We start from the raw sequence: 72,089 nt of genomic DNA, 5'->3' as shown, positions 1-72,089 counted from the left end.
CACTATAGTGAAGACTGTGGGAATCATAATGCTCGTGAGCACACTGATGGTTTTTGTGTGGTGAGACAAATGTTTCTGTGATACACTCATGTGAAACCACAAACGAACTCATCTCATAGTAAAATAAAATAATTCATTCTTTCTTGTATTTTTTTTCGATTTTTTCCTTCAGCTGGTTCAGATCAAGACGCTCCAACAATCCAGAGACTGAAATCTGTCAGATGAGCAGAGTCACATCACAACACATCAACTAAAGTTTCTGCAGGAGGACAAACTCCACCTCAAAATATCTCTAAATTCACTGCAGTGATGTTCAACAGTTTTGCTTGGAGAGTAGAGATGGTGTTGCAGGAATGGAGACATTTCCTTTGTGGACAAGTTCATGCCGCTCCTCAACTGGACTGAACTTTTTAAATAGGACCTGCTTCACTCTAAGGTCAAGCATTTTATCCATGAGCACTGATCTAACCCTACACTTATGTAAGACTGCTGCAGCATGATGCTTGGAAAATCCTGGCAGTTTCCACTCTGCTACAGTTTCAGCTGTTTTCCTAACATTAGTATTAAATTCAGAATCAGACTCATCGTTATTTGGCCAAGTTTGTGCACACAAACAAGGAAGAAGTTACACAAAGTCTTAAGAAACAGTGGTCTGTAGCGCCTGCCTGAAGGCTGCAGTTTGAACAGTTATTTCTGGGATGTGAGGCGTCTGCAGTGATGTTTCCACCTGTTTCTTTATCCTGGACTTGTACAGGTCCTGGATGGAGGGAAGATCCTCTCTGCAGACCCGACTGTCCGTTGAAGTCTGGCCCCTAAACAGCTTTTCCACTGATAACTACTGCCCCCTTGTGGAACTTTGCCAAAACAATTGCAAATATTTGAATGCCCCGAGGTGCTCAGGCTGTGGTGGGGGAATATCAGTGATTTACAAGTGCAACTTAAGTTGTCATCCATTTACTCTGAGCTCATATCCGTCCTTCAAAGTTAAGTATGAAAATCCATTTTGGTGCATTATTATCCACCGACTTCCTAAATCCTGTGATGACTTCCTGAATTAATTCTCTCATCTGTTTTCATATTTTGTCAAATTTGACCAATTCCCTTTGGTCTGTAATTTTTACTTAAACATTGATGATAGTGCAGCATGTTAATGGTCCCACACATAACAGCGAGAACCCCATGATCGTGTTTTTACTCCCATCTTATCCATAACCTCCCTGCATATGTCTGATCTACTGACTGGCCACACATTTGTATTATTTACACAGTTTTTCAGTTAGTGTTTTCTTCCCAGAAACAAACTGTTCAGTCTTGTATCTTTAATGAGAATTCGGGAGCTATATCAGCACATCATTTTTCAGATGTCAGTGATTCACTTCATGGGTCTAATAGTCTATGTTAATCATCATATTAAGTTTTAATGGAAATTTTTAAGATTCTTCTTCTTCTCTGTGTCAAGCTGACTTTACTGAATGAAAGTCTCTAAATTATCTAATTGTGTCTCCATGTAATCTTTAAAGCAAATGTTGTTGAGTTTTCTGTTTTATACAATGTTCTAAATGTACTCTGTGATCATGGCAGGTAAGCAGGTTCTCTGGGCTTTCAATCCCTCTGTGTGTCAGAGGGCATGCAGACTGTGGTCATGCTGTCTGTACTGTTGTTTTTGTATTACTTGGAAACCAAAGGTAAACCTGCAGATGTGAATTTCCTTCAGATTGTATCATAAGATCCTCAAATTATACAAATTATACAAAAATATGAAATAGAGCAGCGGCTCTACTCTGTGCCGCTCCTGCATCGCCGAACTCCCAAACCGATCTCTAAGGGAGAGGCCAACCATGGTTCGGAGAAAGCTCATTTCCACTGCTCGTATTCACGATCACATTCAGGAATATTATTATTATTATTTCTTACAATGAATATGTCTGTGAAGGTTCTCAGTCATCCAGGTCATCGTAGTCAAAGGAGTTTGCAAAGAAAAGCGTCTGGACTTCTTTAAGTTGCTTGAAGACGTTTCACCTCTCATCCGAGAAGCTTCTTCAGTTCTAAGGGTCAAATGGTGGAGAGTCCCAGATTTAAACCCAGTGGGAGTATCCCCCCAAGGAGGGACAATCAGCAGTCCATCTGCATCTTAAGGATAAAGGTCACTCTTTCGAGGATGCCAATGTTCACATTTTGGACAGAGAGGACAGATGGTTTGAAAGAGGAGTGAAAGAGGCCATCTATGTCCACTGTGAGCGACCATCTTTGAACAGAGGCGGTGGTTTATGACACCAACTGTCTGCCATCTATAATCCAGTTTTGAGATCCCTTCCCAGACGCTTTAACGCCCACTCACATCCTGGGCCATCTGACCTCAGGAATTCACATGACAAGGTGGGGCCAGGTTTCACAATGAGCTCACCCGAAACCCTGGCTGATTAGGTCCCACACCCGCTTTCACACCTTGGCGCATGTGATTAGAGGATCACCAGGGGGTCCTTTGTCCCTCCTTGGGGAGATACTCCCACTGGGTTTAAATCTGGGACTCTCGGCCATTTGACCTTAGAACTGAAGAAGCTTCTCGGATGAGAGGTGAAACGTCTTCAAGCAACTTAAAGAAGTCCAGACGCTTTTCTTTGCAAACTCCTTTGACTTACAATGAATACAGCATCTCTGCTATGAATAAAATCTGTTTTCAATTTACAACTTACAGCATCTCAAGTTTTTCAGATTTGGGTTTGTAGAAAGCTACTACATTTCATAAACTGCACTCATAAAATTTAAAATATCATGCATTGTTTCAAAAGCATCCTGACTTCAGAACCATGTTTGTTATAGTTTTACTTTTATCAACCGATTGATTAGTGCATATCTGCAGATGTTGTCAGTAACACACTGACAACTCCTAGCACACTGTAGCTGAAGCAAAGGTAGTTTAAGAATGCTGTTCATTATGTTTATTCACTTTTATATGAAAACATGATTTACATGAATAACATTTACCATTTAAAAGCAAAACATATGACACTGTTCAGTAGCGGTTTTAGATACGGGCGACACGGGCGGTTGCCCGGGGCGGCATCGTGGTGGGGGGCGGCATCACGGGCATCGGCAAAAAAAAAAAAAAAGATTGCTCGTACTCATGCTGCCCGACATCAGCCAGCGATATTGGGAATGTCAGCACCGATCGGTTTTCTATCGCCCATTTGCTGGGAGTAAGGGCGCTCCGTTATGCGAGATGCGCCTGCTGCTTATGCACAGGGAGGAGAGGGCGGGCGGCGGGGATTCTCTGTGTGGCTGGAGCAGCATCTAATAACCAACTCGCAAAATAAAACAAAATAAAAACAAACCAACTAACACGAAAACACCAGACATTATGACAGAGACATAATTTGCACCGATGTTTTTTCAAAATTTTCTATACGCGAAAAGTGAGCACGAGAGCCCTCGGTGTGCCTGCTTGCTGCTGAAGTCAAAGTAAACTTCTCCGCTACATACAGTCCAGTATATAGAGAGACGAGACGACGAGGCTCCAGTTACAGCAGTGCAAGTAAACGAACAATAAATATTTACAGTGGCGTGTCTAGAAAATTTTTGTTGGGGGGGCCAGGTAGGGGCACAGATTTGGAGAAGGGTGGCAGATGTAATTGGCAGATAATGTTAAAAAAAAATTCTACCAACCGTTAACCATCATTCAATAACCCTGTAAACCTAATAACTGAATTTGCTTTTGACTCTTATTAGAATGAGGTTTTAACCACTACGGTGCAAAGTTTTTAGATACTGCGTTGATGAAGTACAAGAGATACAATCAGTGCTTTGTCAGTGTTTACTCAGCATTCAAGGACAGCAATATTTGCATAGTATTTTTACTGACCTATAGGGCACATATGTTTTGGGCAAAAACATTTTTGAATATTAAAATACAAACATTTTTAACATACAATTGCCAAATTAGCCAATGCAAAACTTTATCTGCCTATTAAAAAAAAGAAGATAATCTTCTTACAAACTGGTGTTTGATTTTGAAACAGGGAAAAAGTTGGGAAACAAATGAAAAGACTAACTTTTGAATGAAACCTGAAAGCAACCCTCCCCTGCACAGTTACCAGCTGTCAGCTACGTAGAAAAGGATCCTGGTGTTATTTGTCTCTCAGAAACAGCTCACAACTTCCCTTCAACTCATTCATGTCACCTAAAAGGTAAACCTGTTTCTCCATCACCTGTTCAGCTCTGATGATTCAGTAAGGACATCTCCTGGTTTCATCTGCATCTTTCCCTCTCACCACATATCCAAACTGATATCATGACCAGCAGCTTTTACAGCTGTGGCTCCAGCAAACATCAGCTGATACTAGAAATTAATATTAAATAAATTCTAACAACAGCTGATCAAGCTTAAACGTGCTGCTGTTGTTTAGCGCGACATCCGCTGGTTTCCTCTTTCTGGCGCAAAGTGGGCGATAAACAAACAAAAAAGAAAAGCCGATCAGCTGATCATTGATCAGTTTCATGATTGAAGTAGCAACAGGAGAGGGAGGGGGAGAGAATGAGAGAAGAAGAGGCAGCTGTGCAGCAAAGACACAGAATAACTCCAGCTTTGTGTCTTTTTCATTCTAGCTTAAGTTCGGGACAAACTGCGTCTCTCTCAGCTCAATACGAAACCTGTAATATTGTCTCTGAATGAGGGACCATTCCATTTTTAAGGAGCAGTTGGCAACTCTACTAACTAACCTTATGAATAAAATAAAGTTCACCATCAGTAACATCACAGCACCCGCCCAGCTGTATAGAAACTCTGTCATGCTAGCTAGCGCAGTAAGAGTTATTGTAACTGACTGTAAAAAGTCAGCACAACGAAAATAAACTCCACCTAAACTTGGTTTATATCTGACCCAGATAGACTGCAGGTCATAACTTCTTACCTGAAGTTTAGTTCACCTGACACTCGGACTGGCGGCTGCCTCGGGTCTCTCCTCCTCCTGCCTACCCTTCCCTCATCCACCTGCTAGCCGCCGTGGAAGCTCCGCCATGCTCGATGGCCAGTCCAGCTATGTTAAACTGTTAATCTTTCGCCGAAAAACTGTTTTCTGTGGTGCTGTCTTTCGTGCTTGGCTCTCCTATGCTAACATGATGCTCATAGCGCAGAAGCCGATGCTGCATTCACTTACACTCGGATATCTGAGCTTCACTGTGAAAACATAATCGTACATTTGATATTTCATTGGATTTTATTGTTTTGGCTTCGGGGTGGCACCTGGGGTGGCCAGTCTGGTTGGGGGGTGGCCTGTGCCCCCCCAGGCCACCCCGCTGGACACGCCACAGAATATTTAAGAGTAAAAAAATAAATATACACTTCAGGACTCGGGGTAAAGGGATCAATAACAATTAAAAATGTATATTTTATATTTTGTTGATTTAAAGTCTCACACACAACCCGTTTTTAAAGTTTAAAAAAAGAGAGAAAAGAAGAGGAGTGTAGCGAGAGGTGGAATTGCTTGCTTGTTTATTAAAGTGCTTGAAAAGTTTACAGAGCAATGTGATCGGCTCGCGATTCAAATTCTTAAAACATCACAGGCTCTAATGCAACAAGGGGAAACTCGTTGTGCTGCGGTCAACAAAAACTACGGCTACCCAGCCCTCCTCTCTGTCAAAATCAAACCAGTGAATGACAGACTGACAACGCCCTCTTAATGTCACCGCTACCACCCACGTGACTCCCGTTACACATCACCATAGCAACCAAACAAATGAAAACCCAGTGATCATTAAAATTCAATACATTTAATTATGGCTCCTACAAGGAGAAACGAGCAAAAGACACAGGTAAGCAGATGTGTCATTGGATAATGGCAGGTCATGTATCCTAAAACATTAAGAATCAGAATACTTTCTTAATCCCTAAGGAAATTATGTGGGTTACAGTTCCTACAAGAAGAAATGGTAAAAATAGTAACAGTAAAAGACTAAACTCCAAACAATATATACAATAATATAACATTAATTAGTCAGTGTCAATTGTTGATTTGTCCTGTTCTCATTGTATGACTTAATTATGTCTGTTTAGTAGCCGTTTCCATACTATGCATACTCTGTCTCTCTCATGTGTGTGTGTGTGTGTGTGTGGGGTGTGTGTGTGTGTGTGGGGGGCGCCAGAGGGGTGTTCGCCCAGGGCGCCAAACAGGCTAGGACCGCCACTGACACTGTTAGTTTAGCTACAGGTAGTTCATGTCTGCTCACCATAGATCATGTAATTTCCATCACTTCACTGATTTTTCTTGCAGACACATTTTATTTAATGGCACATCAGTGTAAGATAGTAGAAAAGTGACGTTGATACTGGGAGTTATTAAATATATTGTCTAAGGTTGATCTTACAGGCTGTGAATGAGTGAAGTTTGAGGGTGAACGCACCATTTTAGACTTTTAAGGACAGCACACAGCAGCAGCAGCTTGTGATGTATTCACACGTCAAAAGGTGCAAAGATTTTTAAAAAAAAACATGTTCAGGATGATCATGTCTGATGTATACATAGTTTGGTATCTGCAGTGAGTCGTGCTTCCCAACAGCCACACCAACTGCACATCAACAGATCTACTATTGAGATGGTCGGCAATCCTGGGTGTGCACATATCAGATGACCTCTCCTGGAACCTGAACACCACCACCACCATGAAGAAAGCCCAACAACGTCTTCACTTTCTTTGGAAGCTGATGAAGGCCAGTCTCCCTCCTCCCGTCCTCACATCATTTTACCAGGGAACCATTGAGAGTGTCCTCTGCTGCTACATCACTATTTGGTACAGGGACTGCAGCGGAAAGTGATGACAGCAGAGAGGAGCATTGGAGACCCTCTCCCACCTTTAAGACAAACACATCATCTGACAAGCAAACAGCATAGTGAAGGACACTTTCCACCCCTCACATGCACTGTTCTCCCTCTTTCCATCTGGCAGACGGTTTTGCAGCATCAAAACTGTAACAACCAGACACTGCAAGAGTTTTTTTCCCCAAGCAGTCAGAGCTCTCAACTCACTACTACCAAAGGACTGATAAACATAAACACTCTTCAATACTTTTACAATACTCACCAGAAGACTCAATAACTTGAACCTGGCATTCAATACCAATTGCACAACATCTCACTTTACTGTAATTGCACATGATCACTTTGCATTGTCCTGTCTTTGTTTATTGTACATAGATATAGTTAGTATTAGTACCTTTCTATCTTTGTAATTTTATTTAAATTTTGTGAGTTATTATTGATTTGTAATTTATAGTTTTACATCCCTTGTAGATATATTTTGATATACTTATAAATGCACCATGGGGGGCTTGGTGTGAAACGGCATTTCGATACGCTGTATACTGTGTATATTGTTGTATTCACAATAAAGATCTGGAATTGTATTAAAATGAATTGTATTTCCACTGTTTTTTGCTGTTTTCTTTTCTTTACCTTATGGCTAATGGTGTTTTGCTACTGTAGTTTATAATGATGCCGAATAGGTCTGTACCCTTATCCTCTATCTGACCCCTGTTGAAAATCAATAAAATGTTGATCACAAAAAAAAGAAGAAGCTTTGCCTGCAACTCAAACATAACATCTCTTTTTGTATTTATTGACCTTAAATGTCGTGTGCTGGGCCCGAGAGGCAACATCAGGTTCCTTTGTAACTGTTTTTTTCTCTATATACATCAAAGATGAGTAGATCATGTAATTTCCATCACCTCACTGGTTTTTCTAGCAGACACATCTCATTTAATGGCACATCAGTGTAAGATGGGAGAAATGTGACGTTGATACTGTCTGATGTATAGTTTGGTATCGGCAGTGAGTCATGCTTCCACACAACTCTGTCTATAATTCTGCTAAAATGAATATGAAGCACACTTATTATTTTTAATATGAACCTTGGCCTGCAACTCAAACATCACATCTCTTTTTGTATTTATTGACCTCAAATGTTGTGTGTTGGGTTGAGAGGCAACATCAGGTTCCTTTGTCACTGCTTTCATTACACGTTTCACTCTTTTAGTGATCCTTTGTCTTTAAGCTTCACGATACCTGTGCACCTGAAGCTTACAGATACAGTGTGATATTCATAGTGAGTGATATGTATTCTGTAAAATGTTATGCACATTTGGAATAACTTACATTAGTAAAAAGGTGTTTAGTGAGTAAGTGATTGATGTTTGAATGATGTTGAACCATAATGTTGTGAGTGTGACACTGAGTTCCTCTGTGACCTTTCAGACTATTAATCTTGTTTCTATTCTATTTCTATTTACAGATGAAATAAGACTACGACACACAGACTTTGTCAAATGTATTTAAACAGGACTTCTACAATGACACTGAATAATATATATATATATGCAAATATGAGTGCTATTGGTATTATTTTATAATAATGTCAGACTATTTAGGATTGTTAAGTTATTAGTGAGGTATTATATACACAGTTCAAGTCAATTCAATTCAATTTTATTTTTACAGCGCCAAATCACAACAACAGTCGCCTCAAGGCGCTCTATATTGTAAGGTAGACTCAACAATAATACATACAGAGAAAAACCCAACAATCATATGACCCCCACATGAGGAAGCACTTTGGCGACAGTGGGAAGGAAAAACTCCTTTTTAACAGGAAGGAACCTCGAGCAGAACCAGGCTCAGGGAGGGGCGGGGCCATCTGCCATCTGAAAGACATGCTGTGGAAGAGAGCCCGAGATTAATAACAAGTATGATTCAGTGCAGAGAGGTCTATTAATACACAGTGAGTAAGAAAGGTGAGTGAAGAAGAAAAACTCAGTGCATCATGGGAATCCCCCCAGCAGCCTACATCTATAGCAACATAACTAAGAGAGGATTCAGGGTTATTAGTATGTTTATAATTATGAAATATGATGATGATTATTACTAGCAGTGATGTAGTAGCAGTGATAGCTGTACATAGTTACACCGTGTGAAGAAGTGATTTTTTGAGTGTGTTTTGATAAATAAATATTTAGTAACAGAAAGAGTTGACCCCCAATGAAAAGATAACCTTGCATCAATGTCCCCTCATCCTTTTTTTCCCCACTCATCTAGGCCAGCTATGAAAGGGTGAGAGACAGGGTACACCATGGACAGGTCACCAGTCTGTAACAGGACTAACACAGAAAACCATTTACACTCACTTCAGAGTCACTAACCTAACAAAGCCCAGAGAGTGTGAGAACTCACACACAGAAATGCTCCAGTCTGGATTCAAACCCAGGACCTTGTTGCTGTGAGTGGATGGCGCCACCACACAGCACCACCTGCTGCTCCTTTTATTAACCTGGAGCTTCATCGATGCTGAGCAAACCTTTGAGAATTGCTGTAGCCAGCAGAGGGCGAGCTCGTGTTACTTTTTCTGCTTTCTTGAATCCAGTGGTGCACTGAATGGCACAGCTGTAAAGAGGAAGTGCAGGGAGGCTGAAACACGTGACACAGGCTTGCTCGGTTTTAACTACTTAAATTTTTAGCATTAATTAGTTCCTTAATATTTTTTAATGCAACCCTAATAACTTGTAACAGATAACTGCTGATATAAAGTGACTTTCATATTGGGAGTTTGAAAATATATTCACTAAAGTTAAACTTACAGGCTTTGAAGGACTGAAGGTAAAAAAAAGAAATCTCTGAGTGTGAGTTTACACTTTTAAACCTGTCAAGCCCGAAACATGAAACAACTGCCAAAAATGCATTTTTTAATGGAGTTAATTAAAAATAAATCTATATTATTTTGTAAATATGAGTTTTAATATTTGCTACGTTGTTGTTGCAACGTATTCCTATAAACTATTTTGGGCGACTTAATTACAGAAAAAAAATCACACTGGTGATGAAGAAGTCTCACAACTCACAAAATTTCATGTCAAATATGGCAAACTTCATGTTACAGGTTTAAGAAAGAGAACTAATCCACTTCCTCTTTTAGCAGGTTAGAAGCAGGAAGGACACAAATAAGTTTAGTATGCAGATGTTAGTCTCTGGGTATTTTAGTGCTTGCTTCTCTCTGATATGCTGACCACTAGTTTACAGGGTTTATTGAAATTTTCCTTCATTTCACTCTAAAACTGTGAGACTAAACTGGGACTTGTTTGGTAAGAAAACATTTTATGTTTTTATTTAATGAAAGTGAAGCTTTTATTTTGTGATTCTTCTTTTAGTGCACTGACAGATACATTTATGTCATTTTCTTTCCTGGTGATTTAGTTTTAATAACAAAAACAAACTCGGTTGTATTGTTATTGTTTTCATATTTCATATGTCAGATGTTGTTAATAATGTTTCCTTATGAAAGAATGACAGCTCGTATTGCACAGAGGAAGTCTGGATTATATATTTGTTTAAAGAATAATGAATAATCTCTTCAAAATCCATAATTCAAGTGATTAAATATCTGATGTGTGTTTTTTAATTCAGGGTTTCAACAAGTTCCTGTGTGTGAACATGGTGACAGTCGGCATGTTGCTGATTGTCCTCTTTGTTCCAGGTGAGCTGTTTGTTCAGTCATTCACAGACATGGAGTCATTTTACAATCTGAACTTTATTGACAAACAAAATCTGAAAGGTCAGTGAAGATAGAGTCAACAGTTTACTAATCATGACACTGTATTTACAGCTGCTTTGGCTGGTTGTTCTGTTAAACCAGCACTCTTCATAACTGCACCAAAGAAGCTGGAAGCACTGAGTGGATCTTGTTTGCAAATCCCATGTAGCTTCAGACCCAAAGAAGAACAGAAATTTAACAGCACAAGAAAAACCTTTGGAGTGTGGATTAAAAATGATTCTAGATTTGGCAAAAATCCAAACAATGTGATCTTCAACAGTAGTGGAGCAGTTAGCATCTATCCAATGAGTATTACTGGGAACCTGAGTCAGAGAGACTGCACCACTCTGTTTTCTAATTTAACCACAAACTACACAGACACATACTTCTTCAGAGTAGAGAGAGAAACATTCAAGGCGGGAGCTCATTGTGATCCTCTTCAAATAACAGTCAGAGGTGAGTTATTTTTAACACTTTTATATTAAAATGACAATAATTCACATTCAGACAGTTGTTCTCTGTTCTTTCTCTAAAATATCTCTTGAAGCTGAAAGTAACACTACAGTCACAGTGATTGTCCCGACTTACAGTTTATTTCTTAACTGAACAGAAGCAGAAAAGTCGTCGTGTAAAATGTAAAAACAAAATGAAGTGTTTTTCAAATCATTTACAATCTCAGTTAATTTCTGTTCAGGACAAAAATACCATAGAAAAGATTAAAACTAAAAACTTTTTTTGTTTTTTGTGGGTCAGGCTCTTGTTCATGTTTTAACACGACTAACAGATCACTGTTTGATAATGTGCAAATGATATTTTTAGTGTGTGACAGGTCTGTACTACAGACAGGCCAGTGTAACACTTGGACTCTTTTACCAAACACAAAAAGTCAGATGGATGCAGTTTTCACTATTTTCAAAAACATTTTTACTTTTTATCTGTCAGATTAAAATCAGTTTTCATCTTTTAATAATCTTTTTAATAATCTTTGCCTCAAATCATGTTAAATAAGTTCACACAGAGGAAGCATCAATGTTTGTTTTTATATTTTTATTTTCATTGTATCCAACTTTCCAATCCAATCCAACTTTATTTATATAGCACTTTTAAAAACAACAAAGTTGACCAAAGTGCTTTCCAAAACATGAGTAAAATAAACAATAAGATATACAATAAATAAGATTAAGAAAGTAAAAAGATTAAGAATGACCAACAGCTGACTACAAACTGACTCTGATAATACTCCTAAAAAGCCTTTGAAAAAAAATGTGTTTTTAAAAATGATTTAAACCTTTCAAGTGTTGGGGCTGACCTAATATGGAGGGGCAGTTTGTTCCAAAGTTTGGGGCCACAACAGCGAAAAGCTCGGTCCCCTCGGTGTTTCAGTCTCGACATGGGGACAGCAAGGAGTGACTGGTCAGATGATCTGAGAGACCTTTGTGGAGTGTATCGGTGTAGAAGGTCTGACAGGTAAGAAGGAGCCAGGCCATTTAAGACTTTAAAAGCAAGCAGTAAAATTTTAAAATGAATGTAGTGTTTTAACTTCCAGTTTTTGCATCTAGTCGTACCAATGATTTTCAAAAGTGTTCCTGAGCCCATGAAATGAGTCTCTTGGTGCAAATTAAGAGATTTAGTTTTAAATGTCTCAGCTCTGTTCAGCAGTTCAGTTATTAATTATTATTATTATTATTATTATTATTATTATCATTATTATTAATATTAATTTTATTGTTATCTTTAATATCTTATGTTCTTGTTTATTCTGGTTATGTATTCCGTTAAGATTTACTAGTTCTCAGGTTTCGGTCCTGTGCGTCTTGTGTTCCAGCTCACTCTGGTCTCTATGCAAAGCCCTTGTCTCTGAGCCTGTCTCTACATGTGCGTTGAGTTTCCTGTTTTACTTTGAAGGTCTGTGTCTGATGTCAGTGTATTCAGTTTTGCGTCCTCCCTGTCTCATCATGTTTATTAGGTTAAGCAGTGTCTCCCTCCTGTGTGCAGTTTCCTCATTTCCCTCTGTGTATATTAGTGTGTGTTCCCCTGTGCTCATCATCCTTCTGTCTGCGTATTCTTCCTCCGTGTTGTCTCTGCCTGACATCCCCTGTGTGCTTGCTGCGTTTCATAATTTCGGGTTTTGTTTTGTTAGTTATCCCAGTTTAGATTGCTCTTAGTTCTGTCCTGGACATCTTTGCTTCTGTTTGTGTTTCTCACCATTTGGAATAAAGCTCTCTCACTATAAGCCAGTGCCTGCATTCTGGGTCCATCTCTCATCTCCGCACAGTCTGCCTCACAAACCGTGACACTAATGCTGCTTCTCCAGCAGACTAGGGCAAAGTACACTGCACTTGGCACAACAATCAACACATTAACATTCAAATTGTTAATATTCCAGCACATTCCAGTCTGCAGACTCAAAGAAGAAAAAGGTAAAAAGAACTGAAAACATCAATCATGGAACAGAAAATTAAACTAACACAAAAACTGATAGAAAACCAACCTTCGAAATAAAACAGGAGACAAATGCAAAACACAGACACAAGAAGAATGATACCTGACCTGACCAAGATGTGGAACAGGCACAAAGAGAGAGAAGAGACAGAGGGAGGAACAGACACAGAAAACTACAACTAAAAACATAAAACATCAAAACATGAAGCAAAATCCTGGATGAAACATTCCTCAGTAGCATAACGATGGGGTAAAATTAACAATCATGAATCTAAAATCATATCGATAAAAACAAGAACATTTAAAAAAAAGACAGAAATCAAAACCTGTATTCAAAGGCTCAAACATAAAACTCCAAACTGGAATAATGAAACATAAATGCAAACCCAAACACAAATATAAAACAGAAAATACGCCACATAACTAAACACCAGAAATTGCGCAAATATATCCACAACTGTATCTGTATCATCTTTGTGATGATGTTGAGTTGGTAAAATATGTTCACAGATATCAAACCTGCCAAATTATGCAAAACTACCTCTGTGTGTTCAGCATTTAGGAGCGTTAATGATGTCATTTGATAATCAGCATTCAATGTTATTATTAAAATCCAGATATTGACTTCATTTATTTGTATAAAAACTGTGTTTGATGTAAAAACCACAGATTCTCCTTGGAGGCTGTGGAATTACAGGGATTATTTTACATAACCATCATCTTATCATTGCATTAATTATCATTTCATCAAAGCGTTTATTGAAGCTGCTGGCATTATGTTATAATTTATATTATAGGGGTTATCATAATCAAATATTAACATGTTTATTACAGGTGCAGTTATAACTACTTTAAAATGATTGAGTTAAATATATATGTATCATAACTCATATGCTGAGTATATTGTTACAGTAAAATAGTAGCTGAGCAAAGGCCTGAATGTATTCAGCTTCTTGTGGTATTTGAGTTTGCTTAGTTACAGGTGACGGAAGGATGTCCAGTCCATGGTGACCTCAAAGGCCTTAGGTCATCACCATATTCGGAAGAGTATGCCACAAGGAGGAACCTCTATGTTGCATTTAATTCTTAAAATACATGAATGTTCTGTACATGCAAATTATGTGCTTGTAAACGCAAGAAGGGCGTTACAATACCCTGATGTTATAAAAGCAATCTAGAGTGTATTTTGGGTAGAGATGTACAACTGTTTTGCAGTTTACACCTCTCCACGCTGCGTGCATTAAAATCAATTGTTTGAACGACCTCTTCTGGACTATCATTGTTTTACTCTCATCCTCAATTTCGAACCCGTAACATTTGGTGCATTGGCCGAGGTTGAGGGAGAAAAGTTGGAGGTTGAGACTGAGAGGGTCCAAGGTGCTCAAACAGGCAGACACGAGTCAGTGGTCGAAGTGAGTGGACATAAGCCGGCTTATTCAAAGGTAAGGCACTACCTGTTGAATTATTTCCAAACAGTGCTGAATTGGTTCTGACAAAATTGAAAGTCTACTCACTGAAAATTACTGGTAAAGGTCTGTTTTGATTTTGGTGAAAATCTCATGAGAATTGAAGTTGAAGTAATGATAATGTAAGGTTAAGTGACAGTACTGATTAAAGGAAATGCAGTTGGACTGCTAAGGAAAGAGAATTTAAAGTAGTTGGACTACTGAATAGGAATAGGTAAAAGTAACGGAAATAGGAAAAGGACAAGTTAAAGTAGTTGGACTACTGAATTTAGGATATAGGTCATTTGAAATCTGTATATGGTCATACAGTTATAATTGAATATAAAGCTGGGCTTGGACATCAATACAGTCGGTTTTGTGGTTTCATAGGATGTCTTTAAAATACAAGTAAATTTCTGTAGAACGGAACTGTGGGAAGTTCTAAGAAAGTGCATTGTTCGGAGGTGACGCTCCCAATTTCCTGGGGACGCCAGGATTTTCCGTTGGACGGGATAGTCCGATTGGCAATCGTGGACAACTGGGGACGGTCCAAAATAGCTACTGATTGGATCAGTTGACCGTTTGGAACGGTGTTTGCACTTTTTGGGCAGTAAAGCTTGGAGCTTGGGCGTTGGACGCTTTTAAATTTACTTAGGATATTTAGGATTAGAGCAGATACAGTTTGGAACTGAGACTGTCATTGATGATCAAAACTTGGAGTTTGTCCCTTGGAGGGTTAATTCAAATTTTGTCTAAATTATGTAGGTTGTGCAATTTAAGGCCTTGTAAATATTATTTAATTTATCAGACGTCTCTGTGTTATAATTTCTATGTTTGTATATAGGCTCTGTCTGCCACGGGCACTGCAGCAGGCTGGTTATTTTGAGAGTGTGTCTGTGTCTATGTAAATGAGATGCCTGTGACTTATTTAGAGTGACATTTCCTGTTTACTAATGAGTGGCTAATGACTGACTGCAGAGCCTGGGTGAAGGACGACTTATATTGGTGTTTTAAGGAAGAATTGCTTTTATTTCTACTTTGTTGGCATTACGGTTGTTAAATACGATGACTACTTTATGATACATGTCTGTCTCATTTTGCATGTGTGCGATTGGCTTTCAAATGTAGTTTTGTAATGTAACCTGTACACTCCATGGAGGAAACAGACCATGGAGTTTTGGAAGAAGGTAGCAGAGATATGACTGGCTTTTACGTTTAGTCTTGTGTTGACTCCAATAACGGATGGTCAGACAGGGCTGGTTGAAACAGAGGTGCGTGTTTGCTGTGAAATAGGGGCCACTGACCATGACTCAAAACACAAAGGCTGTGAGATTAAAATTACTGTGAGTAACGGTTTGACTTTTGACTAGGGAAATAATATGCTTACTTTTGGGTCTATGAAGATATTTGACCTTGAGTGATGTTATGAGAGGTTGAGTTTATTTTTCTGTTTAAAAACACATAAGTATATGCACTTAGTACACCTACTCAAGAAATGATTGTGTGACTGATGCTACAAAACTGACCTAAAGAATGGTGATGTGTGTGGAGAAGTGTTAGTTGTCCTGATGTGTGAAAGAGCGCTATTAAAATGTGTGTGAGTGAAATGAAGGCATATTGTTTTTAGATAAAGATTTAGTAGAATTACTGATTATTTGTAGACTGTGAAATTAAAAGGAAGTCTCTGCAGAAGCTGTAGAAACAGGAAACCGTGTGTGTGTCTGGGACAGGAAATGCATGCCCATAAAAGGGAAGCTCACGGTGACAAGTGTGCACCCAGAGTAGAGAGAGAGATTTAACTCTGGGCAGATGAAGCAAAAGGGAGGTTTTAAGATAAAAATGAATATGATACTAATTATATGCTTTAGTGTGCCAATACAGGTGGACTCTCTCAACTTTGCAACCTTGAGTTCAGCAGCAGAAAAGTAGATTAAAAGAATTGGGAGAAAATAAGCCAGTCTTTGGCTCGAAATTGTGCAGCTTGAGCTCTCACTTTGTCCTTGACCCCGAGAAGAAAGCGCAAAGGACAGTCAATTTCCTGATGAAGACCGATAGAACATCGTGGACGTGAAGAAGTAACGGAAGCTAAAAGACAGTGCAGGCGAAAGCAGTAACACTGACAACGACTGATGAGTCCAGCAGCATAAAAGAAAGCACGAGATGCAACATGCATGCTGGTGAAGAACAGCGTGATATGTCTGCTTGAAGGCACTGACTGTCATATTTGCCAAGCTTGGAGCAATCTTGGAAGAAAAGACTGAAAAGATGAATGGAAAAGAAAACAGAGCAAATGAAAATAAGACTGAAGGAAGAGGAAATACTGAAAGATCAAAACAGAGGAGAAACAGACTGTGTTTGCTGGGGCTCTGAAGCCCGAACAGGACACTGTGAATGGAAAAGGACCAGTGAGAGATGAAGCTGGACGAGTTTGACTGCGAGAATATAGGAGATGATTGGATTGAAATTGAACCTTGAACTCGGGATAGTTTAGGGATGTCCACCACATCACAACAAAGAGGTAAACAATACAAAAGGTAAAGATAATCAAAATAACTGACAATTATATTAATGAATAGAAAACACACATATACAAATTGTTACATGTGAGATTATTTTTGAAACGAATCAGAAGTGAGATAGTTTGAATGTAGAGCTCAGTGAAAAGATGCATTAATTAAATATGAATACATGAAAATGCAATGAATACATAAGGATGCAATGAAGAAGCAGCTTACACTCATGCAATGAAGAAAACAGCTTACACTGCATTTACATGACCACATAACGCAAGGAAGAACACGCTTACATACATGGCATAATTGGTATTTTTGAATAGAAAAGAGAAATGGGTCGTTTAGGCGTCCGTGATAATAATGAAAATGTTTTAGTTTGTTATTTTCAGGAGTAAAGCAGACCCGGACCAATTCTCCAGATGCAGGAGTCGGACGAAAGTACAGGTTAACATGAATGGATATGTTAAGGCAAGTTTCTGGTTGAATTGTTTACAGTGTCCAGGAACCTGACAGCAAGCCCTAACTGGTGGTGGAAGACCAGCAGGGCTGTGATTTAAGGTGGGAAGTAAAATTTGGGTTAGTGATTGGGGGACGGAGAAAACTGACTCTTTAACTGGAGAATGGGAAAGTGTCTGTGAGACTGTGAAGCCATATATGCAAAATAGCACACACAAACATACATAATGAAGATCGACTTGCTACTTGTATGAGTGATAGAATGGTGTGAATGTTGAATAAACTGATTAAACTAGTTTAAAAAGGTGACTTAGGAGTGCTCTTGCACTGATTGATCAAAACAAGGGATTAGTATAGGAAGAAATTGACAATAATTAAATAATGTGATGAAGTGTAATCATGTATTTCGCTCGCCAAGTTAAATTGTTGAGATATGGCTGAGTATGCAAAAGTTTGAGAGCTCGTGTGAATGTGGACAGAGGAGCTTGCTGTGTGTGTGTGATTGAGGCCTTAAAGGAGGGTAGATTGTTCAGAGGTGCAAATTTGGTTAGGAGGTTTTAAATTAGTGTTGACATATTGTGAGAACGTGCTTATATGTTAAGGTTGAATGTGAGTTTGGTAAAGTGCTTAAAGGGGATATTGTGTACCTAAACGGTGTAGCTTTTTACGTTTTGGGTGTGTTCTATGGGTGAAATTTAAGATTATTGAAGATTTTTGAGGTTGTTGTTTTATTTTAAAGAGGGAGTTTTAATAAACATGGACATGTTTAGGGGGTTTGTAACAGTGCACTTATAAAAAGAAAAACCTGTCAGGTGATTTTGTTTTGTACTTTGATGAGCTAATACTCAGCTCTCTTTTTTCTCATTTTTGTTGTAAGCAGGCCTGCAAAAGAAAACAACGAATAACGGCGCTGACAATAGTCTCAGGAGAACAAAAAGTAAGGTGACCTTTTCCGAATTACAATGGGTCAGATTGTGGGTCCCTGTCTAAAAGGATTGCAGCGAGCCAATCCAGTCCAAAAGTATAAAGAAATATTTTCCTAGAAACAACTAAAAGAAAATAAATGATTATATAAATAAACTGAGTTTGCAGAAAGTGGAAAATCTGATTATTTGTGCGGACGTCTACCACTACCAGATGTTAATGCGTGTGAGTGAATGTGTGGGAATGGACAGGTGAATGGACGGACCAGGCAGACCATAGGTTGGACCGACTGGACACTGACAAAAGACTGGACTAAGGTTGGACACATGACTGGTAATTGTTCTGTTTTAACTTTTCTTTTTAAAACACAGGTTGGATCATAAGTGGAGAAACTGAGTATAAAAGGTGATGTTCTGGTTAACACACAGGCTTTTGTTTCTAGGACGTTTCAAGGATGCAGGCTGTGGATGGAGCCAAGAAAGGATTTGACATGATGATTAATTTGATTTCATTCCTTAAATACAGGTTTGAAGCTCCGGAGCATTTATACATAATATGATAGGACTAAACTTTTCTTTTAATTCCCTAACCTGAGTGAAGGATTTTGAGTTCAGTTCAGTTCGGTTCAGTTCAGTTCATTTTTATTTCAAACATGTGCCTTCACAATCATTTCCAAATATCATTTCATTATTTGTTTGAAAAGGAGTAGGCAGAAGTAATTACTTATTTGTCCCTACCCCCTCAAGTTTTACCTCTCATTCTTTTAATTTTCTTTTAGTCTTAAATTAAACAAACAACATATGAAACAAAAGTACAGCATGGTGTGAACATGGTGACAGTCGGCATGTTGCTGATTGTCCTCTTTGTTCCAGGTGAGCTGTTTGTTCAGTCATTCACAGACATGGAGTCATTTTACAATCTGAACTTTACTGACAAAGAAAATCTGAAAGGCCAGTGAAGATAGAGTCAACAGTTTACTAATCATGACACTGTATTTACAGCTGCTTTGGCTGATTGTCCTGATGATGCAGACCTCTCCATAGCTGCACCAAAGAAGCTGGAAGCACTGAGTGGATCTTGTTTGCAAATCCCATGTAGCTTCAGACCCAAAGAAGAACAGAGATTTAACAGCACAAGAAAAATTTTTGGAGTGTGGATTAAAAACAATTCTGATATTACCAAAATCAAAAACAATGTGATCTTCAACAGTAATGGAGCAGTTAGCATCTATCCAATGAGTATTACTGGGAACCTGAGTCAGAGAGACTGCACCACTCTGTTTTCTAATTTAACCACAAACTACACAGACACATACTTCTTCAGAGTAGAGAGAGAAACATTCAAGGCGGGAGCTCATTGTGATCCTCTTCAAATAACAGTCAGAGGTGAGTTATTTTTAACACTTTTATATTAAAATGACAATAATTCACATTCAGACAGTTGTTCTCTATTCTTTGTCTAAAATATCTCTTGAAGCTAAAAGTAACACTACAGTCACAGTGATTGTCCCGACTTACAGTTTATTTCTTTACTGTACAGAAGCCTTCCACACAAATCAGGATGTAAAATGCAAATAAAAACAAAATGAAGTATTTTTCAAATCATTTACAATCTCAGTTCATTTCTGTACAGGTCAAAAATACCATAGAAAAGATCAAAACTAAAAACTTTGATTGTTTTTTGTGGGTCAGCCTCTTGTTTATGTTTTCACAAGACTAACAGATCACTGTTTCATGATGTAGTAATATTGATTTCATTGTGTGACGGGTCTGTACTGCAGACAGACCAGTTTAGCACCTGGACTCTTATACCAAACATAAAAAGTCAGATGGATGCAGATTTTTACTTTTGATAGTCAGATTAAAGCCAATTTTCATCTATATCTCACTTCATGTTAAATAAGTTCACACAGAGCAAGCAGCAGTGTTTGTTTTTATATTTTTATTTTCATTGTAGAGTTTTAACTGGCATTCGTGCATCTAGTCGTACCACTCTGGGTCCTTGTGATCTAGCATTTTGAGTTCTTGTATTTTTATATTATGGTTTATGTTCTGAATCCTTGGTTGTACTGTTTTGATTATTGTCATTTCCCTAGGTTTAAGTTATGTTTGTCAAGGGTTTAGTTCTTAGGTTTTGTGTGATGGCTTCCCTATGTTCCGTGTTGTATCCACTGTGCCTGTCTGTCCCAAGTTTCAGGTCCCTATGTTTTGTCTCCCCAGTCTGTTAAGTTTACATGTCTTGAATTCAGTCAGTGTGTTTCCTGTTTTACTTTGAAGGTCTGTGTCCCATGTCAGTGTTTCTAGTTTTGCTTCCCTTGTCTCGTCCAGTCTAATTACTCCCAGCTGTGCTTTCCTTCTGTGTCTCGTGTCCCTCGTTATCCCTCAGTGTATTTAAGGCCTGTGTTTCTTTTTGATAGTGTCGTGTCCTCCCTCAAAGCTGTGTGTTATTTTCTCTGTGTCTCCTTGCGAATTTGTTTTCCCAGTTTCGTTTAGTTTTGTATTGTTATTTGTGTCACTACCAGGCCAGGAATAAAGCTGTTTTTTCCCTGTGTAGGCATCCTTTCCTGCCTACACACAGCCATTTTGTGACAAATGGTTTTCAAAAGTGTTCCTGAGCTCATGAAATGAGTCTCTTCGTGAACATCAAATACAATCCAAATATTGATCTTATTTATTTGGATACAAACTGTGTTTAATGTGAAACCACAGATTCTCCTTGGAGGCCCAATATTACAATCCCAGGTGATCTGAAGGAGAAGGAGTCTGTCACTATAACCTGCTCAGCTCTCACTCCCTGTCCACACTCCCCTCCTCAACTCACCTGGAATCTCCAACAAGACTCTCACAACAAAATAGAGGAAAGCAAAGATGGAAGCTTTACAACTAAAATCCAGCAGACCATCACTCTGTCAGACACACATGATGGAAAGAAGATCAGCTGCTCTGCCAGATATCCTGTGAACCAAGGAAAAGACACCAAGACAGCAGAGACAGAAGAGACTCTCAGTGTTTCATGTAAGACAATCAGAGTTTGTTGTTGGATCCTGTCAACATATCATGATTTGTGGGACTTCATCTTTTTCTCCAGACGCTCCTAAAGACACCTCAGCATCCATCAGTCCATCAGGTTTGGTGTCAGCAGGCAGCTGGGTGAAGCTGACCTGCTCCAGCAGAGCCAAACCTCCAGTCAGCAGCTTCACCTGGTTCAAGAAGAGCAGAGATGGAGCTGTGAAAGTATCTGAAGGAGAGATTTACAGCTTCAATGTAACAGATGGTGGAGTTTATTACTGTGTGGCCACTAATGATCTGGGTAATCAGAAATCAGCAGAGATTCGTGTGACTGAAGGTAACGTTACTCAGCAGATTTTTTTTCATTTCAAAATGTTTTTGACTGGATCCAATAATTGAAGTGTTAAAAGATTTTTTTCCCCTCATCCATTTTCTTCCGGTTATCCTTCTCAGGGTAGCAGGGAGCTGAAACATATTCCAGTTCTCTTAGGGCGAGAAGCAGGGTACACCCTGGACAGGTCACCAGTCTGTCGCAGGGCTAACACATAACCATTCACACACTCACACTCACATTCACACCTATGGGCAATTTATAGTTATCAATTAACCTAACCCCACTAACTGCATGTCTTTGGACTGTGGGAGGAAGCCGAAGTATCCTGGGAGAGAACCCAGGTAAACACAGGGAGAACATGCAAACTCCACACAGAAAGACCCTGCACTGATGGTGGATTTGAAATTAGGTCCTTCTTGTAACCGATGTGCCACCATGTTGCTGCATTTTCATAATGTTTTAATTAATTTTTTTGATTATTCATTTTTATGTGATATATCTCAGAAGAAAGTAGAAACAGAAGTGTGTTTAACTGAGACTGAATTTTGTTTTATGAAGTTCAAAGATTTTTCTTCATCCTACAATGTGTGGTTGTTCATGTGGCAGACATGAAAAAGTATTTTTTCACCTTAAATGGTCTTAATGTTCATTCTGTCACATACTGTCTTAATCACTCTAAAATCTTGTTGCATTAAAGGTGGAAACCTGGTTGGTGTCTACACTATAGTGAAGACTGTGGGAATCATAATGCTCGTGAGCACACTGATGGTTTTTGTGTGGTGAGACAAATGTTTCTGTGAGACCACAGACAAACTTATTTGTAGTAAAACAAAATAATTCATTCCTTCTAGTTTATTTGTTTGATTTTTCTTCAGGTGGTTCAGATCAAGACGCTCCAACAATCCAGAGAATGAAATCTGTCAGATGAGCAGAGTCACATCACAACACATCAACTAAAGTTTCTGCAGGAGGACAAACTCCACCTGAAAATATCACTAAATTCACTGCAGTGATGTTTAACAGTTTTCTTTGAGAGTAGAGATGATGTTGCAGGAATTGAGACATTTCCTTTGTGGACAAGTGATTTATAAGTGCAACTTAAGTTATCATCCATTTACTCTGAGCTCATATCAATCCTTCAAATTTAAATATGATCCACTGTGGTGTATTATTATCCACCGACCTCCTAAATCCTGTGATGACTTCCTGAATTAATTCTCTCATCTGTTTTCATATTTTGTCAAATTTGACCAATTCCCTTAGTGCAGCATGTTAATGGTTCCACACATAACAGTGAGCACCCCATGATCGTGTTTTCACTCCCATCTTATCTACAACCTCCCTGCATATGTCTGATTTACTGACTGGCCACACATTTGTATTTTTTGACACAGTTTTTCTGTTTGTGTTGTCTTCCCAGAAACAAACTGTTCAGTCTTGTATCTTTAATGAGAATTCAGGAGCTGTATCAACACATCATTTTTCAGATGTCAGTGATTCACTTGATGGGTCTAATAGTCTATGTTAATCATCATATTAAGTTTTAATGGAAATTTTTAAGATTCCTTCTTCATCTCTGTGTCAAGCTGACTTTACTGAACTAAAGTCTCTAAAGTATCTAATTGTGTCTTCATGTAATCTTTAAAGCAAATGTTGATGATTTTTCTGTTTTATACAATGTTCTAAATGTACTCTGTGATCGTGGCAGGTAGATGACTTCTCTCTGTAAATATATATATTTAAAAGCAAAACAAATGAAACTGTTTAATTACAGGTAGTTCATGTCTGCCCACCATAATGACAGTTTTCTTTTCTCTATATACATCATGTAATTTCCATCACTTCACTGGTTTTTCTAGCAGACACATCTTATCTGATGGCACATCAGTGTATGATACGAGAAATATGATGTTCATACTGGGAGTTATTAAATATATAGTGTAAGGTTGAGCTTACAGGCTGTGAATGAGTGAAGCTAAAACTTTGAGGGTGAGCGCACCATTTTAGACTTTTAAGGACAGCACACAGCAGCAGCAGGATGTGATGTATTCACACATCAAAAGGGTTAAGGCTAAAAAAAGACTTAACACAGATGGGTGATGGCCCAGTGCAGAAGAAATGAGTGAGAAAGTGACTTTGGCTGAACAAATGTTCAAGATGTTCATGTCTGATGTATATATAGTTTGGTATCGGCAGTGAGTCATGCTTCCACACAACTCTCGAAAAGGCATTAAAGTGATGTCACATTAACAGTTAATTTACAGTTAAACATTTTTGTTGTGTGCTTCTTGTTTGTGTGTATTTGACATATTGCATGTTTTCAATGCTGATAAATGAAGATGAAGCACAATTATTATTTTTAATGAAATGCTTGGTTTGCCTCCTTAATGATGCCTCTGACATCTCTTTGAAACAATGTAAATGCAAAATGCTGTTTGCTGGATTCACATCTGCAAAGAAAACAATTACAAAGCACTGTTTCAACTGGATCAACAGCCAGGTACGACACATGCTGCATACTCGCTCTCTTGCATTCAGATCAGGCAATGAAACGGAATACAAAGCTGCAAAGTATGGACTGAGGAAAGCCATTACAGCAGCTAAGAGGCAGTACAGAGAGAATCTGGATGGTTTCTATTCTTCTGCTGACCCCTGGTGGATGTGGCAAGGCCTGCAGCACATCACAGAATATAGGGCCACCACCAACACCATCAGCTCTGCAGGCGGTCTGCGGGAGGATCTCAATGTGTTTTACACCCGCTTTGAGACCCCCCAGACCTTCAAGACCTTCCAGATCATCCGACCCTCTCCCCTGCCAGCCGTCTCAGTAGACAAAGTACACAAGGTCCTGAGGAAGATCAACCCCTGCAAGGAAGCAGGACCAGACAACATCCCTAGACGGGCCCTTAGAGCATGTGCTAACGAGCTGTCTGATGTTCTCACCTCCATCTTCAACCTTTCCCTCAGCCTGAGCATCGTTCCCACATGCTTTAAGACTACAACCATCATCCCTCTCCCCGAGAAAAGCCCACCCACCTGCCTACACAGCTACAGACCAGTTGCACTCACTCCAATCATTGCAAAGTGTCTTGAGAGAGTGATGCTGGCCTACATTTAATATTCCACACACTCTGGACCCCCTGCAGTATGTCTACCGGCCCAAAAGGTCCACGTCAGACGCCATCACTGCTGCCCTTCACTATTCCCTCTTCCACCTGGAAAATAATTACTCCTACATCAGAGTACTCTTTGATGACTACAGCTCTGCCTTCAACACAGTCATCCCTCACAAACTCATCCACAAACTGTCTACAGTCGGCTTGCACCCCACCCTCTGTGACTGGCTTTTTCACCGGCAGGCCTCAGTCTGTCAGGATCGGCAACAGGACTTCAGTCAGCATTATCACAAACACTGGTGTACCACAGGGTTGCGTCCTCAGTCCCATCCTCTACACCGTGTTCACCCACAACTGTGTCGCCTCCAACAAAGAGAACATCATACTGAAGTTCGCGGATGACACTGAATTGATCGGTCGCATCACTGGTGGGGATGAGGCAGCTTACAGGAGAGAGGTGACTGGTCTGGTGTCATGGTGTGCAGACAACAACCTCACCCTCAACACTGATAAAACAAAGGAGATGATAGTGGACACGAGGAAGAAGAAGCGGCTTCACCAGCCGCTGTTTATCTGGGAGAGTAAAGTGCAGAGGGTGAGCAGCTTTAGGTACCTGGGCATCCACATTAGTGAGGACCTCACCTGGACACTGAACACCACACAGCTGGTCAAGAAGGCTCAGCAGCAGCTGTATTTCCTGAGGAAGCTGAGGAAATTTGGTATGTCGGCCAAGATCCTCAGCAGCTTCTACAGCTGCACTGTGGAGAGCACATTGACCAGCTGCATCACTGCATGGTACGGCATCACTACTGCTATGGACCGCAAATGCCTGCAGAGAGTGATAACAACTGCGGAGAAGATCATCAGGACTCCGCTCCCCTCTCTGCAGAGCATCTACTATCGCAGAGTCCAGAGGAGAGCTGCCTCCATCCTCAAAGACCCCACACACCCTCAACACGGACTGTTCACACTTCTGCCCTCGAGACGGAAGTTCAGAAGTGTGAAATCTAGAATATCCCGACTCATCAACTCCTTCTTCCCCACTGCTATCAGACTCATGAACAGCTGACCTACCTCAACTGCAATTTGCACATCAGGACACTTTGCACACTAAGTTCATTTTGCACATTAAGCTCCTTTGTACACCCATTTACACTGACATCTGCATACCTCACTTGTCTTCATTTACTTATTTTGTACTTCTTTATTTATTTTTCATTATTTTTATCCTTATTTTTATCTTTATTTATCTTGTTCCTTCAACACTACCTAACTTGGCATTTGTGTATGGATAGCAAAGGAAGAATTTCATTACACAGTGAAATGCTATTTCTTCTGTACACATGACAATTAACACTTTGGATCTTGAATCTGGTTCACTCATGAAAATTTGTATGAAATCATTCTGGATACAATGCCTTCTCAGAATTGATCATCTCAAACATACCACTGATAGATTAAATAAAGCTCCACCCACAACTGTTGAAGCTTGAAAAATCTTATAACTGATAACTGATTGTAACTATGTGGACTTATTATCACTTGTACTGCTATTCACCCTGCTAACACTGTACTGACATGACTGTACTGCACAGTACAGCTCAAATCACATCATCAAGTTTGCAGATGACACAACAGTGGTGGGTCTCATCACCAACAGTGATGAGTCTGAATATAGAGAGGAGATTACAACACCTGGTGGACTGGTGTCAGAATAACAACCTGTCTCTAAATGTTCAGAAGACTAAAGAGATGGTTGTTAACTTCAGGAAGAGCACATTGGCCCACACCCCACTGCACAATGGGGTCTGCTGTTGAGATGATAAACAATGTGAAGTTCCTGGGTGTGCACATTTCAGATGACCTCTCCTGGAATCTGAACACCACCACCATGAAGAAAGCCCCACAAAGTCTTCACTTTCTTTGGAAGCTGAAGAAGGCCAGTCTCCCTCCTCCCATCCTCACATCATTTTACAAGGGAACCACTGAGAGCGTCCTGTGCTGTTACATCACTATCTGGTACAGGAACTGCACCTTCGCTGAAAAGAAGTCTCTGCAGCAGATAGTGAGGACAGCAGAGAGGAGCATTGGAGGCCCTCTCCCACCTTTAAGACAAACACATCATCTGACATGCAAACAGCATAGTGAAGGACACTTTCCACCCCTCACATGCACTGCTCTCCCTCTTTCCATCTGGCAGACGGTTTTGCAGCATCAAAACTGTAACAGCCAGACACTGCAAAAGTTTTTCCCCTAAGCAGTCAGAGCTCTCAACTCACTACCACCAAAGGACTGATGAACATAAATACTCTTACAAACAAACACAAAGACTTCTTCAATACTTTTACAATACTCACCAGAAGATTCAATAATAACAACACAAACTTTCATAAATGCACTATTTGCACATTTTACATCTTGCACATCCCTTCGTCTTGTCTTGTCTGTAATATCTTGACTATAACTTGAACCTGGTATTTAATACCAATTGCACAAGATCTCACTTTACTGTAATTACACATGATCACTTTATATTGTCTCTTGGCCTGTCTTTGTTTATTCTACATAGATAGAGTTAGTATTAGTATGTTTTTATCTTTTTTATTTTATTTACATTTTGTGATTCCACAAATGTTGATTCTGTTCATCTGGACATAGCGTTTTCAGTGGGAGATGTCAGTTCCTTAATCATTTATGTGCAAATTCTCATGACCATTGATCAACAACCACTGATCAAAGCCCACTGATCAATGGCCATGAGTACATTCACAGAGAGTTGGGGAATGGCTGCAACCACAGCATTGAAAGATGGCGAAAGATCTACCCTTAGGCCCCCTCCTCAATTCAGAGATGGTGTTTCCCTTTTCACATGAATGTCCTTTTTGACTCCGCGATCAAACCAGCGTTCCTCCCTGTCCAGAATGTGTACATGCTCATACTTGAAAGAGTGTCCAGTGGCCTGTAGGTGTAAATAGACTGTGGAGTCCTGGCCTGACGAGGTAGCTACTGGACTGTTCTCCCTCTTTCCATCTGGCGGACGGTTTCGCAGCATCAAAACTGTAACAGTCTGGGTAACATAAAAATAGAATGGATCTACAACAACTACCATCCTCCTATCTTTCTCCAGCTTGCAGGGGGCTGGGGGATAACCCTGAAGTGAGAGGGTAAGAGGCAGGGTACACCGAGGACAGTTCACCAGCCTATCACATAGAGACAAACAACTATTCATGTCTGATGTATATATAGTTTGGTATCAGCAGTGAGTCATGCTTCCACACAACTCTGTTTATAATTCTGCTAAAATGAAGATGAAGCACTCTTATTATTTTTAATAAGAACCTTGGCCTGAAACTCAAACATAACATGTCTTTTTGTATTTATTGACCTCAAATGTTGTGTGTTGGACTGAGAGGCAACAACAGGTTCCTTTGCTGTGTGCTGGGAAGATACACTGAGTTCCTCTGTGACCTTTCAGTCTATTAATCTTGTTTCTATTCTATTTCTATTTACAGATGAAATAAGACTACAACACACAGACTTTGTCAAATGTATTTAAACAGGACTTCTACAATGACACTGAATTATATATATATATATATATATATATATATATATATATATATATATATATATATATATATATATATATATATATATATATATATATATATATATATATATATTCAAATATGAGTGTTATTGGTAGTATTTTATCATAATTTCAGACTGTTTAGGATTTTTAAGTTATGTGGCGCTGTTTTATTTATACAGCGCTACATTACAACAACAGTCGCCTCAAGGCGCCTATATTGTAAGGTGGACCCTACAATAATACATACAGAGAAAAACCCAACTATCATATGACCCCTATGAGCAAGCACTTTGGCGACAGTGGGAAGGAAAACTCCCTTTAACAGGAAGAAACCTCCAGCAGAACCAGGCTCGGGGGGGCATCTGCCACGACCAGTTGAGGTGAGAGAAGAAAGACAAGATAAAAGACATGCTGTGGAAGAGAGCCTGAGATTAATAACAAGTATGATTCAGTGCAGAGAGCTCTATTAATACACAGTGAGTAAGAAAGGTGAGTGAAGAAGAAAGACAGTGCATCATGGGAATCCCCCCAGCAGCCTACATCCACTGCAGTATAACTAAGAGGATTTAGGGTTATTAGTATGTTTATAATTATGAAATATGATGATGATTATTACTAGCAGTGATGTAGTAGCAGTGATAGCTGTACATAGTTACACCGTGTGAAGAAGTGATTTTTTGAGTGTGTTTTGATAAATAAATATTTAGTAACAGAAAGAGTTGACCCCCAATGAAAAGATAACCTTGCATCAATGTCCCCTCATCCTTTTTTTCCCACTCATCTAGGCCAGCTATGAAAGGGTGAGAGACAGGGTACACCATGGACAGGTCACCAGTCTGTAACAGGACTAACACAGAAAACCATTTACACTCACTTCAGAGTCACTAACCTAACAAAGCCCAGAGAGTGTGAGAACTCACACACAGAAATGCTCCAGTCTGGATTTAATTGTGGGATGGAGAGATTTCGCAGGTCTTTCCCCGCCACTGCTGTCAGACTCCACAACAAAGACTTTTGCAGCTGATCAAGCACACAAACCCACACATGTGCAATAAGACTGCTATATGTGCAATTCTTGTGCAATTCTTCTTCTGATGAAGTTGTATTTTTGTATTTTCTTACTCAGTTGTATATAGCATTTGTATTTCTATTTTATTCTATTGTATATATCATTCTATTCTATTTTATTCTATTGTATATAGTATTTTATTTTATTTTATTGTATTTTATTGCATTCCAGTGTTTTCTAATTTCTGCTACATAACTTTGCACTTTTGCTGTAACAAAACAAATTTCCCACCTGTGGGACTAATAAAGGTCATCTTATTTCTTATTTCTTATTGTAACAGATAACTGCTGATATAAAGTGACTTTCATATTGGGAGTTTGAAAATATATTCACTAAAGTTAAACTTACAGGCTTTGAAGGAGTGAAGGTAAAAAAAGAAATCTCTGAGTGTGAGTTTACAGTTTTAAACCTGTAAAGCCTGAAACATGAAACAACTTCCAAAAATGCATTTTTTAATGGAGTTAATTAAAAATAAATCTATATTATTTTGCAAATATGAGTTTTAATATTTGCTACGTTGTTGTTGCAACTCATTCCTATAAAATATTTTGGGCAACTTAATTACAGAAAAAAAGTCTCACAACTCACAAAATTTCATGTGAAATATGGCAAACTTCATGTTACAGGTTTAAGAAAGAGAACTAATCCACTTCCTCTTTTAGCAGGTTAGAAGCAGGAAGTACACAAATAAGTTTAGTATGCAGACGTTAGTCAGTGTGTATTTTAGTTCTTCCTTCTCTCTGATATGATGATCACTAGTTTACAGGGTTTATTGTAATTTTCCTTCATTTCACTCTAAAACTGAGACTAAACTGGGACTTGTTTGGTAAGAAAACATTTATGTCATTTTCTTTCCTTAGTTTTACTCACAAAAACAAACTATGTAGTATTATTACTGTTTTTATATTTCACATCTCAGATGTTGTTAATAATGTTTCCTTATGAAAGAATGACAGCTCATATTGCACAGAGGAAGTCTGGATTATGAATTTGTTTTAAAGAATAATGAATAATCTCTTCAAAATCCATAATTCAAGTGATTAAATATCTGATGTGTGTTTGTAATTCAGGGTTTCAACAAGTTCCTGTGTGTGAACATGGTGACAGTCGGCATGTTGCTGATTGTCCTCTTTGTTCCAGGTGAGCTGTTTGTTCAGTCATTCACAGACATGGAGTCATTTTACAATCTGAACTTTACTGACAAATAAAATCTGAAAGACCAGTAAAGATAGAGTCAACAGTTTACTAATCATGACACTGTATTTACAGGTGCTTTGGCTGATTGTCCTAATAAAGACCCAGCACTCTTCATAACTGCACCAAAGCAGCTGGAAGCACTGAGTGGATCTTGTTTGCAAATCCCATGTAGCTTCAGACCCAAAGAAGAACAGAAATTTATCAGCACAAGAAAAACCTTTGGAGTGTGGATTAAAAATGATGATAGATTTGACAGAAATCCAAACAATGTGATCTTCAACAGTAATGGAGCAGTTAGCATCTATCCAATGAGTATTACTGGGAACCTGAGTCAGAGAGACTGCACCACTCTGTTTTCTAATTTAACCACAAACTACACAGACACATACTTCTTCAGAGTAGAGAGAGAAACATTCAAGGCGACAGCTCGTTGTGATCCATTTCAAATAACAGTCAGAGGTGAGTTATTTTTAATATGTTTATAACAAAATGACAATAATTCACATTCAGACAGTTGTTCTCTATTCTTTGTCTAAAATATCTCTTGAAGCTAAAAGTAACACTACAGTCACAGTGATTGTCCCAACTTACAGTTTATTCTGTTATTGAACAGAAGCCTTCCAGAAAAGTCAGGATGTAAAATGTAAATAAAAACAAAATGAAGTGTTTTTCAAATCATTTACAGTCTCAGTTCATTTCCGTACAGGTCAAAAATACCATAGAAAAGATTAAACTAACACCTTTTTTTGGTTTTTGTTGGTCAGGCTCTTGTTCATGTTTTAACATTACTAACAGATCACTGTTTGATAATGTGCAAATGATATTTTTAGTGTGTGACAGGTCTGTACTACAGACAGGCCAGTGTAACACATGGACTCTTATACCAAACACAAAAACTCAGATGGATGCAGTTTTTCACTATACTAAAACATTTTTACTTTTTATCTGTCAGATTAAAATCAGTTTTAATCTTTTAATAATCTTTTTAATAATCTTTGCCTCAAATCATGTTAAATAAGTTCACACAGAGGAAGCACCAATGTTTGTTTTTATATTTTTATTTTCATTGTAGTGTTTTTTCTACGACTAGATGCAAAAACTTCCATTTTTGCATCTAGTCGTACCAATGATTTTCAGAAGTGTTCCTGAGCTCATGAAATGAGTCTTTTGGTAAAAATTAAGAGATTTAGTTTTAAATTTCTCAGCTCTGTTCATCAGTTCAGTTACTAATTATTATTATTATTATTGTTATTATTTTTATTATTATCATTAATATCTTATGTTCTTGTTTATTCTGGTTATGTATTCCGTTAAGATTTAGTAGTTCTTAGGTTTCGGTCCTGTGCGTCCTGTGTTCCAGGTCACTCTGGTCTCTGTGTAAAGCCCTTGTCTCTGAGCCTGTGTCTCTACAGACACAGAATACAGTAATTAAGGGCATAAAATGCAAGAACATGGAACATAAAATCAGCCTTTATGCGGATGATGTGTTACTTTTTCTCCAAAACTCACAAACCAATATCTCTGGGGTAATTGCATTGATAAACTCTTTTGCAACAATATCAGATTACTCAATTAACTGGTCAAAATCTACAGTCCTTCTAATTAATTGCTCCTTCCATAATTCTTCCTCTACACCACTGCAAGCGGGAAATATAAAATATTTAGGTATTAATGTTTCTCCCAAGCTTGCAGATCTAACTAAATTAAACCATATCCTACTTTTAAAGAAAGTAGAAGGTGATCTGACTAGATAGAAATGTCTACCCATATCACTCATGGGAAGGGTTGCCGCTATAAAAATGATGGTCTTACCAAAAATAAATTATTTATTCTCAATGATCCCAACTAAACCGCCACAAGATTGGTTCAGATCTGTAGATTCATATATGTCCAAATTCCTTTGGAAAGATAAACCCCCACGTATAAGCTTAAAAACACTACAAAAGACCTACAGCCCCTACAAAAGGATAAAGGAGGATTAGAACTTTCAGCACTACTTCTTAGCCAGCAGGCTTCAATTTATCTCAGGATGGCTAAAACATACCTTCTTAGACGAACCTTGGCTAGATGTAGAACAAGCACTTTGCAATAATCTAGAGATTTCAGACCTACCATTTATCAGCTCAAACATCCAACGACATGAATGCTTCAAAAGCGTCAACATCAGCTCTTCTCTGACAGCATGGTTGGAGTTTCTGAAATTGACAGAGTCTTCATTAATCCCATGCAAACGTACACCTATCTGGAACAACCCTGACATATTACAAAACAATAATATGATAAACTTTCCAGATTGGAGTGGTAAAGGAATCAAATACTTAGAACATATATTAGATGGAACAGAATTTATTCCATTTGACAGACTAGTTACACAATATGGGATCAACAAGAAAAGATTTTTAGAATATCAACAAATTAAATCCATAGTAAAAAAGAAATTTAAACCCGGTCAAGCCGAACTACAAACACCATCAAGTGTGGTTCAATTTCTTACTCTTAAAACCCCAAAATTACTCTCCAAAATATACAGAATGCTTTCTAAAACAGATGAATCAATATCACTTCCTACTGCAAAATGGGAAGCGGATTTATCAGTTAACTTAGACCAAAACTTCTGGTCTCAGATTTGCTTAAAAACCTTTCATTTAATTAGAAATCCCAGTCTTCAATTAATTCAATACAAAATACTACATAGAGTGCACTATACAGGTTATTGGATGTTCAAGATGGGCTTTACGTCTACCAACAACTGCTCACACTGCCAAACCAATTCACCGGACAATTATATCCACGCTCTTTGGTTCTGTCCACCAGTTCAGAAGTTTTGGCGCGAGATATTCAATTCAATTCAATTCAATTTTATTTATATAGCGCCAAATCACAACAAAAGTCGCCTCAAGGCGCTTTATATTGTACAGTAGATAGCACAATAATAAATACAGAGAAAAACCCAACAATCATATGACCCCCTATGAGCAAGCACTTTGGCGACAGTGGGAAGGAAAAACTCCCTTTTAACAGGAAGAAACCTCCGGCAGAACCAGGCTCAGGGAGGGGCGGGGCCATCTGCTGCAACCGGTTGGGGTGAAAGAAGGAAAACAGGATGAAAGACATGCTGTGGAAGAGAGACAGAGATTAATAACAGATATGATTCGATGCAGAGAGGTCTATTAGCACATAGTGAGTGAGAAAGGTGACTGGAAGGGAAAAACTCAATGCATCATGGGAATCCCCGGCAGCCTACGTCTATTGCAGCATAACTAAGGGAGGATTCAGGGTCACCTGGTCCAGCCCTAACTATATGCTTTAGCAAAAAGGAAAGTTTTAAGCCTAATCTTGAAAGTAGAGATAGTGTCTCTCTCCCGAATCCAAACCGGAAGTTGGTTCCATAGAAGAGGGGCCTGAAAACTGAAGGCTCTCCCTCCCATTCTACTTTTAAATACTCTAGGAACAACAAGTAGGCCTGCAGAGCGAGAGCGAAGTGCTCTAATAGGGTGATATGGTACTACAAGGTCATTAAGATAAGATGGGGCCTGATTATTTAAGACCTTGTATGTGAGGAGCAGGATTTTGAATTCAATTCTGGATTTAACAGGAAGCCAATGAAGGGAAGCCAAAACAGGAGAAATATGCTCTCTCTTTCTAGTCCCTGTCAGTACTCTTGCTGCAGCATTTTGGATCAGCTGAAGGCTTTTCAGCGAGTTTTTAGGACATCCTGATAATAAAGAATTTGATTGATTGATTGATTGATATTGATTGATATACCTTTATTAGTCCCACAAGGGGGAAATTTCATAAGGCTGCCGACCTATTGCACGCAATGGCGGCGCCATCTTACCCTCCGACCATACATACATTACACAAAACATCACATGGGGAAGACAGGTCAGAGGGTATAACATGGAAAAGCACAACATGAGGAAAGATAAGGAGAAAAAATAACTCCCCCAGACTGAGCTCCAACAGGAGATCAGTTTGGGAACAAAAAAACACCTCTGCACATAGCACATGAAAAACTCTTAATACACCAAAGAAACACATGACAAGCAACAGGGGCGGGTAAAGGGTGAGAGACAGCCGATTTAGACAGTACATCCGGGCCTGCAGCCTATGCGCTGGTCTCCATGATCCACCGTCAGCATCGGAAGGAATAAGCGTCGAAGGCGTTTGGAAAGGAGGGGGTGAGTGTGTGCATATCAGTGTATATGTATGTGTGTATATGTCCAGAGTTCAGCTGAGACAGTGTCCTTCGCCCTGCCAGGCTAAGTAAACAGTCTTCCAGCCAACCCAGGTGGCCTTGCATAGAATAGGAAGGAACAGACTAAACACAGTCTGTAATCAGGGTGTTGTTGTACAGCTCCAGCCTTGCAACCGCAGCTGGCGCCGAGAAGGTATCCGCATGAAGTGAAGGTGCTTTTTACTTTAGTGCGAACAGCTTATATGAATTTCAAAGCAGTTCTACAGTCCAACACTGGTCTCTCAATCTCCCGATGGAGAGCCGCGAGCTTCGCCATACTTGCGTTCTGTGATGTTGTCATTCTTGTGCTCAAGGAGCCGATTCTGAAAAACTCCCGACAGTGTGCCTCCCCGAGATGTCATCCAATTTACGCTCAGAGATGTTATGCCGAGCGAGCCTTTCCGAGATGTAATCCAGTCTGCACTCAGAGATCTTATTCTGAGTATTCACAGCAGCCGTAGCCTTTCCAAGATCTTATCTGTGCTGCACTCAATGAGCCCATTTTGAGAAACTCACGCCTCGTCCCATCGTTTCAATTCCAGCGGGCAGCCTTGTGGAGGTTTGAACAGCCGGTTCCGCTTTCTTAATTCTTCGATAAGCCAGGGCCAAGCCAGCTCCGATCAGCCAGAACCCTGTTATCATGGTTCCGAATAGGTAGAAATCTTCAGCAGTCAGGCTCACCCAAGCCCAGACTTCTCGTTGAGAAAGGGGTGTCAACTGCATTCAGAGACCAGTTGATCAAATCCATAATTCCTCTTTTAGGTTTTAGAAAACAGACTGTGAGAGATTGTTCCAGGGAAAAGTAATACAAAAAACACGAGACTAGACAAGGACATAAGAGGCTAAGCAGGGAAGCTAAGGGAGAGGAGGAGGAGGAGAGGAGAAAAATGCGACCGCCTTCGTCAAGAGCAAGAGCAGACCAATTACAGTAGTCCAGCCTGGAAGTAATAAATGCATGAACTAGTTTTTCAGCATCACTCTGAGACAGGATATTTCTAATTTTAGAGATGTTGCGCAAATGGAAGAAAGCAGTCTTACATATTTGTTTAATATGTGCGTTGAAGGACATGTCCTGGTCAAAAATGACTCCAAGGTTTCTCACAGTGTTACTGGAGGCCAAGGTAATGCCATCCAGAGTAAGAATCTGCTTAGATACCATGTTTCTAAGATTTTCAGGGCCGAGTACAATAACCTCAGTTTTATCTGAATTAAGAAGCAGAAAGTTAGCGGCCATCCAGGTCTTTATGTCTTTAAGACATTCATGCAGTTTAACTAATTGGTGTGTGTTACCTAGCTTCATGGATAGATAGAGCTGCGTGTCATCTGCATAGCAGTGAAAATTTATGCTATGTCTTCTAATGATGCTGCCTAAGGGAAGCATGTATAATGTAAATAGAATTGGTCCTAGCACTGAACCCTGTGGAACACCATAATTGACCTTAGTGTGTGAAGAGGACTCTCCATTTACATGTACAAATTGGAGTCTATTAGATAGATATGATACAAACCACTGCAGTGCAGTACCTGTAATACCTACAGCATGTTCTAATCGCTCTAATAGGATATTATGGTCAACAGTATCGAACGCTGCACTGAGGTCTAGCAGGACAAGCACAGAGATGAGTCCACTGTCAAAGGCCATAAGAAGATCATTTGTAACCTTCACTAAAGCTGTTTCTGTGCTGTGATGAGCTCTGAAACCTGACTGAAACGCTTCAAATAAGCCATTCCTCTGCAGATGATCTGTTAGCTGTTTGACAACTACTCTTTCAAGGATTTTTGATATGAAAGGAAGGTTGGAGATTGGCCTATAATTAGCTAAGACAGCTGGGTCTAGAGATGGCTTTTTAAGTAAAGGTTTAACTACAGCCACCTTGAAGGCCTGTGGTACATAGCCGATTATTAGAGATAGGTTGATCATATTTAAGATTGAAGCATTAATTAATGGCAGGACTTCTTTGAGCAGTTTTGTAGGAATGGGGTCTAAAAGACACGTTGATGGTTTGGAGGAATTAATTATTGAAGTTAACTCAGAAAGATCAATTGGAGAAAAAGAGTCTAACTTAACATCGATGGTACTAAAAGTAGCTGTAGATAATATTACATCTGTGGGATGATTATTGGTATTTTTTCTCTAATGATAAAAATTTTATTTGTGAAGAAGTTCATGACGTCATTACTAGTTAACGTTAAAGGGATTGTTGGCTCAGTAGAGCTCTGACTTTTGTCAGCCTGGCTACAGTGCTGAAGAGAAACCTGGGGTTGTTCTTATTTTCTTCAATCAGTGACGAATAGTAAGATGTTCTGGCTTTATGGAGGGCTTTCTTATAAAGCAGCAAACTATTTCTCCAGGCTAAATGATGATCCTCTAAATTTGTGACACGCCATTTCCTCTCCAGCTTACGAGTTATCTGCTTTAGGCTACGTGTTTGAGAATTATACCACAGAGTCAGGCACTTTGGATTTGAGGCCTTAGTTTTCACAGGAGCTACAGTATCCAGAGTCGTACATAGTGAGAAGGTAAAATTATTAACAAGATAATCGACCTCTGTTGGAGTAGCGTTCAGATAGCTGCTCTGCTCTATGTTGGTACAGGGCATTGAAGATGATAACAGTGGGTGGATTATATTCTTAAACTTAGTTACAGCACTTTCAGAAAGACATCTACTTTGATAAAGTCTACTCTCCACTGCTGTGTAATCAATTATTGTAAATGTAAATGTTATCAGGAAATGATCAGACAGCAGAGGGTTTTCAGGAAACACTGTTAAATGTTCAGTTTCTATGCCATATGTTAAAACAAGATCTAGAGTGTGATTAAAGTGGTGGGTGGGTTCTTTTACATTTTGAGAGAAGCCAATTGAGTCTAATAACAGATTAAATGCGATGTTGAGGCTGTCATTTTAGCATCTACATGGATGTTAAAATCACCCACAATAATTATTTTATCTGAGCTGAGCACTAAATCAGATAAAAAGTCTGAGAAATCAGAGAGAAACTCTGTGTAAGGCCCAGGTGGACGATATATGATAACAAGTAAGACTGGTTTCTGAGTTTTACAGCTGGGGTGGACGAGGCTAAGCATCAGGCTTTCAAATGAATTAAAAGTCTGTCTTGGTCTTTCGTTAATTAATAGGCTGGTGTGAAAAATTGCTGCCACACCGCCCCCTCGGCCTGTGCTTCGAGATTTCTGGTAGTTAGAATGACTCGGGGGTGTTGATTCATGTGAAGACTTATCGAAGTGTCTGAAATGTAACATTCCAACTTCCCCTTTAGTATGTTTGTTGGGCAGCTTAGATTATGTCACTACAGAAAAGAATATAGCCCATATGGTTTTCACTGCCCTATGCATAGCCAAGAAAACAGTCCTCATGAACTGGAAAAATAAAAATAATCTTAATTCTAACCAATATAGAAATTATCTAATAGATTACATTAGTCTTGATACAGCCTCTGCCACCACATCAGATCAATTGCTCTGGGCTCCTTTGATCAGCTCCATCACCTAGTGGGGGTGGGGGGTCATAGTTTGGTCCCACCTTCGCTGTTGTGATTGGTGTGGGGGTAGGGACAGGCTTGGGGCGTCGGGGGATTCCCCAGTTTAGATTGCTCTTAGTTCTGTCCTGGACATCTTTGCTTCTGTTTGTGTTTCTCACCATTTGGAATAAAGCTCTCTCACTATAAGCCAGTGCCTGCATTCTGGGACCATCTCTTACCTCCACACAGTCTGCCTCACAAACCGTGACACCAATGCTGCTTCTCCAGCAGACTAGGGCAAAGTACACTGCACTTGGCACAACAATCAACACATTAACATTCAAATTGTTAATATTCTCGCCACAAAGGACATTCCAGTCTGCAGACTCGAAGAAGAAAAAGGTAAAAACAACTGGAAACATCAATCATGGAGCAGAAAATTAAACTAACACAAAACCTGATAGAAAACCAAATAAAACAGGAGACAAATGAAAAACACAGACACAAGAAGGATGATACCTGACTTGACCAAGATGTGGAACAGGCACAAAGCGAGAGAAGAGACAGAGGGAGGAACAGACACAGAAAACTACAACTAAAAACATAAAACATCAAAACATGAAGCAAAATCCTGGATGAAACACTCCTCAGTAGCATAACGATGGGGTAAAATTAACAATCATGAATCTAAAATCATATCGATAAAGACTAAGAAGATTTAAGAAAAAGACAGAAATCAAAACCTGTATTCAAAGGCTCAAACATAAAACTCCAAACTGGAATAATGAAACATAAATGCAAACCCAAACACAAATATAAAACAGAAAATACATCACATAACTAAACACCAGAAATTGCGCAAATATCAACAGCTGTATCTGCATTTTTGTGATGATGTTGAGTTGGTAAAATATGTTCACAGACATCAAACCTGCCAAATTATGCAAAACTACCTCTGTGTGTTCAGCATTTTGGAGCTTTAATGATGTCATTTGATAATCAGCACTCAATGTTATTATTAAAATCCAAATATTGACTTCATTTATTTGTATAAAAACTGTGTTTGATGTAAAAACCACAGATTCTCCTTGGAGGCCCAGTATTACAATCCCAGGTGATCTGAAGGAGAAGGAGTCTGTCACTATAACCTGCTCAGCTCTCACTCCCTGTCCACACTCCCCTCCTCAACTCACCTGGAATCTCCAACAAGACTCTCACAACAAAATAGAGAAAAACACAGATGGAAGTTTTACAACTAAAATCCAGCAGACCATCACTCTGTCAGACACACATGATGGAAAGAAGATCAGCTGCTCTGCCAGATATCCTGTGAACCAAGGAAAAGACACCAAGACAGCAGAGACAGAAGAGACTCTCAGTGTTTCATGTAAGACAATCAGAGTTTGTTGTTGAACTGAATCCTATAGGACAACATGATTTGTGTGATATGTCTTTGTTTGTTTGTTTCTCCAGATGCTCCTAAAGACACCTCAGCATCCATCAGCCCATCAGGTTTGGTGTCAGCAGGCAGCTGGGTGAAGCTGACCTGCTCCAGCAGAGCCAAACCTCCAGTCAGCAGCTTCACCTGGTTCAAGAAGAGCAGAGATGGAGCTGTGAAAGTATCTGAAGGAGAGATTTACAGCTTCAATGTAACAGATGGAGGAGTTTATTACTGTGTGGCCACTAATGATCTGGGTAATCAGACATCAGGAGTGATTCATGTGACTGAAGGTAACGTTACTCAGCAGATTTCTATTCTTTTTGTTTCAATTCTCCACTTATCCTTCTCAGGGTAGCGGGGAGCTGCAGTCTATTTCAGCTGTCTTAGAGTGAGAGGCAGGTTACACCCTGGACAGGTCACCAGTCTGTTGCAGGGCTAAGATAGAGACTGAGAATAATTCTCACACTTACATTCACAGCCATGTGCCATTTATAGTTACCAATTAACCTAACCCCACTAACTGCATGTGTTTGGACTGTGGGAGGAAGCCGGAGTATCCGGGGAGAGAACCCATACAAACACAGGGAGAAAATGCAAACTCCACACAGAAAGAGCCTCACCTGATAGTGGAATTGAACTCAGGACCTTCTTGTAACCAATGTGCCACCATGTTGGAGCATTTTCTTTTATTTTTTTATTTATGTTTTTGATTATTCCGTTTTTTGTGATATATCTCAGAAGAAAGTAGAAACAGAGGTGTGTTTTATCTCTGACTGAATTTATTTTATCCTACAATGTGTGGTTCTTCATGTGTTAGAAAGGAAAAACAGTTATTACCCCTTAAATGGTCTTATTTACTGTTAAATGTTCATTCTGTCACATACTGTCTTAATCGCTCTAAAATCTTGTTGCATTAAAGGTGGAAACCTGGTTGGTGTCTACACTATAGTGAAGACTGTGGGAATCATAATGCTCGTGAGCACACTGATGGTTTTTGTTTGGTGAGACAAATGTTTCTGTGACACACTCATGTGAAACCACAAACGAACTCATCTGTAGTAAAATAAAAGAATTCATTCTTTCTTGTATTTTTTTCCAATTTTTTTCCTTCAGCTGGTTCAAATCAAGACACTCCAACAATCCAGAAACTGAAATCTGTCAGATGAGCAGAGTCACATCACAACACATCAACTAAAGTTTCTGCAGGAGGATAAACTCCACCTGAAAATATCACTAAATTCACTGCAGTGATGTTCAACAGCTTTGCTTTGAGAGTAGAGATGATGTTGCAGGAATGGAGACATTTCCTTTGTGGACAAGTTCATGCCGCTCCTCAACTGGACTTGACATTTTAAATAGGACCTGCTGAGAATCTTAAGAAAGTTTTCTCCACAGTGAGACCCACCACATGTCTTTTAGATCCAATCCCCTCTTCACTTTTTAAAACACTTTATGGATTTTTTGAAGCAGAGCTTTTATACATGATGAATTGCTCTCTTCAGTTGGGTGTCTTCCCAGCTGACTTTAAAACGGCGGTGGTGAGGCCCCTTCTGAAGAAGAGCAATTTGGATTGCAATAATTTTAATAACTACAGACCTGTATCCAACTTACCATTTTTAAGTAAAATTTTAGAAAAACTTGTTTTTATTCAGATTAATGATTTTCTGAATGATAAACAGATCCTAGAAATATTTCAGTCTGGATTTCGGGTGAACCACAGCACAGAGACCGCTCTCCTAAAGGTTTTAAATGATATTAGATGTAACTGGGACTCCCAAAAGGTCTCAGTCCTGGTGCTACTGGATCTAAGCGCAGCCTTTGATACAGTAGACCACACTATACTTTTAAACAGACTGAAACACATGGTGGGCCTCTCTGGTGCTGTACACAACTGGTTCACTTCCTATCTCTCAGACAGAACTTTTATGGTGTGTATGGATACATGCTCCTCTAAGATCCATAAAATGACATGTGGTGTGCCTCAAGGGTCAGTTTTAGGCCCTGTACTTTTTAATTTGTATATGCTCCCTCTTGGCGGCGTCATCAGGAGGCATGGAGTGAACTTCCACAGTTACGCTGATGATACTCAGCTGTACATCTCCGTGTCTCCTGATGACACCAGACCAATGGATGCCCTTTTTAACTGTATTTTAGATATAAAATCTTGGATGGCAGAAAACTTTTTACAGCTTAACCCGGACAAAACTGAAGTTTTAATCATCGGTCCTGAGGCTCAGAGAGAAACTCTTGTCTAAATTACAGGCATTTTTCATGCCCTTCACTACAAGTGAAAAACCTGGGTGTTATTTTTGACTCTGAGCTTGGTTTTATCCCACATATTAAACACGTAACCAAAATTGGATTTTATCATCTAAAAATATAGCCAGAGTCCGCCCTATTCTCTCTCGGGCCAACACGGAGATGCTGATGCATGCTTTTATTACCAGTCGCATTGATTACTGTAATGCCCTGCTCTCTGGTCTCCCCAAAAAGAATATTTCACCTTTGCAACTTTTGCAAAACTCTGCAGCTCGTGTGCTGACGAAGACCAGAGGGCGGGCCCACATTACACCGGTTTTACAGTCGCTGCATTGGCTCCCCGTGTGTTTCAGGATCAATTTTAAAGTTCTTTTATTGGTTTTTAAATGTCTTAATGGTCTTGGGCCTTCTTATCTTTCAGATCTGCTTTTACCATATGAACCCTCAAGGGACCCTGAGGTCCTCTGGTACCGGCCTTTTGATTGTCCCTAAAGTCAGGACACATACTCACGGAGAGGCAGCTTTTCAGTGGTATGGTCCTCGACTGTGGAACAGCCTGCCGGAGGAGCTCAGGGCCGCAGAGAACGTACATGTTTTTAAAAACAGGCTCAAGACCCACCTTTTTAATTTAGCTTTTAACTAACGCTTATTTATTTAATGCTTATTTATTCTATCCTGTTATTCTATTTATATTATTAATTTAGTTTTACCTAATACCTATTGATTGTATTCTTTTTCATTTTTTATCTTCTTACTCTGTTTATACTTATATTTATATTATATCCCACTCTTATTTATTTTATCTTTTTATCCTGTTTATATTCTTATTAGGTCATATCTCCAGTGTTTCCTCGGAGGGGGCTCTCTGCACCGGGGCTGTGATCGACCGTGGCTGCTGGGGCTTTGTGGGTCCTCTGAGCCTGGCTGGGGGGCTTCTTTGCCTCCCTCCTGCTGTGTGCCCAACCTGGAGGCTGCGGTCTGTGACCGGCCCGGTGCAGACGGCCCCTGTGATAGTGTTTCCTCACTTGGCTAATGCGCACCAGCCCAATTTTACTCTTTAGGTGTGTGTGTGTGTGTGTGTGTGTGTGTGTGGGGGTGTATCATTTTTTTTTATTTTATTTTTTTTAACCTGTCCCGTTTCGTTCTTTTGCCATCAGAATTATTGTCTAAAGGCGAAGAAAGATGCCCAAATGATTTACTTTACCAAATGGACCATCCCAGCCTTGCCGTAATGGTCCATTTGATTCAACTTTTATTGTTTATTTTATTTTCACTTGCTGAATACGGGACAGACTTGACTGGAGGAGAGAACGTGGAGAAAGAAAGAGGGAAAGAAAAAACCTGAGAAGAGGGACGGGGAAAAGGGCAAAAACCAAAACCAACAGAATAAGCAGACAAAAAATACATATATCGATCACCTGGATCACCTGTTGAGAAAGAAAAAGAAAGCAAGCAGAAGAAAACGAGAGTAATAAACAACATCACAATGATATATGGGAATATGACAGTAAATACTAAATATTAAACATTATTGTGCAGCACGTGAGATCGACAGCGCACAGTGTGCTTTGAGGTAGGAGCCAAAAAGGGTGTAGTTTGTGTGTGTGAGCACCCGTGTGTACACCTGTGAGCATGAACGCACTTGTTTTTAAAAGGTTCCTTCATGTAATGATCTGCTAGAGGGTGTGGGGGGCCACTGCCCCGACCTCCAGGGCATGAAGCCGGTATGGAGGAGATCAAGACTCCAGACATCCAGAGGCCCCCAGAACACAAGAGACCAAGGAAGACCAACAGAGGGCAGCGCCACTATCCCAGAAAGAGCTGAGGAGAGTCCCAGATGAGGCGTCACTCAGCAGCCGCGGAGCAGAAGCCAGGGGGGGTTGCAGTGACGTGCCCGTGAGCTCCGCCGGCAGCCAGCTGTGCCTGAGTGACCGAGCCCCGGGCCGTGAGGCAGAGGGCACCCCATCCCCAAAGTGGCCCGAGCGAGCCCCAGGCTCCAGGCCCCAATAAGCAGCCGCCAAGGAGTGAGCCGGTGGGTACCTGGGCGCCCACCCCCGGACACAGAGAACCACCAACGCACCGATGTCTGAGGGCGTCCGCCACCAGCAGGGGAAGTGGTGGGGAGATGGGCCTCAAACCTTGGAGGGCCTGAGATGTCCCCAGAGAGGTGGCGTCTGATACCCAACCTGACATATAGACACAGACAAACAGGCACACACAGATACAAACATCTATTCCCACCCTCATGCTCTCATATACAATTGCTCAACACTCACCCAACGTGGAGACAGACATAGAGAGACATTGTACACACAATCACACTCCCCAAGCGTACTCTAAGCCCCGAGTCTAGGTACCCTTGCCCCTGGAGGGGGAAACTGCACCCCCTGTGTATCATGACCGCTTCTGTTAATGACAGTGCGGGGAATGAGTGGGAGGGTGGGGTGGGGTGGGGTGGGCTGCTTTTAACCATGTAAAGCACTTTGTGCTACAGTTTGTTTTGTATGAAAAGTGCTTTATAAATAAAAATTGATTGATTGATTGATTGATTCACTCTAAGGTCAAGCATTTTATCCATGAACACTGATCTAACCCTAATCTTATGTAAGACTGCTTCAGCATGATGCTTGGACAATCCTGTCAGTTTCCATTCTGTTACAGTTTCAGCTGTTTTCCTAACATTAGTGTTAGATTCAGAATCAGAATCATCTTTATTTGGCCAAGTTTGTGCACACAAACAAGGAACAAATGCAAGTTACACAAAGTCTTAAGAAACTATACAAAGTAGTGGTGCCAAACTGAGTGGTGTAATATGCATATGTGTTATGAGCTGAATGATGTAAGAGTGGGTCATTTCACAGTGTTCATCAGAGTGACAGCCTGGGGGAGGAAACTGTCTCTGTGGTTTTTGTAAACAGTGGTCTGTAGCACCTGCCTGAAGGCTGCAGTTTGAACAGTTTATTTCTGGGATGTGAGGCGTCTGCAGTGATGTTTCCACCTGTTTCTTTATCCTGGACTTGTACAGGTCCTGGATGGAGGGAAGATCCGCTCTGCAGACCCGACTGTCCGTTGAAGTCTGGCCCCTAAACAGCTTTTCCACTGATAACTACTGCCCCCTAAAGGAACTTTGCCAAAACAATTACAAATATTTGAATGCCCCGAGGTGCTCAGGCTGTGGTGGGGGAATATCAGTGATTTACAAGTGCAATTTAAGTTGTCATCCATTTACTCTGAGCTCATATCATCCCTTCAAAGTTAAGTATGAAAATCCATTTTGGTGTATTATTATCCACCAACCTCCTAAATCCTGTAATGACTTCCTGAATTAATTCTGTCATCTGTTTTCATATGTTGTCAAATTTGACCAATTCCCTTTTGTTGGTAATTGTGATTTAAACACTGATGATAGTGCAGGATGGTAATGGTCCCACACATAACAGCGAGCACCCCTGGATCCGTTTTTTACTCCCATCTTATCCATAACCTCCCTGCATATGTTGTCACGGTCCTGGGCCATTGACCCAGTGTTTAGTGTTCTCTGTGCCTCCCTTATGTTTGGTCTCTGTGTTTCTTAGTTGCTGTCTCCCCTGTCAGCTGTATCCCCTAGTCAAGTCCGCGTCTCAGTGTTACGTTTCCTGTTTTACTTTGAAAGTCTGTGTTTTTGGTGAATGTATTGAGTTTTGCTTCCCTTTGGTCTCCTCATGTCTGATTTCTCCCAGCTGTGCTCTCCTTCTGTGTCTCATTCCCTTGGTTATTCTCCAGTGTATTTAAGCCTTGTGTTTCTCTGTGTCAGTGTTGTGTCCTCCCTCATGCTTCCTTGTTTGCCTCTTGGTGAAGTTTAGTTTTTCCCTCTCCAGTTTACTTTAGTCCTGTATGATTTCTGTGTGTCAGCAATAAAGCTGCATTTTGAGTTATTCCCATGTGTTGTGATTTCTACATTTTGGGTCCTCTTCCTGCCTGCACACAGCCGATCATGACATATGTCTGATAGAGCGCCTGGCCACACATTTGTATTTTCTGACACAGTTTTTCAGTTAGTGTTTTCTTCCCAGAAACAAACTGTTCAGTCTTGTATCTTTAATGAGAATTCAGGAGCTGTATCAACACATCATTTTTCAGATGTCAGTGAATCACTTCATGGGTCTAATAGTCTATGTTAATCATCTATATTAAGTTTTAATATAGATGATTAATGAAATTTTTAAGATTCTTCTTCTTCTCTGTCTAAAGCTGACTTTACAGAATGAAATTCTCTAAATTGTCTTATTGTGTCTCCATGTAATCTTTAAAGCAATTGTTGATGAGTTTTCTGTTGTATAAATGTTCTAAATGTACTCTGTGATCGTGGCAGGTAGATACCTTCTCTCTGTAAATATTCTGGGCTTTCAATCTCTCTGTGTGTCAGAGGGCATGCAGACTGTGGTCATGCTGTCTGTACTGTTGTTGATTTCTTTGCAAAGGTAAATAAACTGACAAAGAGTTTCAGAGTTTATTACTAATCAATTTTTCTTAGTATTATTTAGTACTTGAATATTATTTTACGATGACCCTAACAGCTTGTAATAGATAACTCCTCATAATAAGTGACGTTCATACTGGGATTTTAAAAAAATATTTTAACTAAGGTTAAGTTTGCAGGCTCTGAAGGAGTGAAGTTGAAAAAAATCTTTTAGGTTGTGAATGTGAGTTCAGACGTTAAAAATAGATTGACATGTCATATCCCCTGTTTCACCTTTTAAGCAGGAAGGACACAAATGAGTGCATCGTGTTGTTTAGTCAGTGGGTATGTTAGTGCTTGCTTCTTTCTCATATGCTGACCACTAGTTTACAGGGTTTATTGTAATTTTGCCTCATTTCACACTAAAACTGTGAGAATAAACTGGGACTTGTTTGGTAAGGAAACATTTGATGCTTTTATTTAATGAAACTAAAGCTTTTATTTTGTGATTCTTCTTTTAGTGCACTGACAGATACATTTATGTCATTTTCTTTCCTGGTGATTTAGTTTTACTCACAAAAACAAACTCTGTAGTATTATTACTGTTTTCATATTTCACATGTCAGATGTTGTTAATAATGGTTCCTTATGAAAGAATGACAGCCCGTATTGCACAGAGGAAGTCTGGATTATATATTTGTTTAAAGAATAATGAATAATCTCTTCAAAATCCATAATTCAAGTGATTAAATATCTGATGTGTGTTTGTAATTCAGGGTTTCAACAAGTTCCTGTGTGTGAACATGGTGACAGTCGGCATGTTGCTGATTGTCCTCTTTGTTCCAGGTGAGCTGTTTGTTCAGTCATTCACAGACATGGAGTCATTTTACAATCTGAACTTTACTAACAAACAAAATCTGAAAGGTCAGTGAAGATAGAGTCAACAGTTTACTAATCATGACACTGTATTTACAGCTGCTTTGGCTGGTTGTTCTGTTAAACCAGCACTCTTCATAACTGCACCAAAGAAGCTGGAAGCACTGAGTGGATCTTGTTTGCAAATCCCATGTAGCTTCAGACCCAAAGAAGAACAGAAATTTAACAGAACAAGAAAAATTTTGGGAGTGTGGATTAAAAACAATTCTGATATTACCAAAATCAAAAACAATGTGATCTTCAACAGTAATGGAGCAGTTAACATCTATCCACTGAGTATTACTGGGAACCTGAGTCAGAGAGACTGCACCACTCTGTTTTCTGAATTATCTACCACATACACAGACACATACTTCTTCAGAGTAGAGAGAGAAACATTCAAGGCAACAGCTGCTTGTGATCCTCTTCAAATAACAGTCAGAGGTGAGTTATTTTTTTTTAAATAGTAATGTTTAATAACAAAATGACACTAAACCACATTCAAATAAGATAAGATAAGATAAGATAACCTTTATTAGTCCCACACATTGGAAATTTGTTTTGTCACAGCAGGAAGTGGACAGTGCAAAAGTTATGAAGGAAAAATTAGAATAAAATAAGATAAGAATAAATACAGTACACAACTGTACAGTAGAATAAAATAGAATAAAATATACAATAAGATAAAAATAGAATACAAATGCTATATACAACTGATTAAAAAATACAACTATGCCAGATAGGATTATTGCACATTAGTGTTATTGCACATTTGTGGATGTGTGTGTTTGATCAGTTAAAGTCTTTATTGTGGACTCTGACAGCAGTGGGGAGGAAAGACCTGCGAAATCTCTCCGTCCCACACCGTGGGTGCCGCAGTCTCCCACTGAAGGAGCTGCTCAGTGCTGTCACAGTCTCATCTCAAATACTTTTCTGTATTCTAAAATATCTTTTTTTCAGCCTAAAAGTTTCAATACAGTCACATTGATTTTCATGATTTACATTTTATTTCTTAACTGTACAGAAGTCTTTCCAAAGCAGTCAGTATGTATCATAGTTTTTATTGTTTCATAACATTTTGAAAACAGTTTCAGTGCGTGACAGGTCCGTACAGAACACAGACTAGTTTAAAGCCAGTTTTAATCTCCGTCTCGCTTCGTGTTAAATGTGTTCAGAGCAGGAATGGACTTTTAACTTCCATTTCTGCATCCAGCTCTACTGTTGGCTTTCAGAAGTGTTCCTGAGCTCATCCAGTGATTCTTTTGACAGAACTGTCTGTGTTCAGTGCAGCTTGACCTGAGGGCATGAGGATCACAGTCATTCAACAATGATTTTAAGATTTTTACAACTTCTGCCAATTTGGTTTAATCTGTATTTTCCCTTCACATAATTACTCCTGACAGGCCTCACTCCTTTTATATCCATGCATGTTAACCCTATGACGCCCTTTGTATCATAACCTCTATCTCATCAACATGATCAATATTTGCTATAATTTCAAAACATTATGGACAAAACTCTTTAAAACTCTCCTGCTTTACAGGTTCTTTGCTTTTAAGAAACAGTAGTGCATAACAGTTTATGCAATACAAAAAAAAATATAATAAATATATAATAAATCTTAATCATACACCACATGATATAGCAAAAAAAAATTGGATTTTGTTATAAGGGTTAATAAACATCTCATTTCCAAAAAAATCTGAATTTTCTGGCTATCTTTTGATGGGTTGGGTCTTACACAGTTAATAATTAAACTTATTTGTAAGATATGAAAAGATGACAAAACAAATACCTTTATGAGATAAAAAGTAATCTGAAATCAAAATCAACTCAATAAAGTAAAATACAAATGATAATACATATCTTAAAAATATTTGAAAATCAAAACAAAAACAATGCACCAGCAAACATGTGACAACAGAGTGGTTCATAATCACCGTGTAAAGTGAAGTGTGCAGTGCAATGCAGTATACTGGATTAGAGTGTGATAAGTGTAGAGTTTAAATAAATTGTTAACAGAACAAATGATTTTACATTAGACAAGTACAGTGTATTATACACTGTATTTATCTTTATGTATTTGCAACATCTTTAAAACCACAGATTCTCCTTGGAGGCCCAATATTACAATCCCAGGTGATCTGAAGGAGAAGGAGTCTGTCACTATAACCTGCTCAGCTCTCACTCCCTGTCCACACTCCCCTCCTCAACTCACCTGGAATCTCACACAAGACTCTCACAACAAAACAAAGGAAAACACAGATGGAAGCTTTACAACTAAAATCCAGCAGACCATCACTCTGTCAGACACACATGATGGAAAGAAGATCAGCTGCTCTGCCAGATATCCTGTGAACCAAGGAAAAGACACCAAGACAGCAGAGACAGAAGAGACTCTCAGTGTTTCATGTAAGATGATCAGAGTTTGTTGTTGAACCTGCCAGCTCATCATGATTTTCGGGATATAATTTATAAGTAATTTTTATTCACAGTTGTACATAAAATTGTTTTAAAAAATGAAGAAAAAAAATACTTAATTTATCCTGCAATGTTTGTGTTAGAGAAATCAAAATGTGAAACTAATTCTATAAATAAAAGTCTAAATGTGATGCAAAAGGGAGCTTAAAATTAGCCCTGGTGGTGGTAAAGATTTTCTGCGTCTGTCCTTTATTTTAACTCTGCTGCAAGTTTTCATCTCCAAGTGCAGACGGAGGTGCAGAGAAAGCATGCCATAGCAATGCACAAGTCCCTACTGAATACTATAATGTAAAATATTTATCGAATTCACATCTTTTTCTCCAGATGCTCCTAAAGACACCTCAGCATCCATCAGTCCATCAGGTTTGGTGTCAGCAGGCAGCTGGGTGAAGCTGACCTGCTCCAGCAGAGCCAAACCTCCAGTCAGCAGCTTCACCTGGTTCAAGAAGAGCAGAGATGGAGCTGTGAAAGTATCTGAAGGAGAGATTTACAGCTTCAATGTAACAGATGGAGGAGTTTATTACTGTGTGGCCACTAATGATCTGGGTAATCAGACATCAGCAGAGATTCATCCAATAGGTAAATGAAGACAGCAGCACAAGAATCAATCATTTATTAATATTAATAAACTGTATGCAGAATTGTGATTAACAGGTTTGAATTTATTGAAGAAAGTTTGGTGAGAATAATGGGAATGCATCCATATGTACAGAAATGAAAGCACTGTCAGGAGGGTCCAAGAGCTTTATGTCATCCTCAGAAAATTCAATCCCAAACAAAAGAAATAAAGAGCCCATAATACATTAGTATCAACTGCTTGCTTGTCTTGTTCAGGCTGCATGCATTGCCCTAATGCATAGAATGCTTTATTTTCTATTGAACTGAATGAAGTGACTTGATATCAATTAGGTCACTCAGAGGATGAAGTAGGGAGAACTGCTTTGCTGACTCATTCTTAAATAGACCAGCAAACAATCCAGCTTCCATTCATTTGCCATTGAGCATTTATTCCATATTTCAGTCATCCATCCACATTGCAGTAAAGTGCAAGCACGTGCAAGCTACTTGAGGGCAATCTGAAGAAGGCAAAGCATTTGACATACACAAACAAACACAGTCAGCAAAAAAAATACAGTCTCCCTACCCACCCGTTCTCCATGTTGCCAGACCGGTAACCAGGTGAATATATTTCCCACTCATTCATTAAAACCTCCCACATGAACCCAAATCCCTGGAATAGACATACAACACCATGCAGACACAACCTTATCACCACAAAGTTTGTGGCACCAACATTGAATATGATGCTGTTTTAAATAAGACATGAAAGTAGTGACTGAGATCATTAAGTTAATAGGAAAGCTTTCACCCTCTTAACAACATTAGTGCATTTGTCACTAACCTTTTTATATCTGCAGGAACACATCAGCCTTTATCATGGGGGGCTGCTGTAGGAGGGATCACTGGGATCATCGTACTCATCTGTATGGTTTTTGTGTTTTGGTAAGACTCTCAGATCAATGTCCAGTCCAGATTTATTCCATCCATGGAATATCGAATTTTGTCTCATTTTTCTTTATCTTGTGATATTGCTTGAAACTGTCAATTGTTTCATTTTGACTGAACTTTAACTAAAACCAGTGGAAGTGTTGAGGTATATTTTTAAGTTTATAGCTTCAGTATTTCAGTTTTTGTATCACTGGGAAAACAAAGCTACAGATGTGAATTTTCTTCAGATTTTATCATAAGATGCTCAAATATTCCACAAAATAGAAACATTTTTTCATGCAAATGATGATATGATACATTTTATCGTTCCTGTGTGTCTGAAGTTCCCTTCGTGAGTTTCTAAGTTATGTAATTAATTAATTCCACAACATTCAAAACATATTTTGAAGCATGTAAAGACGTAAGCATTTATTTTGCCATGACTGTGTTGCTGCGATGCATTCTGGACTGACCTGTTCAACTAAGCTTGTAGGAAATGTTTCAGGTAGATTGCTCAAGACATCATTATTATTATTATTATTATTATTATTATTATTATCATTATCATTATCATTATTACTGATGATTAAAGACTACATCTCTGTAACTTCTAGGCGACTAAAATCAACACGTCAAGCTTCACATCAGGCACAGGTAGGTTTGATGATTGTAGTTTGTGCACTCATAAAATGAAGGCTTAGCGTGACTGTGCTCAAAAGCAGATTTTAGATGTAGATGTTAGTGTCACCTTATTGTATCCTCAAGCTCTTCATAACATTTCAAGTTTGGTGCGTTTTATTTTACAGAATCTGTGTCTTCAAGAAAATGAGGACGGCTATTATGAACAGATTTTCTTCTCCAACCAGAGACCTTCTTTAGACTGAATGTAGGACAGCAAGTAGGCAACAGTGTAATACAGACAGGTAATCAGGGTGCTTCGGTACCTATGTAATTGGCAGGCTGCACATCTGGAAAGGCACCATCACTGCTGATACATATTACAGCAAGATGAATCACATAATGTATCTATTAAACCTGCTTGAACTCATAGTAAAAGAATCTGGGTGCTGCACTGGTCTGCCTGCAGTCCAGACCTTTAACCACCTGGAAACATTTGGCACATTTTGAAACCAAAAATATGACAAACCGAACACTGTTGAACCGTATGAGACAAGACTGGGACAACATTCTTTTGCAAAAAGTTACGCAAATGCTCTCCTCTGTTCCCCGAGTTTTACTGACTGCTGTTAAAAGAACAGGAAATGCTGAATGTCTCTGTTTTTTGGGGGGGAACATGTTTTGCCATCAAACTCAGTATGACCTTTTTCTGTCTCTTAAAATAGTACTTTTCCTGACTTTAACCATTTGATATGTGTTCTATGTTCTGCTGTGAATAAAATATCAACTTATGAGATTTGCAAATCATTTAATTCTGTTTTCAATTTACATCTTACAGCATCCCCATAGTTTTTTAGAACTGGGTTTGTAGAAAATTGCTACATTGTATAAATTGCACCCATGAATTTAGATTATTATATGTTGTTTCAAAAAGATCCTGACTTCAGTACCATATTTGTTATAGTTTACTTTTATTTATATCTGCAGATGTTGTCAGTAGGACACTGACTATAGCACACTGTAGCAGAAGCAAAGGTAGATTTAGGAACTTAAATGCTCACTTTTATATGAAAACATGATTTACATGAAAAACACTTACCGTGTAAAAGCAAAACATATGAAACTTAGAGTGACATGTAACATATAACAACTTATGTAATGTAGAGTTAAATATACGAGTGGCAGAAGGTGCACTCTGGTGAACTATGCAGAAGGTCAATCTGAAAAATACAGGAGACTGCAAGTTGGTGGCAGGTGAGAATGCAGCTAGGCAGCATCAGTAGTCTGTAGGATGACTTTTACATGAAGAAAAGAAATCAAGTGAAGGCAAGGTTTAAATAGTGTAAGTTCAAAAAAGAATAATGTTGCACAGAGTTCATGAGTTTTAGTTGATTGAGCTAAATGTGGTAAATTACGTAAGAAACATAAAATGCAATTAAACTTCCTGTTTTTCAATTTTACTCTATTGGCAAAGCATTGAGGATTTCTGTGACTGTCTTCAGTAAAAGCTGTTTGTTCTAATATTATCAAAATCAAGTGAAGGAGAGTTTTCCTCCAGTTCTTCTTTCCATTTCAAGATAGGTGTGAGTCTGTCTCTTCAGGAAGCAGCCTAAACAGCAGAAAATAAAGATGCACATTATGATGAAACTTAGTTTTTGAAGCAGAAACCTGGACCTTGTTTAGACTTAGTGCAGGACAGCACGCAGCAGCAGGATGTGATGTTTTAACAGCTCAAAATTTGCAAGGCTAAAATAAGCCAGTGCAGAAGAAATGAGTGTGGAAATGTATCGCACAAATGTTGTACAGAGAACTGTTGTTTTGTAGTTCATCTCAGGGAACCTGATAAGAATCAGGATGTTTGTGTCCGATCCATATATAGTTTGATAATGGCAGTGAACTAAAAGAAAAACAAAACAACTCTTTTAAATGAGGCATTAAAGTGATGTCACACTAGCAGTTTACTTCCTGTGAAATATTTTTGTTGTGTGCTTCCTATCTATGTGCATTTTTCTTATAGAACATATTACATGTTTTAAATTCCGCTAAAATGAAGATGAAGCACACTTATTATTTTTAATGACAGGCTTTGCATGTAATTGAAACATAAATTCTCTTTTTGTATTTATTGACCTCAAATGTTGTGTTGGGCCAACACGTTCTCACTCCCAACTCGTCAAATGTGTGACGCATGGTCAGGCTCTCTCTGCTTCACTTATCGACGCGCAGGGTGCCCCCCTGGCGTCGAGAATTGACGTGCAGGGTCCTCCTATTGAATACTATAGAGCTCCCTAATCGTTGTTTATTGACGACAAGAGATTTCCGCGGAAGAGCCTGTTGTTCGTATATTTATATATTTCCGAAATCACATTGTAGTGACGTGTACTGAACACAATATATTATATAATGTAAACAACTACCTGAGAAACAGCAGATACAGCAGATAAATTAATTATAGGCTATTACTTTTGTATCGTTTATTGCATTTATGGAGGGAGAGGTGTATGCTGGGTAATGGTACAGCTAGCAACTGGGTGACTTTATTCACCCGCTTCGGCTGTTATCAGTCCATACAATGGGGGTTATTAGCAGAAATCAGTCCCATAGATGTGGGCCATCCACCTGCTAGATTGTTCAGAAGGTTGTTATCATCCATCCAGATGGAGGATCACTAACAGGAGCGTGGGAAGACTCCAGAATCCACTCTGGCTGGAATCCGGTGGATACAGCAGTGTTACAGGTAAGACCATTTAAACGGACAGCATTTATAGAATGACTATTAAAAGTCAGCGAGTGTCAATAATGTTAATGTGGTTATGTTAGTAATACAGCGAGTGCTAATATAACAGCTTTAAGATGCATTTGTAGATATTATTACGTGTTTTACCGTCTTTATGGTGCTAGCTTAAAGTTACGGTGTAAACGTTAGCTTATATTGGAGTAAAGCTGTTACTGTTTAAACGATGTTGGGACAGAAATATTAGCTTCTGTCATGACTGATGAAGTTACTAGTTAATAAAGTTTCCAGTAAAGTGATTAATCGCAGCCACAGATTAACAGTAAATATCCCGATTAGCTTCGATGCATCTATAATAAAATATGTGCAAGTTTCAGTGCTTCGTTTAAACTGTATGATACTTATACTGACCCAGGGTCAGTGTAAAATACAATCCTAGCTGTGTGAACAAAGCCTGGCTCCTTTAATCCTGCATGACAAACCTCAGGATGCAGGTTATTATTACTCTTTCCTGCTGGCACACCTGTCACACCTGAGAGTCAGCTAGAAACTTACAGTGACGTGGACATCATGCAAAGACTGCCAGACTCTGTAATACTGTAAATGATCAGTGACTCAGGTTAACACTAAACTTTAAACAGTCCCTCTGTGTCTCTGTGTGTGCTGAACATCTGGAATCAGATTGAGTCAGGCTGCATCAGCTGAATGTGTTATATGTAAATATCAGTATTTTTTATTCAGGTGTGGGGATAATATGTAAGACTGCAGTGAAGCGATGTACCAGATTAATCCCTGGCCAAAGGTATCGTACTTAAATCAGACTACTGATCCAGCCACATCAGACTTTTGTGAGGTCTGTTTAAAGTAGAATTAAAATGAACTGCAGGTTCCTGAGAGGTGGACTGTGAGCACAGAAACACATGTTCATACATACAGCTGCAGCAAGCTTACATTAATTTTAAATAGATTTGTTACTCTGATGTCTGTGTCTCTGTTAGTCCTCTGACAGACTGGTACCTGTCCAGGTGTGCTCTACCTATGACTACTGGGACAGGCTCTGGCTCCTGTAATAGAAATTTCTATTATTCTCATTTAAAGTATTTAAGTGCTTATGCATATGCTTAGTTGTGACACTGTTATAGACTGTTCAGTGAAAGTTTCTAAAACTAGATGAACTTACTTCAGCATCAGCAGTTTGAGAAAACAACTCCCTTTACAGGTGCTGATAAGGCCAAGGGCACAAAACAGCGTAACCATTGATCCGTTAGGTTTCATAGCGAGGTGCGGGAAGTGTGGTATGATCAGTTTGTAACTTCCTCCCTCTTCCTTGGAATGCACAAAGGAGTGGGAGCACCAGTTCTGTGGCAGAGCTGACATGACTGAACTGTGATGTTTGATGTGTGTTGGCTCTCCTGCGCGCAGTAATAAATAGCTTGATCACAGCTCTTTCTGTGTTGCAGACTTTATTTACAAAATTCCACGATACCCCCCACCCTCCCACTGTGAACCTGAATTGAATATTCAGAAGAAAATGAATTAATAGACTGACATTTGTTTAAATACTTCTAGAAATCTGAGCTGTTGTGTCCTTGGATTGTGTGGTAATAATATTAGAGCTGGCAATCTTTCTTACTGAATCTCTACTGTGAGTCATGTTACCTGAGATTAATTCTATGTTTACCTGACAGCCTGGACACATGTGCTGTGTGAAGGATGTAAATGAAATCAGATCTTAACTGCTTACATTTAAGGAGCCTGGTCATATTTAATTGTAATATGAACCAATGATTTTCTGATTGCTGATTCTAAGAGAGTCTTTGTGGAAATCCTGTTTGGCTTTTTGTCATTTTAATTCTCTTTTCTGTTTGCCAGAACAGTTCTCCACAGTCGCTCTCCACATGGGTCAGTGGGACCACGCAGCACTCTGCTAATGTGTGGACTCTGACCAGCAACATCCAGCAAGACCCAGACAGCGTTTTCTATCTCCCAGCTGGAGTTTTTTGTTTGTCTGTGACTGGAGAGTCACAGATTTTTGTTGAGGCTGGAGGAACAGCCTCACACTCGCAGAGGTAAGTCAGTTTGCAGAGATCCCTCCCACCCTGGCTTTTATGTGCTAGATTTCTTATCTGAAACAGTAACATTTCAGTGACTGCTGCTTATACCACAGGTTAATACACGCTACTGATCCCTGATGGGAGAATCATCACCTCTGCCAACAAAGAAGCCTGGTGGATGTTTGTTTACAGTCTGATGATGGGACATCATGCTCTGCATCTTCAAAGTTTGTCTCTTGATTATTATTCATACACAGTAATGTGAAGTATGCTTATATCTAGTATAACGGGACCAACGTGGTGCTCTTCATTTATGGAGGCTGTTGAGTCTGAATGTTGGATGTTGTGTATCTCTTGTTCTCTGGGCTTTGTTGTCCTCAGTCTTTTTGCAGGATCAGAAAACAAAACCAGGATGACCGTAAATGTTTCTTCTCCAATTGGATGATGATAAGACTGTGACACGGGATGCCACCTTTAGTCTTGTGATGAAGCAAAGCTCAGGAAAAAGTGTGATTAAATGGTACCCACATGTGTGCTGCTGAGAAGGATGTACAGGGGCACCTGCAGCCAAATCCAAGCCTCCTCAGGTTAGTTGTAGTTGCAGAATGCTTTAGGACTGAGACAGCTGAGGCATCAAATGTTTGATTAAATGGATGAAAAAGAGAAGTTTCTTCCCTGTAATTATCACTTTTTAAAATCTTTAGCAACTTCAAGTCTGTCAGCGTGCTGAGGTCACAGAAACAAGAAAAGCAGCTTCAGACTTCAGAGTGTTGTTTACAGTTTTCTGTCATCATGATCTCCCCTGAAGTTTATCACTATTAGGCAAGCAGTAAGTCCACAATACTGTAATGATGATTCTGACTTTGGTCACGGTTGCATAATATTTTAATAATATACAACTATTTTTTGTAATTCATATTTTGTCTGTTAATCAAAAATTTACTTTGTGAAATTTGTATTTGAGAATGCAGAATGTGACAATATATTTTTGTTCAACATTTAATTTCTTTCAGTTGCAATTGTTAAATGAAAATATTTTTTTTTTTTTTCAATTTAGCAAACTAATTTATCAAAAATATATATACATATATCTGTATTAGTTTTAATACATTAATTTCACACCTGTATTGAAAATACTATATTGTATTCATACAGAATCAGTTTGGTATCATTGTTTGTCTGTTCACTGATTGTTGAAACTAAGAGCTACTTTGATCTGTGTAGATCTAAAGTATCCAAAGTTGAGCTCTAATGTTTCTTCACCCTTGTGTGTGTGATATCTGATTTCCTACATGCTGGCAGAGCAGAGCGGCCGTTTGTGCTCACAGATGGTGACGGTGTGGAGAGACGGTGGTGTTTCCTCAGAAGAACTAGCAGAGTCACAACGGGCACGAGTCCATCTCACCACCTTGACTTGCTGACTGATGCTCGTCTGCACTGCACAGAGGAAATCAACTGACCGAGGTTTGTCCAGTGACGTGTTATGAAATGTATATTTGTTTTATGCTTACAGATATGTTTTTCTTGACAGAGGGGCTCTGCAGACAAAGCAGAGAAAATATGTGCTTTACATTTTACTGTGATTTACTGGGATATTTGTTGCCTGATGTTCAGCAGGAATGGAGAAATAGAATCAAAGGGAGATGTTTTTGATGTTTTTGTGAGTAAATCTTCAGTATTATTTATTTGCTTGGTTATTTTAGGAGTGTTTCTGAGTGAGGGAGAGAGGAGTCATCATCCAGGTAAAGTGACGTGGATCAGTGGATACACTTGTCTCCGCTTTAAAGGAGACACTCTTAGAGAGAGACGATCCGAGTCATCCTTAAATGTTAGTGCTTTCAAATACACAAACATTTTTAAAGGACAAAAACGAACATCCAACTTTGACTGTAATACAATTAAATCTTTGCATGTGTGTTTTCAAACTCTCAGATGGGCAGGATATCAGTCTTGGACTGTCTAACCTGCCGGAGCAGTACTGAATGATCACCACACATGAGCATGTTCCTGCAACATTCAGCATCTGATCTGCCATCTGTGTGCTTCTGCTTTTGGTAAGTAGAGTTACCTAACTACAGTAACTCTATACACATGCCATCCATTTCTAACGGCCTGGTTACTTCCTGTCAGTTATTTTAGAAACCATGTGGTCACCTGACCTAACACTGTTTCTTCTTCTTCCCCTTAATGTTGAAGTGTCAAATGTCAAACAGCTGGAGAGGAAACTACACCAGTGTACTGGGATGTTTCACCAACACGTGCCAGACGCTGTTCCTTCATGGTGACATCACCAGAGACAGTCCCGCCCACCTCAGGACCTCTCCATTGATCATGATGATTATAATAATGACAGCGAGCGGAACTAAGACTGTAAAAATCCATAACCAGAATGTTTAGATGCTTTCTAATTATTAATGAATACTGAGAGTCTCTTTCTGTGTTTTGTCTGGGTTTTTTTTTGTTTTTTTTTTACCTCATTTGTTACTAACAAAGTTCACCAAACTCACACAGTTTACATTCTGTATGCTTCCATCTTTACCAGCCACACTCTTAACTGCAATTAAGAAAATAATCCTTAGAAATCTTCGTTTTTCTCTTTTGTAATTGATGATAATTCAGTGAATATACTGCGCTGCTTCCTTTTGTTTCATCTCACATTGCTTTAAGTTTTTCAGTGTCCAGTTATTTTTTACTGCTGTTTGAATTCTCTGTATGTTTGACCCTGTAGACTGTTTAATGGACTGCTTGTCTTCCTGTTTGTAACCGCCGCCTGTTTTTGACTAAAGGTTTGGATTTCTGACTTTAACACAGTCTCTGCGTGTCCTCCCTTTGTGTCCTCTTCCTCTGTGAATGTGTTGCATGTGTCACAGATTCATTTATTAACAGCTTTCCCACAGTGAATTGCATCAGCATTCATTCACAGCACATTTCAGAAGGATTCAGATTAATACAGTGATCTTATAGTCAGAATTATCCTGACAGACTGCCACTGTAAATTGTCTTTCATCAGGTAAATTTTAAAGTTCAGTATTTCAAAGCAGGAGTTATGAAGAATCATATTGGCATTAGGACTGTAACAATATGTACTTACAAAGTCAAAGTTTTTTAATTATGCTAGAATATTGGAAGACAATCAACTTTTAGTATTTTCTGCATATTAATTATACTGAAATAGAGATGGTGAGCCTAACTGTACAGAAGCACTAAATAACTGACAATCTAACAATTATTGGCCTGAGCCGTCATGCACAGTGAGTCTGATCCTGTGCTGTGAGAGTCTGACAAGCATGTTTCTGGTCAGTTTGGAAGAAATAATATCACAATGTTGATCTTTTTTTCAATATTCCTTCTCTTTTACAACATAAACTGTGATCAAAGCTACTTATGTTCACAGCATGTAATAATAGTGACAGTCCAGGGCATTGTGCTCTGTTGAGCTAGGGTTAGGGTTAGCAATTCAGACATATGTAATCAATCTCTTGCTGGATATAACAAACACCTAGGAATTCATATTATAATTTGATTTTCATGAAATATTCATATTCAGTATCAGTCATTTTATATTATAACCACGTATCCACCCAGGCTCATGGTGGGGCAGGGCTCTGTCCTGGGATGCTTGAGTGAAAGGTAATGTACACCCTGACCAGGTATCCAGTCTGTCACAGTTGTTTTCAATATTTGGTTCTAAAATATGAGTGAAAACAAAAATCCAACTAGGATTCTTGCATATGATGGATGAAGTCTGTCTTTGACTGTATTGTCCAGCTGATCCATCAAACCCCAGCAGGTGAACCTTATTCATGACATAACAAGGTCATAATGTAAAAAATTAAACAGCAACAGTCTAAATCTAAAGTGCATTCTAAACTCCTCTTCAATAAATTATATGGATGTGCAGTGAGTCATTCAGGACTGTAAAACGTGAACTACAGAACCCAGAGTCTTCACCATTAAATCTCTGGTTGCTTCATTTTTCTATCCCATATCAGATACTTTAAAGGTTTTAGTAAAGTTGCATTCTCATGGTGAGGCAAAGTGCTTTATGTGTGTGTGCGTGTCATGAACGGCTGTAAAAGCCCTTTAATTACAGAACAAAGCGGGGTTTGAGTTCGAGTTACGGCAGACTGTCGCTACTTCTAAACGGAACGCAGCCTTCCTACGGCGGACAGCTAACAACAGGAATCGGACGCGCGGTCCACCCTAGTCCACAGCAACCACCATAGCAACAGCCTAGCATGACCTTAAAAACATATTCTGTCTTCATAACTATCAAAAACGTGAATGATTTGTAAAGTGTGAAAGTGTTACAGCTGCAGAGAGCTATGGCGGCATCTTTGGAAGCTGTTTACATAGCTAATAATATACGATGTAACCATGGAGACAGTCAGTCACGTGAGCTAGCATGTTTACTACAGTGAATAAGGTGATTGTGTGCACAGCGTCCACACGCTGCAGAGGGTAAAGACATTACTTCAATATTGTTTTATATTTATGTATATTTGCCTTCTGTTGACCATCACCTCAGGTTCACCATTACAGTTTCAGCATACAAATGCACACTGTCTAAATGTGAACACATTCAAAAAAATCATGTCTCACAAATAAGCACAGCTGTTCATGTTTGTCATTATAGTTTTATTTGTAATAAAATTGTGAACTTCAAATTGTTTATCAAGTCAAAGAACATTTGACAAGTCTGAGTCATTCCTTTGCCCTATGAGAGCTGGAATAAATATATATCCTGACAGTTACAGTTGAAACAGTAGAGACAGGTAGAAATGGGATCAGATTCATCTTTGCTTAGTCAGATACGTCCTGTGTTCAGTCCATCATATTAAAAAAACAAACAATAGCACGCTCCGTGTGAGTTTGCATCCATTTCCAAATTGTAGTCAAGCAGCCCAGTCTCATACATAGGTAACAGAAATGTCTCTAATGTAGACGAGTACAGTGTAGTGTAAGCATTAAAAGATCATAAAGGAAACACTAACATTTATGTGAAACTAATTTTAATAAAAAATGAGCAGGTACTTTACAGATTTAAAAGAAAGAATCTGAAAACAACACTTTTTTGTTCTAAGTGGTCAAAGTAGAAAACAGAACTGATGTTCAAGAACAAACCGTAGCTGCACTAATATTACACATCTCCATTGTTGTGGTGAACAGACATGTTGCTTTTAAAACCACATGCAGTGTGTGACCATGACTGTTCACTGAGACCATGAACGCCACTTGGCTGAAGTCTTCTTCTTCTTCTTCTTCTTCTTCTTCTTCTTCTGCTTGCCATCAGAATGGAAGCAGACAGAGCACGAGCTGCTTTGATCTACTGAAAGGAAAAAGCAGAACATATGAGTTGAAACCATTAAGATAGAAACAATCGTTCAATGCAGTTTCTCAGGTAGCTTAGCCTGTTACAACTGTTGATACAAGCTCAGTACAGTTAACACAGTGTCAGGGAACTCCAGTGTGGGAACTAGTGGCTTTAGGCTTGTAGTCATTCAACTTTCATCCATTCATTCATTTAATTCAGGAGGAAGAGATGTCAGATTGGTGCAGGCTGGTTACATGCATTTGGTCCCATGCTGTCTCTAACTAACTGACTTGGTTCACTTTATGGCTGGGCTGTATGTGGGGTTATATCATGTTATTTGGGCAGGAGTACCTGTCCCCTGTTAGGCTTAGAAAGTTTCTCCATAAGCAGAGCTTCTAACTCTTATGGCTTTTAGCACATCTTAGCTGTGCAGGCTGACAGGTTTTTGGTGGCTCTTTTTATCCCACACTGGTTGTGAGTGTGTAAATAGCCCCACGAGTTCTTTTGGGTTGCAGTTTACTTGGGAGGAAGGGGGGGGGGGGTCTGCCAGGACTAGATGAATAAAAATGATCTGGGATACATAAATTTCATAATGCATGCATATATCTCTATCAATTAAACCTGGCCTGAGGGCTGCCATTTTTTACATTCAGTTATTGCTCTTAGAAATGTTGGATCTAAATAATGAATGTGTTACAGTTAAAGTGAAACACTGGTCAGTGTAAATGGCTCATTGGGACAAAGAAACCTTTAAATTAAATACCATCACCTGATATCGAGTGTCAAACAATATCAAAGCTGTAAAAACTGTTTACAGTCAGAATTTATAAAAACTATGATTGTAAATAAATTCAAACAAGTGAGATTTTCTCTTTGTGCTGAATATCAACACTGTGACTTCTTAGGCTGTAAGCTTTACTTCAGCACAGTTGTAGAAGCCGTCACTCCAAATGTCTTTTGATAACAAGAAAAAAATACCTTTTCAGTACACGGCCTGAAGTTCTTCTCCAAACATCTTCTGCCATCGGCTTTGTCTGCTGGTTTGAAGACAATAGACCACAAAAAAGATGATTTAGTCACTTTGTCTGCATCATGCAGCTTGAATGTGTCGTGTAACGATGTTGAATAGCCGTCGTTATCCCTCTGCTGTGTCAGTAGGATTGTACTGTACAGCATCTCATTGATATGTGAGGAATGCTAATGTAACACGATAACAGACGTCTGGTCTTACATCATTAAAATATAACGAGCAGGAGATATTTAGATATTTTTATATTTATATTACATTTTATAGCTGACAGATATGACTAAATAGATAGAATTTACTAAATGGTTGATGTACATGAAAAATATGTCCATAATCACAAATGACCATGAGAGCCAGTAGAATTAATTCAACTAAACACTCAAAAGACGTCCTTAAATGCTCTTTAAGTGGCAGAACAAATGAACAAACAGTTAATCGCTTACTTGAGGTGAAATCTGCTCAGCTACTTTGAAAACAGCTTCTAACTGGTTCCTCCTTTAACAGGATGACTGCTCAGGGGTAAGGCCATCATGCAGTCCAGCAACCTTTATGGTTCTGCTTTGATTCACCAGGAACTATTAGGGAAACCTTTCAGCGCCTCCTGTGAAAGACACAGGCATAAACACAAACATTTATTAACATGTTCCACAGTCTTCCAGTTTGATTTTCTCATCCTGTGGACAACAACGTACAGAGATGCAGGTTTATGTTAACTTTTGTAAGGTTTCTTTACTGAACATATCCAGCTGCAGCTCCACTGTGATCCTGGATAAGCACTTAAGAAAATGTGTCAATAAACGAACATACATCAGGTTATTATATTTATCCAAACAGACGGGACCAATAATGCTTCACTGAGTTAGAGACTTTAACAGTCTCTTCTATGTAAGAATGTCTCGTGATAGACCTGCAAACTTGACAACAAAGGTTTTTCAGACTACATGTAGCTGTCCTCTATGTCAGCTAACACATTTACATTCATGTCACACTTATTTCTGCTTTCCCATTTTTATCATTATTACTTACATTTTTATTGGATACCTTGAGTTTGTAAATGATCAGATTACATAATTGGGATACAATTCAATACAATTCATGTATCCAATTCAAGGTCGTGGGAGGATGAAGCCTATCCCAGCTGATACAGGACAAAGACAGGCTGCCAGTTATCGCAGGGCTAAGACAATACGTGTAACAGAAAATTCACTTAAATGTTTGATATTTCTAATAATAATCATAATTATGACTATTATTTGAAATATTATTTAAAGGTTTCTTCATAAATACATTTCGATTTTTTTATAACCCCTAGAATATAAACCTGAGCTGTTTCAGATTCTGACCTCTGACCTCAGTGACCAGGCTGTGTCCTCACTGCAGCTCCCTCTTGGAAGTACGTCTGCTTCTTGTCTGAAGTAACACAGAAAGGATAGAGTTGGGTTCAAAGAGACTGTTCAACCATGACGGCACATGTGAGAATTACTTTCTGATCCTGGCTCTGCCAAGTTCTGATTGGTTACTGCAACTATGACCCGAAAAAAACAATAGCACCACCTGCTGGTGACTTTTAATCTCTGGCAGCACACAGCTTGTTAGCTAATATTAGCATAACTTAATTTAGAGAGAAAACCAAAACCCCGACGACAGAGCCAGCTGCTCTTCATGCAGTTTTTTGGTATACCTGATATCCCTGTGTTGGTTTTGTCCCTGCATTATAATGTGATTGGTCAGTGGAATGTTGATTTAACTGATCAGTTCTGGAAAGTGAGTTAAGAAACATGAATTGTGGCAAAGCATTAAAGTTTTTGTTAGTCTTCAGTAAAAGCATGTTATTTTTATAGTATCATAATGAAGTGGATAAAGGTATTCCTCCAACTCTTCATTATACTTTAAGTTTGGTCTGTTTAATTTAATAGAATCTTCAATATTTTAGGATATGGGGGTAAATTTATAGTTTATCATTAACAGTGGAAAGTAACTATATTATTTGGATTGTCCAAGTGATTGTTAGGAAAAACATCTTCTTTTGCCTGTTATACTGATATACCAAATTTGCCAGCATAAATAGTCATGGCTCATGTGTGATCATTAACTCAGTTGAGAATGGATGATCGTAAACTGAGTAATGCTGTTTCAACTCACACAAACTGACACATTTATTCTTAATGATAAAAAATATCCTGTTGAAAATCACTGAAAATGCCATTTTTGATCACACATTTATCTTAATCTCATCTAACATATTCCTTTATATTAAGATTTTATTTTGGTATACTTGCTCTTAATTTTTATATTCGTCCAGGAGGAGCTTTTACCATTCAAAGCATGCAAATGTTGACACTTTTTACTGTTTTGTGCAAGGGCGTCTTGCTACTGAAATAAGTGTGTCACTACTGATGTTGAATGGTGTGTGTGTGTGTGTGTGTGTGTGTGTGTGTGTGTGTGTGTGTGTGTGTGTCCAATTTCAAGTCTTTAAACCAAGAGTAACCTCTCTGCACTTCAAAGATTTCTCGGCAATAAGACTCACAACAAAGTTGGACTTTATTTTGGCTCCTGCTCAGGTACTTTGTGGAACTGATGCACTCTGAGTGCTCATCCTACTTCTCCCTCCTACAATAGACTGGGGAGCACTGGCTTGACCTGAGACACATGTAGGATGGATTCACATGGACGTAGGAAACTTTAATCTGACTGCTTATTACGGCCCCAATTTCATAGGGACCAATGTAGCGTGGGGTTAGCCTGTGGAAGAGAGATTTAAGGGGAATGTCCTTGTCAGATAGCCATTCGTGTTGTCCTGCAGTGTACCTGGGAGCTAATGTATGTAATCAGTCTGCATAAAAACACTAATGGTCAACTGCTTTTGGCAGTGCCTCCCAAGTCATTCAAAAGGAGAGAGACCAGTGAAGGATGAGGTGAGTGAACTGTGAGCATACTCGACCCAGGGGAGATATCAGGGCCAGGTTGCCAGTGTGACAAAGAGGTCAATGAGGTTATTTGAAAAAGCAAAACATGACAATGCAACCTCGGGGAATTTCACCCCCATGAAATACAGTGTTTTTAAAACCAGAAAACGATTACACACGTTCAAAGATGCACAACAGAGGCAGACTGGCTCGATTATTAATATATCTTTAATTATATTTGTAAAAATAAAAACAAGGAATAAAACAATAAAAGCTGACTGTGGTACAGCCTATTCTGTAACAGTTTGCTAAATTATATAAAACTATATATTGAACTGGACTTACCAGTAGCTGAGGACTAAAAGAAAATCACATGTACACCCCAGGTGCTGTACAACAACGGAAGTGTGGAAAACGACCCACCACCGGAGGTCCCACAGCTACTGGTATGTCCTCAGTTCACTGCAATAAAACGAAAACAAAACTCATTAAAGGTCACACAAACCTAAACGGACACCGAACACCAGCATTGCGCACAGTCAAAGGACTATATATATTTCAATATTTAATTTAAACAACAAAAACGCACACACACACACGCACACACGCACACACACACACACGAACTGTGGCCTGCACCATCTATGGCTGGTAATATATTGATTGTAGCGCACCTCAAAGTACAGTAATCCTGTATAGCTCTCTGTGGCGATTGGAGCAAATCAGCTGGGCAGGTACAAATATCAGTAAACAACCAGCACAATGCACGGGCAAAGGATCACTCCAGACAGGCTACGTGGGCACAAGTATGAACAATATTACTAAAATATATTAAATAAAACTGTAGATAAAACAAGGTGAGCTGAGAGCACAAAAACAAAACTGGAGAAGACCAGACAAGACAGCAGTTATGATTCAATGTTATCAGTGTTTGTTTTATGTGTGACTCCTCCCACCAGAGGATGGCTGTGGGTTTTTACCTTTTCTTTCTTAGGGGGTGGACACCTGGGCGTGCCTGATGAGTTGTTTGGTGGAGTCTGTTCCTGTCCTGGGATAGGATAATTGGTTGATCACCTCCAGTATTTAACCACCAGATAACAGCCACCTGGCCCCCCTCTCTTCTAGCCTCCACTATCCAGCAAAGAGCCTGTGTTTTTGATTTGCTGTTGCGTAGAGTGTCTTTGCCAGTTGATGTGCAAGTATAACCTCATGCGTGTAAAGTAGCAGTTGTGGGATTTTTTTCACCGTGTATATATTGTTCACTGCAATTCAATTCAATTCAATTTTATTTATATAGCGCCAAATCACAACAAACGTCGCCTCAAGGCGCTTTATATTGTACCGTAGATACAGAGAAAAACCCAACAATCATATGACCCCCTATGAGCAAGCACTTTGGCGACGGTGGGATGGAAAAACTCCCTTTTAACAGGAAGAAACCTCCGGCAGAACCAGGCTCAGGGAGGGGCGGCCATCTGCTGCGACCGGTTGGGGTGAGAGAAGGAAAACAGGATAAAGACATGCTGTGGAAGAGAGAGAGAGATTAATAACAGATATGATTTGATGCAGAGAGGTCTATTAACACATACAGAGTTATAAAGGTGACTGGAAAGGGAAAAACTCAATGCATCATGGGAATCCCCGGCAGCCTACGTCTATTGCAGCATAACTAAGGGAGGATTCAGGGTCACCTGATCCAGTCCTAACTATATGCTTTAGCAAAAAGGAAAGTTTTAAGCCTAATCTTGAAAGTAGTGATAGTGTCTGTCTCCCGAATCCAAACTGGAAGCTGGTTCCACAGAAGAGGGGCCTGAAAACTGAAGGCTCTCCCTCCCATTCTACTTTTAAATACTCTAGGAACAACAAGTAGGCCTGCAGTGCAAGAGTGAAGTGCTCTAATGGTACTACATACAGTACATACAGTGATATGGTACTACAAGGTCATTAAGATAAGATGGGGCCTAATTATTTAAGACCTTGTATGTGAGGAGCAGGATTTTGAATTCAAGTCTGGATTTAACAGGAAGCCAATGAAGGGCAGCCAAAACAGGAGAAATATGCTCTCTCTTTCTAGTCCCTGTCAGTACCCTTGCTGCAGCATTTTGGATTAACTGAAGGCTTTTTAGCGAGCTTTTTGGACATCCTGATAATGAAGAATTACAGTAGTCCAGCCTGGAAGTAATAAATGCATGAACTAGTTTTTCAGTGTCACTCTGAGACAGGATATTTCTAACTTTAGAGATGTTGCACAAATGGAAGAAAGCAGTCTTAAATAGTTGTTTAATATGTGCGTTCAAGGACATATCTTGGTCAAAAATGACTCCAAGGTTCCTCACAGTGTTACTGGAGGCCAAGGTAATGCCATCCAGAGTAAGAATCTGGTTAGATACCATATTTCTAAGATTTTCAGGGCCGAGTACAATAACCTCAGTTTTATCTGAATTAAGAAGCAGAAAGTTAGCGGCCATCCAGGTCTTTATGTCTTCAAGACATTCCTGCAGTTTAACTAATTGGTGTGTGTTACCTGGCTTCATGGATAGATAGAGCTGAGTGTCATCTGCATAGCAGTGAAAATGTACACTATGTCTTCTAATGATGCTGCCTAAGGGAAGCATGTATAATGTAAACAGAATTGGTCCTAGCACTGAACCCTGTGGAACACCATAATTGACCTTAGTGTGTGAAGAGGACTCTCCATTTACATGTACAAATTGGAGTCTGTTAGATAGATATGATACAAACCACTGCAGTGCAGTACCTGTAATACCTACAGCATGTTCTAATCGCTCTAATAGGATATTATGGTCAACAGTATCAAACGCAGCACTGAGGTCTAGCAGGACAAGCACAGAGATGAGTCCACTGTCAGAGGCCATAAGAAGATCATTTGTAACCTTCACTAAAGCTGTTTCTGTGCTGTGATGAGCTCTGAAACCTGACTGAAACTCTTCAGATAAGCCATTCCTCTGCAGATGATCTGTTAGCTGTTTGACAACTACTCTTTCAAGGATGTTTGATATGAAAGGAAGGTTGGAGATTGGCCTATAATTAGCTAAGACAGCTGGGTCTAGAGATGGCTTTTTGAGTAAAGGTTTAACTACAGCCAGCTTGAAGGCCTGTGGTATATAGCCGATTATTAGAGATAGGTTGATCATATTTAAGATCGAAGAATTAATTAATGGCAGGACTTCTTTGAGCAGTTTTGTAGGAATGGGGTCTAAAAGACACGTTGATGGTTTGGAGGAATTAATTATTGAAGTTAACTCAGAAAGATCAATTGGAGAAAAAGAGTCTAACTTAACATCGATGGTACTAAAAGTAGCTGTAGATAATATTACATCTGTGGGATGATTATTGGTAATTTTTTCTCTAATGATAAGAATTTTATTTGTGAAGAAGTTCATGAAGTCATTACTAGTTAACGTTAAAGGGATTGTTGGCTCAGTAGAGCTCTGACTTTTGTCAGCCTGGCTACAGTGCTGAAGAGAAACCTGGGGTTGTTCTTATTTTCTTCAATCAGTGACGAATAGTAAGATGTTCTGGCTTTATGGAGGGCTTTCTTATAAAGCAGCAAACTATTTCTCCAGGCTAAATGATGATCCTCTAAATTTGTGACACGCCATTTCCTCTCCAGCTTACGAGTTATCTGCTTTAGGCTACGTGTTTGAGAATTATACCACGGAGTCAGGTACTTCGGATTTGAGACCTTAGTTTTCACAGGAGCTACAGTATCCAGAGTCGTATGTAGTGAGGAGGTAAAATTATTAACAAGATAATCGACCTCTGTTGGAGTAGCGTTCAGATAGCTGCTCTGCTCTATGTTGGTACAGGGCATTGAAGATGATAACAGTGGGTGGATTATAGGAAATGACAGGAAATGTCGTCTAATTGCACACTGGACCGGATCTGTGATTATTTATGGATTCCTCTCTCAACATTGAACCTTAACACAGCACTATACACTTTTTGTACAGCCATGTAGAGTAAAATCTACAGTAAAGTTAGACATTCCTGTAGTTAGGGAAGTAAGTGAATACAAGACACTGAATACGTATGTTTCACATTTTTACTGTGTAGGCTGTTTGTAATTCTACAACATTGTGCAAAAGAAAAATACTCTACAGTCACTTATTTAGAATAAACATAAGAAACACGCTTTTGGTAGAGCTGTGCACAAATGTGAACAATATAACAGTACATATTGTAACTGAACATATGTAAATCATTCTGGCACATCCATACGTTCCTGTCTGTCTCCACATATTTTCATCTACATCAGAACAGATATCATCCCTTGCCATGCAGCGAGGAAAGTATCTCCTGGAGTGGCAAATCCACCCTCTGCATGACTCTGCTGTGATGTTGTCACATGCTGCATCCATGGCTGCTAGCAGGGCCATTTGCGCATGTGACTGCCAGTCATAAACCTTCCACCTCCAGGCAGAGAAAAACTCCTAAACCCAGGACCTTGTTGCTATGAGCGGATGACGCCATCACACAACACCACCTGCTGCCCCTTTTATTAACCTGGAGCTTCATAGATGAGATTTGCTGTAGGCAGCAGAGGGCGTGCCTGTGTTACTTTTCATGCTTTTTTTAATCCAGCAGTGCACTGGACAGCTGTAAAGAGGAAGTGCAGGGAGGAAAAGACACCACACAGGCCTGCTCAGTTGTAACTAATTAAATTTTTAACACTGACTCGTTTCTGAGCATCTTTTATGGACCAAACATTCATTAGTTTTTTTTAATTGGAGCATTTATTAAAAGTAAATAAATATAATTTTGAGTCACTCAAATTTGAGTTTTATTTGTATTATATTTCCTAAGTTGTTATTGCAACTTATTGTCTAAAAATTAAATGGGCAACTTCATTACAGAAAAAAAATCACACTGACAACAAAGAAGTCTCACAAAATTTTAGGTGAAATATGACGAACTAGGTGTTACAGGTTTAAGAAAGAATACTAATTCACTTCCTCTTTAAGTGGGTTAGAAGCAGGAAAGGCACAAATGAGTTTAGTACGCAGAAGTTTAGTCTGTATGTATTTTAGTGCTTGCTTCTTTCTCATTTCACTCTAAAACTGTGAGACTAAACTGGGACTTGTTTGGTAAGGAAACATTTGATGCTTTTATTAAATGAAACTGAAGCTTTTATTTTCTTCTTTTAGTGCACTGACAGGTACATTTATGTCATTTTCTTTCCTGGTGATTTCGATTTACTCACAAAACAAACTCTGTTGTATTGTTTTTATATTTCATATGTCAGATGTTGTTAATAATGGTTACTTCTGAAAGAATGACAGCCCGTATTGCACAGAGGAAGTCTGGATTATATATTTGTTTTAAAGAATAATGAATAATCTCTTCAAAATCCATAATTCAAGTGATTAAATATCTGATGTGTGTTTGTAATTCAGGGTTTCAACAAGTTCCTGTGTGTGAACATGGTGACAGTCGGCATGTTGCTGATTGTCCTCTTTGTTCCAGGTGAGCTGTTTGTTCAGTCATTCACAGACATGGAGTCATTTTACAATCTGAACTTTATTGACAAACAAAATCTGAAAGGCCAGTGAAGATAGAGTCAACAGTTTACTAATCATGACACTGTATTTACAGCTGCTTTGGCTGATTGTCCTGATGAAGCAGGACTCTTCATAACTGCACCAAAGAAGCTGGAAGCACTGAGTGGATCTTGTTTGCAAATCCCATGTAGCTTCAGACCCAAAGAAGAACAGAGATTTATCAGCACAAGAAAAACCTTTGGAGTGTGGATTAAAAATGATGTTAGATTTGGCATTTATCCAAACAATGTGATCTTCAACAGTAGTGGAGCAGTTAGCATCTATCCAATGAGTATTACTGGGAACCTGAGTCAGAGAGACTGCACCACTCTGTTTTCTAATTTAACCACAAACTACACAGACACATACTTCTTCAGAGTAGAGAATGAACCATTCTTGGCGACAGCTTCTTGTGATCCTCTTCAAATAACAGTCAGAGGTGAGTTATTTTTAATATGTTTTTAACAAAATTAC

General features: G+C 39.1%; 3 protein-coding genes and 2 long non-coding RNA genes across 8 annotated transcripts; 4 read left to right on the top strand and 1 right to left on the bottom strand.

The window, feature by feature from the left end:
- Positions 1–19,187: 19,187 nt before the first annotated feature.
- LOC116333218 (myelin-associated glycoprotein-like) lies at positions 19,188–23,902 on the top strand. Its single transcript, XM_039617167.1, has 6 exons — positions 19,188–19,221; positions 19,351–19,734; positions 21,058–21,363; positions 21,437–21,694; positions 22,389–22,470; positions 22,567–23,902. The coding sequence occupies exons 1-6, from the start codon at positions 19,194–19,196 to the stop codon at positions 22,646–22,648; spliced, it is 1,140 nt and encodes a 379-aa protein (XP_039473101.1). The 5' UTR covers positions 19,188–19,193; the 3' UTR covers positions 22,649–23,902.
- Positions 23,903–30,538: 6,636 nt separating this feature from the next.
- LOC120441987 (myelin-associated glycoprotein-like) lies at positions 30,539–41,044 on the top strand. Its single transcript, XM_039617674.1, has 6 exons — positions 30,539–30,608; positions 30,738–31,124; positions 39,461–39,766; positions 39,853–40,110; positions 40,740–40,821; positions 40,934–41,044. Exons 1-6 carry the CDS (start codon positions 30,566–30,568, stop codon positions 41,013–41,015), a joined length of 1,158 nt encoding a protein of 385 aa, XP_039473608.1. The 5' UTR covers positions 30,539–30,565; the 3' UTR covers positions 41,016–41,044.
- A 6,249-nt stretch (positions 41,045–47,293) lies between these two features.
- On the top strand, positions 47,294–52,543 carry LOC120441995 (vascular cell adhesion protein 1-like). Of its 2 annotated transcripts, XM_039617698.1 has the most exons (7): positions 47,294–47,363; positions 47,493–47,876; positions 49,539–49,844; positions 50,238–50,492; positions 51,332–51,416; positions 52,016–52,055; positions 52,208–52,543. In XM_039617698.1, exons 1-7 carry the CDS (start codon positions 47,321–47,323, stop codon positions 52,283–52,285), a joined length of 1,191 nt encoding a protein of 396 aa, XP_039473632.1. In that variant the 5' UTR covers positions 47,294–47,320; the 3' UTR covers positions 52,286–52,543. The 2 variants fall into 2 exon arrangements, with proteins under 2 accessions (XP_039473632.1, XP_039473633.1); XM_039617699.1 differs by lacking the exon at positions 47,493–47,876 and having other exon boundaries at positions 52,208–52,536.
- A 2,166-nt stretch (positions 52,544–54,709) lies between these two features.
- Positions 54,710–59,484, top strand: LOC120441783. 2 transcript variants are annotated; one of them, XR_005614277.1, is made up of 9 exons: positions 54,710–54,756; positions 56,626–56,822; positions 56,921–57,034; positions 57,189–57,394; positions 57,512–57,636; positions 58,110–58,271; positions 58,511–58,635; positions 58,740–58,861; positions 59,004–59,484. It is a non-coding gene; the product is annotated as an uncharacterized LOC120441783 (long non-coding RNA). The 2 variants fall into 2 exon arrangements; XR_005614276.1 differs by having other exon boundaries at positions 56,921–57,394.
- Positions 59,485–61,512: 2,028 nt separating this feature from the next.
- On the bottom strand, positions 61,513–64,560 carry LOC120441992. 2 transcript variants are annotated; one of them, XR_005614437.1, is made up of 4 exons: positions 64,492–64,560; positions 63,592–63,749; positions 63,100–63,158; positions 61,513–62,136 (listed from the first exon to the last, which is right to left on the bottom strand). It is a non-coding gene; the product is annotated as an uncharacterized LOC120441992 (long non-coding RNA). The 2 variants fall into 2 exon arrangements; XR_005614438.1 differs by having other exon boundaries at positions 64,499–64,554.
- Between the last annotated feature and the right edge of the window lie 7,529 nt (positions 64,561–72,089).

The sequence above is a fragment of the Oreochromis aureus genome, linkage group 9, assembly GCF_013358895.1.
Source record: "Oreochromis aureus strain Israel breed Guangdong linkage group 9, ZZ_aureus, whole genome shotgun sequence".
Classification (NCBI taxonomy): Eukaryota; Metazoa; Chordata; class Actinopteri; order Cichliformes; family Cichlidae; genus Oreochromis; species Oreochromis aureus.
Note: the sequence above shows the minus strand (reverse complement) of the source record. Positions and strands in the feature narration are given on the sequence as shown.

What these genes read in the sequence shown, in the direction of transcription:
- LOC116333218 (XM_039617167.1), top strand. Translation starts at nt 19,194, where the DNA reads ATGTTGCTGATTGTCCTCTTTGTTCCAG. An exon ending in GATTGTCCTCTTTGTTCCAG is followed by an intron (nt 19,222 to 19,350) that starts GTGAGCTGTTTG and finishes CTGTATTTACAG; the next exon opens with CTGCTTTGGCTGATTGTCCT. An exon ending in AGAGATTCGTGTGACTGAAG is followed by an intron (nt 21,695 to 22,388) that starts GTAACGTTACTC and finishes GTTGCATTAAAG; the next exon opens with GTGGAAACCTGGTTGGTGTC.
- LOC120441987 (XM_039617674.1), top strand. Translation starts at nt 30,566, where the DNA reads ATGGTGACAGTCGGCATGTTGCTGATTGTCCTCTTTGTTCCAG. An exon ending in GATTGTCCTCTTTGTTCCAG is followed by an intron (nt 30,609 to 30,737) that starts GTGAGCTGTTTG and finishes CTGTATTTACAG; the next exon opens with GTGCTTTGGCTGATTGTCCT. An exon ending in AGAGACTCTCAGTGTTTCAT is followed by an intron (nt 39,767 to 39,852) that starts GTAAGACAATCA and finishes TTGTTTCTCCAG; the next exon opens with ATGCTCCTAAAGACACCTCA.
- LOC120441995 (XM_039617698.1), top strand. Translation starts at nt 47,321, where the DNA reads ATGGTGACAGTCGGCATGTTGCTGATTGTCCTCTTTGTTCCAG. An exon ending in TCTTCAAATAACAGTCAGAG is followed by an intron (nt 47,877 to 49,538) that starts GTGAGTTATTTT and finishes TTAAAACCACAG; the next exon opens with ATTCTCCTTGGAGGCCCAAT. An exon ending in AAGCTTCACATCAGGCACAG is followed by an intron (nt 52,056 to 52,207) that starts GTAGGTTTGATG and finishes TTTATTTTACAG; the next exon opens with AATCTGTGTCTTCAAGAAAA.